Raw genomic sequence first — 72,089 nt, forward strand, 5'->3', positions numbered from 1 at the left:
TATTATTAGCCTGATGTTCTGGTTTTAGGGAGTAAGACTACAGAGCTAAGCTGTGGTTTTTTTTTATTCCATGATATTAAATAACATATTATTAACTTGGTATTAACATATTACTGGTTAGTCACCTAGGTGATCATCTGTTTTTTTTTTTTTTTTTTTTTTTTGCTGTACTGGGGTTGGAATCCAAGGGCATTTTACCTCTAAGCTACACCCCAGTCCTACTTTTTATCCTTTATTTTGAAAAAGGGTCTCACTAAGTTGCAAAGGGCCTCACTAAGTAGAAGTTGAGACTATCTGCAAACCGAGATCCTCTTGTCTCAGCCTCCCAAATGCTGGGATTACAAGCGTGCGCACCAAACCCTGCTCCTAGGTGATCATCTGGGTGAGGCAGAGTTTCCCAAGATTCTTCAGGACAAAGTTACTCTTTTTGTCTACCTTTCCTTACTGTATTCTTCAGTAGAGAAATCATTGTGTAACTGCCACTCACAATTAAGAAGTAGGGAACTGTTATCCAATCCTTGAAGGGTAAAAGATCTATATAAATGATCAGAATTATTTTGCATGGAGATTTATTTATCTAGTCTTATTTTTTAACAGTTTATCCATGCAATTTCTTATTTTTATTATTGTGTGCTCATGGATATTTATTCATTTATTTGTTTATTTATTTAATGGTATTGGGGATTGAACCTAGGGACAGTCTACCTCTGAGGTATACCCCAGTCCTATTGTTTATTTTTTTTTAATTTTGAAAAAGGGGCTCACTAAGTTGAAGAGAGAGAGAGAGAGATTTGTTTTCTAGTTTGGGTGATAGCCCAGTAGTATTTTTCTTTTGTGACTCAAATTGTTCTTCTGTCTTTGGCCATGGGAAGCTTTTTTGTTGTTCTTGTGTTCCTTCAATGTAATCACATATGGTGGGTTGTTCTGTTTGCTCTACAAAGATGCTTAGGCTCATTTTTCAAATCTCCAGAACCAGTCTGGACTGGAAACAACGATATCTTCAAGCATCACTGGCTCTTTTTATTGGAGGAAGGTACTAAAAACCAAAATACGGGTGCAACCAAAGCATATTGCTGTTGGTGAGTCATTGTGTCTAGACCTTATCAATTGATGGACTACTGAAATATGTGTATTCGGTGTGTGTGTCTCCTTTTCGTTTTTTTCTTTGAGCTTTTATCTGTTTTTGCATGTTATCAGTTTTTACCCCCATTAGAGACTTTAACATATTAATCAGAAATATGTCCTTTTGGATAATACACACATCTGGATCACATCTGTCTAATTCTGTTTGCTCTTTCACTATATATATATATATATATATATATATATATATATATATATATATATATATTCTCTTGCCTTCTGGCATGGTTTGCAGCTTTATATTGTAAGCTGGATATGTATTGGGTAATAGTAGCTGAATCAGATTTTCCTTAGGGGACTCATGACCTGTAGCTATGGTCTGGGCTATATCTGCATGAATGCTATAGATAAATGTGCCAGAGGATTCAACTTTCTTCAGTGCTTTTGTTTTTGCCATCTCTTTGACTTTCAGACTGTGTATTTCAGCTCTTTCAGGTATAATCTACTTGTTGTGGTTAATTTTCTGTATCGTAAATGGACCAAGGAATGCCCAGATGACTGTTAAAACATTATTTCAGAGTGTTTCTGGAAGATATTAGCTTTTGAGTCTGTAGATTAGGTGAAGAAGAATGTTTTTGCCAATGTGGGTAGGCATCAGTCCATCCCTCCAGGGGCTGAGTAGAACTAAAAAGCAGAGGAAGGAAAATTTTTCTCTCTGCCTAAGCTGCTGTATCCATCTCCTGCCCCTAGACACTGGTGTTGCCAAATCTTGGAGGTTCGGTCTTGGGCTGGAATTAAAACTCTTCACTTCTGTGGTTCTCAAGCCTTTGGACTTAGATTGCATCAGTTTAGCTTTTCTAGACTTGCACACACATCACTTTAAGGACATCTCAGCCTTCATGTTCTGCACAGTCCCTGGGATTCCCTTGAAGTCTTTCCTATGAGAATCTGCTGAATTACTTTGAGGTTGAGTCCATGAAAACGTAGAACCCTACTCAGCCTCCAGGACTATGACTCTCACGCTAGCCCATGCTCATTGTCTAGAAATTCATCTGAATTATAATTTAAGAGTTTCTTCCACTTTATGACTCCATAAGCTTCTAGTCTGGATAAGATTTCTGCTTTGGATCTCCGGATTCACCATGATTTTGGGGTGATAATTTCCTCTGTCACCTCAGTTCTCTAATGAGTCTAAGAAAAAAACATTTATTTTTATTTTTTTCTAGGTTTGCTTGTTGAAAATATGGGAGCAAAGGCTTCTAAGCTCTTTATATCGTGCAGCTGAAACCCAAAGTCAGGCATTTGTTTTTTTATATGTTTTCCCAAAATACCTCATTAATCTTTAAAGAAATACAATGTTACAAAAGACAATGACCAAATAGAGAATGTGTACAGGAACAAGTTTCAGATAAAGAAATTCTTAATAGAGCTTTATATGATATGAGATGTTGTGATGTTTGTCTAGTTAAAGAAGAAGAACAGGAAGGAAAGTTTAGGATATATAGCTGCGCTAATTATTTGAAGGGCTTCAGTGGAAAATCCCAACTAGGTGGGTTTGCATGATAAATAGTTTAAAATTCTATGTCAATAAATGGCAGAAAAGCTGGCCGTGGTGGTGCACGCTGTAATCCCAGTATTTGGGAGGCTGAGATCAGAGGATCGCGGTTCGAGGACAGCCTCAGCTACTTAGTGAGGCCCTCCGCAACTTAGTGAGACCCTGTTTCAAAAGATAAAGAATTAAAACTGGGCAGGGGGTGAAGCTCGGAGGTCAAATGCCCCTGGGTTCCATCCCCAGACCAGCAAAAAAAAAAAAAAAAAAAAAAAAGGCAGAGAAAGAATGCAGAATGCATGCCTCTACCATCTTGTACTCCATTAAGATGTTTGACTACAATTCATCAATAAAAATATTTAAAAAAGAATCCATTGCTTCCACAAGTGTATCTAGTGTCAGAGGTTAAGCGAATGCATGCATGCGCACATGCGCGCACGCACACACGCACACACACACACACACACACAATTTTCTTGCTTTACCTGATGCACCATGACAGACTGTTTAGTGTCAGGTGTGCAGGTAGACACAGTGGTATTTCAGAGGTTCTGCCAATGCCTGCTGCATCTTTTCTTGTCTACCTCAATGCTCTCTCTGTTTTCTGAAGCCCAGTATTTTACTTCTGGGAGTCACAGGCCTTTCTTAGACTATACATGCAAGTGCTGTGGAGAAGGTGGATTGAGCAGGAGTCACCGTCATGTACCAATGGCTGAGAGCTTGTCTCCCCTTGGCTGGGACAGGATGGAAGAACCTTGAGTGCAGACACAGAAGTAACCATGAAACACCAGGCATCTGGAAATGAGGCTAGATGTTACCTAAGAGGAAATTGTGAGATTAAGGATGTTTTCTCCTGTTCCACAATTTTCCCCCTTGCCGGTCCTGAGATTGTCCAGTGGGATTTCCACCCCACAGCCCTGCAGACGCATGTCCCTAGTGTTAGGGTCATGTAGTTGCCTAGTCTTCCACAGTGTTTCACGAGAAGATGACTGATCAGGAGTGCGTACTGAGCGCAGAGTGAGCCAAGCACCAGAATTCATGGTCACCATCCTCTGTGGAGTCTGGGGCTTCATCATGAGGATTTTCACTTACTGCCTAGAAAAAGGAGCTTATTTGCCAAGAAAAAATACAGTGACTGAATGCCGGGCATGGTGGCACACGCTTGTAATCCCCGCGCTTGGAGGCAGAGACAGGAGGATCGCGCAGGTTCGAAACCAGCTGTGCGCGCTGGCTTAGGAGACCCTGTTTCCAAATAAAAATGTAAAAATAGGTCTGGGAGTGTAGCTCAGAGGTAGAAGGGCTTCCAGGAACCCTAGTACCACCAAAAATAAATAAATAAATAAATAAATAAATAAAGTGACTGACACTAAATTATATATATATATACACAACAAAGAAATAAAGGCCTAAACCCCCATGTTAAAACATGAAATGACTTCAAGACACAACTATATCTTACACCTTCTGGTGTATTTAATACTTAAAAACTATGATTAACTCTAATTGAAGAACTCTTTCCTAAAAATAAATATGTTAATCCCTTAAGATACCCTCAGAAATAATCTTATTTTAAAATTATTGACATTTTTAAACAAGAAAATTAACGTATTTTTGGCCATCTTAAACATAGTCGCTTAGGTTTGATTGATTGGAACCAACAAGTATGATTTTTCTCTCAGTGATTAATTAATCTATGTTAATATTTTTCTGGATATTTTCCCACATTGGATTTCAATTGGTCCATAAAAATTGGAAGTTAACTCTCTATTGACGTTAAGCCTAAAATAGTCCTGGATTAGATTCTTGTACACAGAAATCCTTTGGAGATTATTCTGTGTATTTAGCATTAATGTGGTATTTCCTCAAAACAACATTAGGAAACACACATGGATTTGTTGAGATCTTTGTTTTGAAAAGTTTATATAGTCATCTCTTGTTATCTATAGGGATTAGTTTCAGAACTCCATTAAGATTCTAAAATTTGTAGATGATCAGTTCCCTTGCATAAAATGGTGTAGCATTTGCATATAACCTAAAAATATCCTGCTTTATATTTTAAAACATCTCTAGAATACTTGTAATACATATTGTAATGTAATACTATGCAAAGAGTTATTATGCTATATTGTTAAGGGAATAATGACAAGGAAAAAGTCTGCATGTGTTCAATACAGTTGTAGTTTTTACTTTTTCCTCTGTAGTTTTAATTTTTTCACCCATAAATATAGAGAACATCTGTATTTTGAAATAAAGTGCTTTTTAAATATTTTATTGGTGTATTGTATTTATACATCATAATGGGGTAAAAAAACTTGTATAGACATAAATGCACAGAACACCCAGCCAGCCCCCACCCAGTCCCCACCCCACTCCCTCCCCATCCCTCCCTCCCATGCTTGGCTTAGTGCTTGACTATGATATGAATAAGGACATCGTGTGCTCTAAAGAGTTTCCTTCTTCCCCCTCCCATCCCCACAGTTAGGATGCCATATTTGCTCCTCTATAGGATCTAGGATCTCCTTTTTAACCTGGAGTTCCTCCTATGACCCATTTCACCTTAGCTTTTTAATAATTAATGTTATACTTTACTATGTAGTCTGTGCATTCTGATTTCAAATAGTTAATCCTCATAAAAATAAAACTTATCTTTTTTCAGGTTCTTTTAAAAAATCTATCGAAGAGCCATTTTACCAAATTCTGCTACATCGGTTTCCACTGAGACCCTGATTTCTCCAGGTCAAATATTTCCCAATGTCTGTCATCCAGTGTCACCTCCCCATTCATTCTCTGTAAACATATGTACTTTTTCATATCAATTTTTATAAGGTTTCCAGAACAAGCAGACATAGGTGAATATGCCCCCAAGCTACTATATTTAAGTAGAATTACTACAATTTATTTGCTTGGAGATGTTATATAGCTCATTTCTAAATATATGACATCCATAATGCATTGTTTAATAGAGAAGCTTATATTTTATGAGTTTATCGTTCATGCATAAGTAATAGAAACCTGAAGGAGACTAGATCTTAAAAGGCTTGAGGCTTAAAAAACATCTAATTTATGGAATTTGAGAAGCTTATGTTCTCGAGAGTAGCGATTGGTATTTTTCTTTGTGGTAATCCCCTCCTTGCTCTGGGATAAAGTGATTTGTTGAGTGCAATTTCATACATATAGTACCACTTCAGTATAAACTCATGTAGACTTGAGTTTGGTACCTATCCATCATTCTTGGCACAAAAATATTACCCCAAAGGCAATTCGTTCAATTTTATATGCTTTTTAAAAAAAGCAATGGAAATTGGGCAGCATGTCTGTCTAACTAGAGCATTTTGAACTTAATTTCTGATTTAGATCATTTAATGATGAAAAATTAGATTATGTGTTCTCAGAATCATGGATGTCATACTTTCATTGGAGGGACGTGGAGATTGTCTCTATTCAAACTTTTTGGGAGCAAATTCTATGACAAGAGTTGGGCTTCGCTAATACCAACTGTTAATTCTTTTCTATAGGGTAACCTAATAATCAACAATTATGTCTTTGGGGAAAGTAGAATATTTGATCTGTATTTTCTGATGGACCAGCCATCTTTGAGTGTCCACTTTCTTTTGAAGTAAGTAGATACCTGCGTTAATTAATGTGGAACAGGATAAATGGTGGGACCTGGGTTTCTGCCATTGCTTTGACAAAGGGTATTCGCAGGCCTTCCTGCCAATTTTTCTTGCCTTTCATCTTAGGACCTAGCTTAGCAAGCACTGTTAATAGGCAAATATTCACTGAGGATATGGAGTTTCCTCCAAGAAAAAGATAGAAACTTGTACCCAGAGACAGAATTACCTGAAACTTTAACATTCAGGGATTCTTGTTTGACAAATTCTTGGAACATCTTGAGAAAGGGCTCTGTCAATTGTTCTCCACGGCATATGTTTTATAAAATTTGCAAAAGATATGTTTTATAACTGGCTAGTGTGTGTGTGTGTGTGTGTGTGTGTGTGTGTGTGCGCGCGCGCGCGCGCGCGTGCACGCACATGTGTGTTGCTTGCCTGAGATTGAACCCAGGGCTTTACATATACTAAGCAAATACTCTACCCCTGAGCTACTTTGCCAGCACTTACTTATTTAATTAACTAATTTATTTATTTATGTATTTTTGTACTGCCAATTGAATCCAGTGGTATTATCTCTGATCTACACTCTAAACCATTTTTGTATTTTTTACTCTAAAATAGTTTCTCACTAAGTTGCTGAAGCTGGCCTTGAACCTGCTATCCTCCTGTCTCAGCCTCCCAAGTACTGGCATTATAGGTGTGCACGACCATGCCAGGCCCTTGTTTTGTTTTTTACACAAAGACAATAAAATTGATTCAAAGCCCCAGCAATGGATGAATCGAGAACCTGCCAACTCTATTCCCTTTCTTTTCCCCCCTCTCTGCGCTGAAACTTTCTCAGCCAAAAGCATAATTTGCAAGAAGCAAAAACAATCTTAATGTTTTTAAGATATGTGCAGAAAGAACATGACAAGATAGTTTTCTTATTTCCTGCTTCCTGTAGATGGCGCTAAGTCCTTAGGTATTTACACGTCTTGGCATTCCCGGGACAGGAGGCCTCTGAAAGACAATATTCATGTCTGCCACTAATGGCTTTTAATTCTTTTGACAATCAGCGGTGCTACATGATGTGCAAAATTTGGCGGTAAAAGCCAACCAGGCAACACAAAACAACAACAAAAAAGCTATTTCTGGAGACCGAAGCCCTGTGTTTGCTTCTTAGCCAGGCGGGGAGCTCTCTGTGAATAGAAACTGCCAAAACGTATTGCCGGTTTGTATTGTCTAAGGTCATGTCGCACTTCTTTTGCTTTTGTTGTTTTCCTATACAACCTTAAACTGTTAAACTGCCCGTTACCCATTGTCTTGGCTCGCCATTGTCTCGGTGTTTCCTGGACTTAACGTTACTCTGTGGGACTGAATGGCCATATATGGCCAGTTGTGATGAGCTCAGAGCACTCTCTGAGTCAGGAATGAAAGCTGCCTATCTGTGGGCCAAGAGATACGCCTTGTTGCTTCCCATCGGGGTTCAAAGGGATGTGAAGGCACAATGGGGCAAGCCAACAGGAAACTTAAAAAAAGAAAGGGAAAAAAAAATTAAAAGAAGTTTTGTAAAGAATCTTACTGTATTTCCACCTACAGAGTTGCTTGAACAGTATTTGCCTGTTCATCCCAAAAATCAGGAAGAGTAGTCTCACAACCTCAGAAAGCAAAACACCAATGATATTTAAAGGTTTAAGTAACCATATTACTAAAATATGTTTTTATTAAATTTCCCCAGGTCTTCTTAAGTGTTTTTATTTTACTTCAGCAACAAATATATTTGAATCTCTAAAATATGAAAAAGTAACTTCTCAACATTTTTAAAGATCTTTTTGCTTTAAAAGTCTGAAACGCTTCCCGTTTTATAGGTAATATACTGAGTCATAGGCAAAATAAAAAATGAGCCAGTAATGTGAATTGTAATGTGAAATATTATCTTGTGCTCAAGACATTATAAATATTTTGAAATTCAGGAAGGAAAGACTGCTGGCAGCAAAGTAAACTCCAGGCTCCACATTTTAAATTTGTATGTCAAAGCCTCTGGCACTTTTGTTTGTGGACCTTTTGACATGGCATTTTTGATCATCAAATATACGTTTTATTTGGAACATCAAATATAGCTTTTATTTTATTAATACACGAATTTGCAGATTGGGCTCATTTTATTCATGATGTAAAAGTCTTAATATATTTCAAATAATTCTAAAAACATTGAAACACTCAATATTACAGGCTGGTTAACATTTAGCTATATCATCTACTGTTCATTTTGAGAGTTTAGAAAATTATAGAAAATAAATATTGATACTAAAGAGATAAATTGTGAAATTTTGAGGTTAACAGCCAGTATTATTAACACATTAATAGCTACTATTGCTCTTATTATTAAAAACAGTATTATTCTTAACAGACAGCATTATTCTTTTAAAAATCAGTACATTTTCTGAAAATTGCATTTACTAGTATACAGATAATTTTTTTTGTTTTGATTTATTAGGAAGACATTAACAGCATATTTTTTAATGCGTTTTCCCTAATACCCCATTAAAAAAAATGGCTTTTCTGTCTGTTCTCTCTTCCAGGTCAGTGGACAATTTTCTATTGATTTGTAAAAAGACTCCATTACAAAAACCGTTTGCAATTACCCAAATTTCGTGTGTTTAAACTATACAATAATAAGCCAATTTTCATAATAAGAGAGAGCTCTACTGTGAATGCAATAAGTTTGCCTTTTTTTTACTTAGCCTTGTGCATGAGTCTATGCAATTTTTTATTTTAAAAAGTAAGAATAATAATGTTAATCTTTAGTTGTACTTTCTCAGTTGTAGTTTCTTACACATAAAAGCAAACTACTAGTTACTATAGTTCTATTTCTTGTTGATCACACTGTCAATCAATTATCATGAAGATACAGCTGGAAAATTGGAGTTGATGATGCCAATTGTCAGAATTCTTTAAAGGTCATCAAAGAAGTCCTTATTTTTGCAGTTACCTGGAATATATTTACCTTTCAAAATTTTAATTTGAATATTCTTTCCTATGAGTTAGGTGTTTGCCAGTTGGCAATGCTTTAATCTGTTTAGGGCTCTGTGAAATTAAAAAGGACTTTCTGAATTAGGGCAATACTTTTGCAAAGTCTTCTTGCCTGTTGCCTTATGCCTTTGGCATGGCTTATCAACACCAGTTGGAGTCCATGATGTCTTTACTGACTTTTTCATTCCTTTTATTGTCCAGCCGTAATATGTTAAATGTTATTTTTGGCCAATATGATTTTCTCTTGAAAGCATTCAAGTTTAAATATTTATCCCTCCTTGATATCTAAGTCAAGTTGAGTTTTCCTCATAAAATTTATGAAAGACCAAAAACAAGAAGCCGGGTATGGTGGCGCAAGCTTGTAATCCCAGTATCCCGGAGTCTAAGACTGGAGTATCGCAGTTCGTGGACAGCCTAAGCTACTTAGTGAGGCCCTTTACACTCAGTGACACCTGTTTCAACATAAAAATTTTATCTTTCTTGTTTCTTTACACACACACACACACACACACACACACACATATATGTATGTTTCAACATATATATATATATGTATATATATATATATATACATACATACATACATACATACATACATATATATGTATGTAAAGAAACAAGAAAGATAAAGAAATTGAAGTGTGGATTTCATTTGGTTGTCTAGGCATGGAAGTATCATCTTGAACCTCAAGGGGTCCTTTAGTGGCTCTTCTATTTTTAATCTGTGATTTTTTTTTTAATCTATACTCTTACCATAGATGGCCTACTGACCTTAGATAGAGTAAGGTAAAAGGAATGAGGAAAGAGATAAAGCAAAGGATTGGGTAGGGTATACAGACTGCATAACCTTATTTATGCTAATACTACATTACAGGCTTATGTATTAGTTTGCTTTTCCTGAAGTATATGCCACGTCACCTTTTCTTATAAATGACTCACAAACTATCCTGGGTTTAAAATGCATTTAAATTAACCAAGAAGGAACTTTCTTTTTTTTTTAATTTTTTATTGGTGCATTGTAGTCATACATCTTAATGGGGCACAAGATGGTAGAGGCATACCTACACACATCACTCTTTTAGCCCTTCCCCAATTCCCACCCCATTCTCTCCCCCCAAACCTTCTCCTGTTGAGCTTAGTGATTGGCTTTGGTGTGTTTGTGAATGTACCTCATGTACATTAGGGAAGTTCCCTTTTCCCCCTCCTGTCCCCATTATTTAGGTGGCCTTATTTGCTCATCTATGGCTTCTTTATCCTCTAGAGTTCCTCCTTTGACCTTTTTTCTCCCTAGCTTCCACATATTAGGGAGAGCATCTGATTTTTTTTTTTTTTTTGGTGGTACTGGGGTTCCTGGAAACCCTTCTACCTCTGGACTACACTCCCAGACCCATTTTTTGTTTTATACTTTTGTTTGGAAACAGGGTCTCCTAAGCCAGCACAAGTGGTTGGCTTCGAACCTGCGTGATCCTCCTGTCTCTGCCTCCCAAGCACGGAGATTACAAGCGTGCGCCACCACGCCCTGCAGAGCATCTGATTTTTTATTTTGTGTGACTGACCAATCTCACTTAGCATAATGTTCTCCAGTTCCATCCATTTCCCTGTAAGTGACACAATTTAGTTCTTTTTCATGGCTGAGTAAAAGTCCATTGTGTACAAAGGAGGCACTTTCATGGCTGGTTATACATATGCAAAAACACCAACACCAATGTCAATATCATGTGTGGGGAAGGGAAGTAGTGGGGAGGAAAGCAGGGGACCCTCACCAAATGCTGTGTGCACACATGTTACTGCCACTCTGAACTAAATTATTTTGTGAGAGTACAATGCACCAATAAAAGTAGATATAAATAAATAAAATAAAATAAATAAAGTAAGAAAGTATTTTAAACAACAAGGTTAACATCCCAAAGGAAACCCCTCATGGTTTTGGCAAAAGTCAGCCAAGGACATGTTGCCAGTTCTTCATGCCCTAAACTAAATGTGGATAAAATTGAAACCACTTTTGCTTAGCATATTATATACGTGTGTGGCTATCATATATGGTCGTTTCAGCCTTTAGCTGCCTGCTTATTTTCACATATTACCATAGGATTACATAGTATTTGTAAAATGTGAAATCTACCATGTCCCATATTCAAGGACAAAAATTGGATTTTAGAATTGAAAGATACTTTCCTGGTTCTTCTGTGACCTTGGGGGTGCTCCGTTCACATGGCCTGAAATAGCTCTTACGCCATTTTTATAATCAAGATATTTCCAGAGGACTTGACACAAGCCTGCCTTATGTGGAAGAAGATAGAATAGTTAATTTTTTTATTATTAGAATTCTCCAATGTCACTGGAACTGTGTTGCCTTTTTTTTTTTTTTTGCATTCCACCTTTTGTATGAACTCACTGAAACATCTTCAAGTGCCCATCTAAGGTTGTTAAAGGAGCCATAATTTGGGGAACTTTTAAAGTGCTGAATAATAGAAGATTCCTTTATTTATTTCTTTGATATCCCATTAAAAAGTGCACGCTTTTACACAAGGAGACGTTTTCTTTGTTTGTTGCCCATTAACGTTACTTTTATTCACTATAACTTGGAATCGAATTGTCACTTTCACAAAATGACTCACGTCCTTTCCGGCTCCCTGGAGCAATGAAGTCATGCATATGTATGAAACATCTCGGAGTGTCATTTTAGGTAAGACTGTTAGTACGCCTATGGGGAGAAGTGTAGTTAGATTATCGTAGCCAGAGAAGCTGCTTTTCTTTGCAGCCTTTCGCTTCCTGGAGTGAGTCTGGGGCTGGGGGAGGAATTCCATTTTAAATACTCTGCTGTCAGTGTGCAAAATGCTCCATTTATTTATATTATCAAATCCAACTGGGACATCTTATTTAAGAAACATCCATACCAGTACCTCCTTGACGAAATGTGTGACAAAAACGTACAACTTAAAGCTCACAATTATGCATTATTTTCCAAGCCATTAAAACGATTACAGGGAGGTTGAAAAGACTTTTGAGAGCTTTTAAGGGTGAGTGGGGGAGGGGAGAGGAAGTATGCCCTTAAAAGTCTCTTAACGAGACAACCTCAGAACAACCAACAGATGGCGCAACAACCTATTTTATAGTTAGCACCATCAGAAAATAACCCAAAGTGGCACTTCCTCTCTTTGCTTATTAATTTTTAATGCTCCTAAAGATATAATGGTTTTAGTGATAATAGCACTTAAAACGATACCCACAGAAGATGTAATAATTGTGTTAGACAAATGATGGTACTATTAGGCCTAATATCTGACTTTTTGAACTAAGAGGGACCTTTGACCTGAACTCTGGTCTGAACCCTCTTTTAGTAATGGGGAGAGTGGGGTTCTTACCCTTAAAGTCAGCCCACCATCGGGGTAGGGTCTTGAAGGGATTTCCAGTCATGTGATTGAATCTACCCCTGATTGATTCAGCAGCACTTCCCCTCAGCTAAATGCCATGTTAGCCTAGTAATCAAAGCACTGGGGGTATATGATCATTGGAGTTTCTGATTTTTAGCAGGTGTTTGTCTTTGGAGCCTCTTCATATCTACTGAAAGAAGGTTCATCTCTTTGGAGAAATAACATTTTCAGGGCGAACACCATCTTCTTCTGAACTACAAAAACAGAATGCCATTTTGTCAAATGCTCCCTATACAATCTCTGGCAATTTCTGCAATAAAGGAAAAAGAAAAAACTATATTTTTTCACATATTTGGTTTATACTATGAAGATATTTTCTATAGTGTCAATAAATATCATGCCAACAGGGATGATTAAAGAGACCTAGCTTCTATTCTGTTGCCAGAAGGCTAATGGAAATGTATGCTACTATTAAAAAAAAATAGATGCTGGTATTAAATTGCACTATTAAATTAGAGAAAATTGAACAATAAAAGCTTAAGATCGAAGAGAACACACCATCCCAACCCAAAGGAAACCCCTCATGGTTTTGGCAAAAGTCAGCCAAGGACATGTTGCCAGTTCTTCATGCCCTAAACTAAATGTGGATAAAATTGAAACCACTTTTGCTTAGCATATTATATACGTGTATATAATATTTAAATTTATTTAAATTTGACCATTTAAGATAATAAACTCAGCAGAAATTTATGACAGACCTAGGCTTTAAAATTATTTATTTATTTATTTATTTATTTATTTATTTATTTATGTGGTACTGGGGTTCCTGGAAGCCCTTCTACCTCCGGGCTACACTCCCAGACCTATTTTTTATACTTTTTTATTTGGAAACAGGGTCTCCAAAGCCAGCGCGCATAGCTGGCTTTGAACCTGCGCGATCCTCCTGTCTCCGCCTCCCAAGCGCGGGGATTACAAGCGTGCGCCACCACGCCCGGCGCTAAAATAATTTATTTTTTAATTTACATGATTTCTTCTTGATGATGATGCCAAATGACATAAAAATGTCTGAAGGACAATAAATCATAATCTGTGCTAAAATAATAAATTAGAAGTTTTGGTTGTACAGGCAAAAATACAGAATTTCTAAAAAAATATAAAAAATCCTTAAAGATGTATCATATTTGTGTCATTTTGTCAGTAAGCAATAATTTCTATCAAGTAATAAAAAGGGAGTGTAGTTTAGCAATGAAATGAAATATCTTTCAACATGCAAGAAATAGAAAGCATATAAGATAAATACAGCATTACCACCACCAACAAAAAGCTACAGCGAAATGTTTTGATTGGAAAAATGGGTTTAATTTAAAAATATTTTGGAGTACGGTTTTCTCTCGAGAGTGTCTGGAAATCAAATTCCAAGATCCATGTAGTCCTTTAACTGAATTTCAATTGGGCAACAGGCAATCCATGGAGATATATGATTTAGAAGCAAGATTAAATGAGTGTTTACATCTGCGTTTACTCATTTTGTCCTTTGCTGCCTCAAGTAACTGGTTATCACCATTATTAATGTCTGTCATTGGCACTGGAATGTAGGGACATCCTCTGCAACTTGCAGCCCTTGCTACGTTGGAGTAGAATAACCTTTAACTGAGAACTGAAGGTGTAAGGCTTGGTTTACTCAGCAAAGTAAATGGCCGAATCGAATGTCCTTTTGGAACATACTGGGTTTAACATTTGGTGACTTTGCTATATTATTCCACAATGAAAGCAGCAGCCTGATTTCTCTGATTCTATTTTGAGGGCCTGACATTACTAATCATGTCAAACATATTGAGTAAAATATTTATTTTTTCACAATAACTATCTGAATCGTAAATTCGTTGTTGGGATGCACGATTCCCGTGTTAATTATTTCATTAGGAAATTTCCTGGACAAAATGCTAGGGGACGATCCTCTTGGGAATAATATTTTTTATTATTTATTATTATTATTATTATTATTATTATTATTATTATTATTATTTGGTGGTACTGGGGTTCCTGGAAGCCCTTCTACCTCCGGGCTACACTCCCAGACCTATTTTTTACATTTTCATTTGGAAACAGGGTCTCCTAAATCAGCGCGCGCGGCTGGCTTTGAACCTGCGCGATCCTCCTGTCTCCGCCTCCCAAGCGCGGGGATTATAAGCGTGCGCCACCACCCCTGGCATATTTTATTATTTAAGAGGAAGAATTAATGCCCTGAAAACTTGCCTTCCTATTCACATTCAACACGTTTTGTATATTCTGTTTTCTTTTAGAAAATGTTTACACTTTCCGGGCGTGATGGCGCACGCTTGTAATCCCCATGCTTGGGAGGCGGTGACAGGAGGATCGCGCTGGTTCGGAGCCAGCCTCGCTGGCTTAAGAGACCCTGTTTCCAAATAAAAATATAAAAATATAAGTCTGGGAGTGTAGTCTGGAGGTAGAAGGGCTTCCAGAAATCCCAGTACCACCACCAAAAAAAAAAAAAAAAAAAAAGAAAATGTTTACACTAGTATTTATTTATATATTTATTTACTGTGCTACTGGGGATTGAAACCTGGAGTATTAAACCTTAGAGCTATATCCCTAGTCCTATTTTATTTTAAAAGAGGGTTTCATTGGGTTACAGCACACTGTTGGCCTCAATCCTGCAATTCTCCTTTCTCCTTGGGCTTACAGGCATGTACCACTGCACCTGGCTAGACTAGCCCCTATTTTTACTTTTTTAAACTTTATTTATTTTTTTGTGGTACTAGGGATTGAACTGAGGGGCATTCTACCTCTGAGCTACACCCCCAGCCCTATTTTATTTTTAATTTTCAAACAGGGTCTCACTAAGTTGCAGAAGGCCTCACAATTTGCTGAAGCTGGCTGCAAACCTGCAATCCTCCTGTCTCAGCCTCCCAAATACTAAGATTACAAGCATGTGCCACCACACCTGGCTTAGCCCCTTTAAAAAAAGTAGAAACTGAGCATGGTGGCATATGCCTGCAATTCTAGTATTTGGGAGGCTGAGACAGGGACATCCTCCATAAATATTTACTTCATTGGTTCCAGGGTGAATTTCACTATCTTTACTTTTGTGCTTTATTTTATTTTCTGGCAAGGCAAGCATGCAAACTTGTGGAAAAATACCAATTTCTACTAATTAGCAATAACACACATTTTAAACGATGATGCAGTTATTCAAACCTCAATGTGTGTGTAGGGGCTTTATTATAAAACTCTAGTAACTCATGCATTTTTTCTTCTTCTACATTATGTAGAAATAAATAAAGACTAGCGCAGTAAGAAAAAGCAAAGGCAATTTATTCTGAGCTTGCTGCAACCAAGGAACCAGCCACCACCATCTGTACTTCACAGAGACTCAAAGTCAGAGAGTGGAACGTGAAAACTTGAAATTGTGCAAAGCAAAAGAAACCCTTTGGAAGCTGTTGGTGCAGCGGGTCAACTAGAATTGGACTGTCCTGGTGATTGGTTAGGGGAGCATCTTTGGCTTCCATTGCTTAACGTTAAGTTAAAAACAAGAGCAAAGCCAGGCATGCTAGTACACACTTGTAATATCAGCATTCAGGATGCTGAGACAAGAGGATCGAGGTCCACAGACAGCCTCAGCTAATCTTCGCAACTACTCTTTGCAACTCAGTGAGACCCTGTTTCAAAACAAAAAGACTAAAAAAAAAAAAAAAGGGCTGGGGGTGTATCTCAGAGGTGGAATGTCCCTGGGTTCAATCCCCAATACTGTAAATAAATAAATAAACAAATAAACAAATGAATAAATAAGGACAAAAATTAGAAAAGCTGCCAATTATTAATAAAACCATGTCTATTTGGGGCTGACTGATACAGTTTATGGATCAAAGTTCTACTTTTGTATATAGTCTAGCTGCTGTGATTTTGTGTATTTAGTCTCTCAGTATAAGGCAGCTCTAGTGGTAGTTCCAGAAATTCCCCAAAAGGAGAAACCTAAGAGGGTAATTTTAGGGATACCTAGTCTAGAAAGACTGTTACCGTGCTGGCTTTGTGCGGAAAACTTCCCGGTTTTAAGCAGATTATTCATTTATATAGGATAGCTTTGGAGCAAGATTTGCTAGGCACAGTGATTGCCAAAGATCCCCTTGTTTCTTGCAGCTCTGAGCCTGGGGCATGGCTTCTTGTGTTAAGTTTATTGCATTCTCTCAGGGCACATGCCAGTAATCCCAGTGTTTGGGAGACAGGGACAGGGGGATCACGGATTCGAGGCAATTTAATGAGAACCTCAGAAATTTAATGAGAACCTGTTTCAAAATAAAGAATAAAGAGGGGATGGAAGTGTATATCGGAGGTAGAATACCTCTGGATTCAATCTTCAGTCCTTCTCCCACCAAAAAATCATTGTCATTAAGTAACTGGCATCAACTTTATCAAGCTTCAGAAAGACTCTAAAAGGAATCGCAAATTTTGAATTTTAAATAAGACATGTGTTTTTTGGTTCAAAACTCTGCTCTAATGAAGAACGGTACCAAATAAATCTTTTCGCAGGTCCCACAGTTATTGAGAACAGGAGGAATGGAAAGAATAAAAGAACAGAAAGAAAGAAAAGAGAGAGACAGGCTAGTTGAACTTCAGAGTAACTTGAATAAAATCAAGTACTATGAAAATGAACGATTAGTCAAACTAACTGATTTATAAGATGAATAGTCCGCTCAGAATAAAAATAATTATATTAAGTGGCATAATAACTGCATTTGAGGTTATTGAAAGGAAAGAAAATCTGTGCAGTGACTAAAGTTAATAGCCTGCTCCTGCCCTGCTCTCAATTTTCTTCATTCAGAATATGTATGTATATATTTCCCCTCTCTCCCCTCTATGGAATATTAATATCCGTATGAGTATTAGATTAGTTCACATATCACCATAAAGCAAAATTATGATGTGAATATTGTGCCCATGTTTTGAATACTCCCTGAAGTGCCTTTTGGGTGTTTAGAGTGATTTTTCACTTTGGACATGAAGATACTGGTTTGTAAAATGAAGGATTTTGAATACACATAGTGCCTAAATGCAGAATATCATCTTATATTTTTATAAGGGCATCCATCTGAAGCCTGCAGACCTCATTATGGATTGCAGTGTATTCTCATCCAGCCTTGTCTGCGGTTGTTCTACAGACAGCTTCCTAGTAGGACTGTCCAGAGCCATGAAAGTTCTAAGATTTTACTCTACTTGGAACCAATGTGTTTGGCCAACATAGTTTGGCAGGTGCTGGAGGAAGGCGTGAGGCTCCAGGGTTAGAGACAGGGGGCATTATTGCTCATAGCTTGAGTATCATATTCACTCAGTTAATACCACTCGTCCCAAGGAGGATATGATTAGGGGCCTGGGTAGGCAGGGTATACATACAGTAGTACTGCAGAAAAGAATGCTAGACTTTGACTTAAAGACTTATAGGATCTGCATACACACACACACACACACACACACACACACACACACACACACACAATGGTTAAAGAGTTTATGTCCTATTTGCTTTGGAAGGAGACACCGAAGGAGTCTCCTTTGTAAAAGAGCCCTTCTCTGCTGTTATCTATTTAAATATCTGTGAGTCAAGGCACTGTGACACACATCTATATCCCACTACCTTGGAGGCTGAGACAAACGATTGCAGGTTGGAAGATAGCCTCAGCATCTTAGTGGGATTCTCAGCTACTTATCAAGACCTTATTTCAAGATAAAAAGAGCTGGAGGTATAGCTCGGAGGTAGAATAACTCTGGGTTCAATCCCAAGTACAGTAAATAAATAAAATTTCAAAAAATGTACATATAAGCCAGGTGTGGTAGTGCATGCTTGTAATCCCAGTACTTGGGAGACTGAGACAGGAGGATCTCAGGTCCTTGGCCAGCCTCAGCTACTTTGTGAGGCCCTCTGCAATTTAGTGAGACCTTGTTTCAAAATAAAAAATAAAAAATAGGACTGGGGTTCTAGCTTGGATGTAGAATGCCCCTGAGTTCAATTCTCAGGACCATGAAAAGATAAAGTCACAGGGCAATTAGTGCCTGTGCTCATAAAATGTACCAACATCTGAGAAACATGTGGAGAATTCTTTTCCCCAAAATATGGTAAAAGTTTTCACATGGGCATACCACTCTTCTGGCCACTATAATCATCTGGACAAGAGATGGGCAAATCTGTTTAATTGGCTTCCCCTAACATCTAATTTAGATTGCTAGCAATAGCACTTGGAGGACTGGGATGAATCTTATCTGCAATGAGGACCTACACTGTGCCCCCTGCCCCAGGCCCAATTCTTGGCTTCTCACCAAAGGTGTCCCAAGCAGGCTGGCCTTGTGTGACTGTCAGGGAGAGAATGATACATCACATCAAAAATGAACAGGGTGAAATCCCAGATATTCAAAATGAACTTTTGTAGCCTTTTTCCTCTTTATTGTTATCTAGGAGGTGAACAAGAGCAGATTATACCCTTTAGGGGGTGTTATGTGCATTTTACCACAATCATCCTGAGAAATCAACTACAATCTTGGGCAATCAACTACACTGCATTCAGCGGCTAAACTGTCTTGCTAAGGGCACGAATCAGAGGAAATCAGGAAATAGAGTCAGAAAAATCTTTAGCCATTTTTTCTCGGGAAGTTGTTCCACAATTTGATGATACCAAATGGCTATAAATGATTGGCAGCATGGAAAGGCGATACAATATTTTGACTATCAACTTACTGTTGAGTGGTTATTTCTATAAAAGGTGCATAATTACCAGAAGGCTGAAAGACATGGCCCAAGTTAATTTCAAGGTCAGAGCTGTGTGGTCAGAATCAGCTGATTACACCGGAAGATTGACATTGCCATCAGATAAAATCTTAACAGTGTTTAGGCACAACTCAGCCCAACAGGGGGTCTACCACTTGGTGTAGTTGATTCCCAGAGATTATGATGGCAACTTACACATAACACAAAATTTACCTTTTTAGACACTTTTAAACCTCCAGTCGAGAGGCACTAAGTACTTTTACACTGTGTGCACCATTGGCAGGTACATGTCTAAAATATTTTCATCTTCCCAAATAGCAGTTCTGTACCTTAAACACTAATTCCCCATTCCCTCCTGCCTCAAGGCCCTGCTAACCACAATTTCACTTTCTACCAATCTAACTATTTTAGGGACTTCATGTAGGTGAAATCAAGTATTTGTTCTTCTCTGACAGTCTGGTTTCGCTTAGCATAATGTCTTCAAGTTCCTTCCACAATGTATCATACGTCAGTATTTCAGGCTAATGTTTATGAACTATAGTTTTAAATAAAAAAATTTTGTTGCTATTTTCATGTCATATTGTGTTCATCAGATTCTAGTTGTGTGTGTGTATGTGTGTGTGTGGCATTGGGATTGAACTCAGGGGTATTCTACTTCTGAAATACACTCCCAGCTCTCATTTATTTTTTTGGAAACAGGGTTTCATTAAGTTGCAGAGGACCTCATTAAATTGCTGAGGCTGGCCTTGAACCTGGGATCCTCCTGTCTCAGACTCCCAGGTACTGGGATTGCAGGCATGTACCACTGCACCAGGCCCATCAGCTCTTATTATACAACTTATTCATAGTCATTGAAATGATGTCTTTCTTACATAGTATAGCTACTCTTTTGGGAAAGTCCATAAGAACTGAATAAACTAAATCTTAAATCATTCCAGAGATGAAGTGACTTTAGTGAGAAAAAAATGTGATTCTGCTGATCAGGATACTAAGGTTTGACCTCTGTGAACATCTCTCAATAAAATACAAGTAGAATACCGTGTTACCAAAAAGTTTATTCACGGATCAACAGAGTGAGTAAGAGACCTTGATCCTAGAGGAAACTCTCCCCCGGAGGTGCTCAGACTGTTATCCCTGTCAATGATACTGTGGGTCGTAGACAGCAGTAATGGCGATAAATCCGCAACTCATAGCACTCCAGCTAAACACACCCAGCCTTCATTGCCACTGTTCCTTTGACCTCTTTATCAAAAATGTTTTTCCATCCACTTGCCAATATCACCTTTTTCTTACATAGCTTGGGCTTCAGACAGCTAAAGGCTCCCTATCAAATGAGGTGAGAGCCATATAAGCAGGAATCTGAGTCACGCTGAATTGTAATAACTTGCCTTAGGAGCAGCAAATTAGGTGTGGAACAAGAAATAGAACTCTGGAGTGTACCTTTCCAGTCATTTGTTTCAGCTGGAGCCAGCATCCTTCAATGAATCAATCAACATTTACTTATCCGTCCCCTACAGCAGTTTTTGCAAATCGTTTAAGAAAAAAAATCGTTGAACCACTCGCAGTTTATCCACTCTGCAACATATCCACGGCTTCTTCTCATATTCGCCAGGCATATCCCCCCTTCTCAGTTAACTAAGTTCGACTTTTTTACAGATGTTGATTTCGGTAAGCAGAAAATATATACACCTGCCTAGGGAAATTACTCTCGCCACGTAATTGCCTCTTATGTTTAAACGCATAAGACCTCTCACAAAAGAGAGTGAAGGGATGAAGTGTAGGTTTCCTCCGCCGGAAACCTCTCTGTGTTGTAAATGACGTAATGATGTGACCTTGGAAATGGCCAATGGCGGCATTCTGTTTTCTTCTGAGGTTGGTGCCCCTCATCATGACCAGCCACCTCTGCTGAAATTACTCACAAATATCCTATTCTCACCCTATGACTTCTATTCCAGCACCTCGTGATGCACTGAGGTTTCCAAAAGAAACTTCTGCAGCTCATCTAAGAGACAAGATGAGGGTGTGAGCTCCTCCATGGGGCCCAGGTAATGCCAGGGTTCTGAAGTCTCTGCTCCGCTCCTGGTTCCCTCTGCTCCACGGGCTCCGATTTCATGCATTTGCTAAATGCAACTTCACTTTTCTTCCTGGAGAAATGAAATGAAAGAAGCATTTCTTCCCTCGCAAAATGGTCTCCCTCAGTCTGTATTTATGTCTTTAACTGTATGAAGAACTGTATCATATATTATCTTGTGAATGGAGTCACACAAATTTGAAGTGAGGGCCAGCATTTTATTTATTCTTTTGTACAGGTGATTGTACCTAAGGGTATTCTACCTCCAAGCTACACCCACCAAGCCCTTTTTATTTTATTTTTTTATTTTTTATTTTTTATTTTTTTGGTGGTACTGGGGTTCCTGGAAGCCCTTCTACCTCCAGGCTACACTCCCAGGCCTATTTTTTATACTTTTTTATTTGGAAACAGGGTCTCTTAAGCCAGCGCGGCTGGCTTCGAACCTGCGCGATCCTCCTGTCTCCGCCTCCCAAGTCCGGGGATTACAAGCGTGCGCCACCACGCCCGGCTAAGTCTTTTTTATTTTAAAGCAGGGGCTCACTAAGTTGCTGAGGGGCTTGCTGTGTGCTGAGGCTGGCCTTAAAGCTGAAACCTTCCTGTATCAGCCTTCCAAGTACTGGAATTACAGGTGTGAACCCCCACTCCTGGCTAGCACATGTTTTAAAATAAATGAAGAGAAGGGAAGCCACATTCTCATTTTGCAAACTAATCTGATGAAATTGTCTATGAACAGTAGTTAGACTCTGTTGATTGACTGTAGCATTTAAGGGGGAATGGAAATTACACACACACACACACACACACACACACACACACACACCCAACATATTAGAGTCCATAAATATAAATCCCTTCCCCTTGCTAGTATTTTTGTTATAGTAGAAGTTTATATGACTGTCTCTCTCTCTCTCTCTCTCTCTCTCTCTCTCTCTCTCTCTCTCTCTCTCTCTCTCTGGTACTGGGGTTCCTGGAAGCCCTTCTACCTCCGGGATACACTCCCAGACCTATTTTATATATTTTTTTGAAACAGGGTTTCTTAAGCCAGCCTGGCTGGCTTTGAACCTCTGCGATCATCCTGTCTCTGCCTCCCAAGTGCGGGGATTACAAGCGTGCGCCACCACGCCCGGCTCTCTGTCTCTCTCTCTCTTATACACACACACACACACACACACACACACACACACACACACACTTGCAAGTAGGCACAAAGACAGTCATGCAATCTTCTCATATAGCTCCAGTTTCCTGGCATCGTACTTTGAAACCTTGCATGTGGACAGAAGGACTTTTCCAGCAGGACCAGCCCACTGTAGAAGCTGGGTCAGGTGATGCAGTCTATGGGGAAGGAAAAGCCATAGGACAAGGGAGCTCTGGCTGGCTCTGAGGATCAGGCAGGCCCCTGGGATGTCAGGGGCTTATGAAGTCTTTTATTTACTGAACCCTGTGCTCAACATCATCCATTTCACCAGTGAAGAATCACTTCTGACATCCCTTGTGCTTTTCAGTGTACCCTATGGTATGGATTAGCATGGCATTTGAATTGCTGAGTAACTACTTCTGGAACATCCTTGATTAGGGAACTAAATTGTTAACACAACGCTCTTGGGATGTAGATTAGAGTTAACTGTATTCATGCAGCTAGCCTAGTACTGATGCCAAAATATAATGAGTCTCTCAGCTGACAAAGTCTCTGCCCATGTGCTTTCAAAACTCCTTTGCTAAGAGTCTTCAGGAGGAGCGAGATGAAAGCTTGACACCCCTATGTAAGCTGTTGGGAATTTCCCATTTAAGGAAGAGGATTTAATACATTTAGAGTTTTATAAAAACCTTTGGGTACATCAGTGGTTATAAAATCAGCCTATCCATAATAAGATGTTACAGGTTAATGTTAAAAAAAGAAAAATTAAATTTCAACCAAAGTGATGGATATTTAACATTCTGTTTAGGACACATGTCATGTTGCTTGGCAAACCCAACTAGCTACGTTGAATTCACTTCTGAACTTAAGGGCCCGACATTCCCTCTCCACTGAAAGTCCTGGGGTCTCACCTCCATGTCTTGAGTGTCAGGAGACCCTTTGTCTATTGTGGTCTTTATAAATCTTGAAGTAGATCTTACGATACACCCAAGTAGGAAAGAGAGCCTGTAGTTCTGACATTTTTTTTTTTTTTTTTGGTGGTACTGGGGTTCCTGGAAGCCCTTCTACCTCCGGGCTACACTCCCAGACCTATTTTTACATTTTTTTAAATTTGGAAACAGGGTCTCCTAAGCCAGCATGCGCAGCTGGCTTCGAACCTGCGCCATCCTCCTGTCTCTGCCTCCCAAGTGCGGGGATTACAAGCGTGTGCCACCACGCCCGGCTAGTTCTGACATTTTAAAAAGTTCTTTCAAACTGTCTCCCTTCCCCCGCCAAAAAAAAAAAAAAAAAAAAAAAAAAAAAAAAGGCTGCATGAGAAAGACTTCTCTTTCTCTTGTAGTATTGTTCTTTAAAGATCAGACTTATTATTTTTTTCTTTTTGCAGGTCTGGGGATGGAACCCAGGGGCATTTGACCTCCAAGCTACACCCCCTGCCCTGTTTTTTATTCTTCATTTTTAAACAGGGTCTCACTAAGTTGCAGAGAGCCTCACTAAGGAGCTGAGGCTGTCCGTGAACCGCGATCCTCTTGCCTCAGGCTCCCAAGTACTGGGATTACAAGCGTGTGCCACCATGCCCGGCTCAGACATTTTTTTATGCATTGAAGATTGAACCCAGGGACACTCTAACTCTGAGATACACCTCCATCCCTATCTGTCTGTCTATCTATCTATCTATCTATCTATCTATCTATCTATCTATCTATCTTGCTGAGGCTGGCTTAGAACCTGGGATCCTCCCATTTTAGCTTCCTAAATACTGGGATTATAAACATATGCCACGATACACAGCTAAGACCACACTCTAATTTTTATTGGTATTAGAGATTGAACCTAGAGATTTATGAATCACACCTAAGCCCTTTTTTATTTTATTTTGTTTTTTGAAATAGTGTCTTGCTAGGTTGCTGAGAGTTTTGCTAAGTTTCTGATGCTCTCCTAGAACCTGTGTTCTTCCTGTCTGTCTTCCAAGTACTGAGATTATAGGTATGTGCCACCACACTCAACTAAATCCTAAATCGGTGGTCATGTTTTCCATAAGGACATCAAAAAAAAATATATATATATATATACTGATGTATATATGTATACATACATACATACATACATGCATACATACATATTTTTTTTTCATGGACTGTTTGAAAGGATTTATCTGGGATTCAATTTAGAGATGAGTTCCAAGAATATGTCTAAATGATGAATTTTGAACCTGATTTTTGAGTGTCTGTTCTTAGCATCTTCTTCATGTTCACTGGTTTTCAGCTCCAAGTGGCTATCAAAGGCAGGGTATAAAACCAGCCCAGGACTTCCCAGTTGGAACTCTCTTTGCCTGGTCTTTGAGGGCAAAGTCACAGATGCACCAAAGCCTAGATGGCACAGGAAGGACTACAGGTTGCAAAAGTGAGGAGCACACAGATGTGGGAGAGGAAGATGTGGAAGGAAGATGGTGAGGGGGCCTCGATTTTGGGACTGTGCTACCTCACCTAGTTCCTGGCACAGGTTGGTTATTTCTGATTAACGTAAATGACGATTAGCACCTCTAGGAATCTGGAGGTAAACTTCAACAGCTTGGAAACCGACTCAAAGTTTAAAATGAGATTTTAGAGTTTCAGATGATCTACAAACTATATTTTGGTACTTAGTCTATTAAAAATTACAGACTCTAGAGATCCCCATCTTTGTCCAAACTTGATTTACTTATTTCACTATAAAGTTGCTTCAGATATAATTTGCCATTAATTAAATGAACACATTTTAAGTGTACAGCTTAATGAGTTATGGCAAATGTTATCGCCACCTCAGTCCAGATATGGATCATTTCTTAGCACTTTGGAATGTTTCTACCTGTCCCTTTACTGGTGATCCACTTCCCCACACACCCACAGGCAACCCCATTGATCTAGTTTCTATTGTTATTAGCTTTGCAGGTTCTGGAAACTTCACAAATTGAATAATATAGAATGTACTATTTTTGTGTTTAACTTCTTTCACTTGGCTTCCTGCATTTGAGATTCATCAGTGTAATGGATACCAGAGTGTGTTCTTTTTCATTGCTTAGTACCATGCTATTGTATGAACATTCATCAATCTGCTTATCCATGTACCTGTTGGTAATTGGGGTTGTTTTAAGATTTATTATCATGAATAAAGATGCCATGAACATTGGTGTACAAGGATTTTATTTGTTTTTTTTTTTTAGCTTTTTGTATGGAAACCGGCAGGATGGCACACACCTGCAATCTCAGTACTTGGGAGGCGGAGACAGGAGGATCACAAGTTCATGTCCAGCCTCAGCAACTCAGCGAGGTCCTTTGCAACTCAGTGAAACCCTGTTTCAAAATAAAAAATAAAATAGGGCTGGAGCTGAAGCTCATAGGTAAAATTCTCCTAAGTTCAATCTCTAGTAACACACACACACACAACAACAGCAACAACAACAACAACAAAATAAGAAAAAAACACTTTTCATGGATAACCATTATAAATTGGGATTGCTAGCCCAATGGCTTACCTTTCTAAAAAAAGTATAAAAATATTTTTTAAAGTTGTGGGTCTTATTAGCTCTACATCTTCATTAAAATTTGTTATCCTTTTTCATTTTAGCTATTCAAATGTGTTAAGTGTTATCTTATTTTAATTTTAGTTTGTACTTTTATGATGATTTATGTTGAACATATCTGCTTTCCTTCCTTCTTTTTTCTTTCTTTATTTTCCTTTTTTTCTTCCTCTCTTTTTTTTTTTCTTTTCTGTACTGGGGATTGAACCCAGGGCATTCTATCTCTGAGCTACATCCCTAGTTTCCTATTTTATAATTTATTTTGATAAAGGATCTCACTATGTTGCTCAGGGCCCTGTTAAGTTGTCCAGGCTAGTCTTGACGTTGGGATTCTCCTGTGTCAGCGTTCCAAGTACTAGGATTATAGGCACACATTGCCATGCCTGGCTTTATGTCTTTTTTGACCATTGAACCATATCGTTATTTATGAGCTTCCTGTTGAAATATTTTGCTCGGGCTTCTTATTTACTTGAATTGTCTGTTTTCTTATTATTCAGTTGTGAGATATAGAAAACAATAAGGCTACAATGCACCTATGTGCAGGTGTGTGATCCTCCATATTTTATTCCTTCTATATTCTGTCAGTTTGTCTCATTGTTTATCAATTACTGATTGCAGACTTGTTTTATTTAGTCATGTCTTGATTCATGAAGTTTGAAGCTTTAAACTTTGCCGTTAGATATACATGTATTTAAGATGCCATATATTCCCCATAAGTCTCTTTATATCTTTAGTTTTAACTTTGCTTTTATAATATTGGTATAGCTGTATAATTTCTGTTAGTGTGCTCTTTGGGGGATTGCATGCAATATATCTTTTTCTTTCCTTATTGTTCAACCTATTTGTCTTTATTTCTAAATTGCATCTTTAAAGGAAAGTTGTGTCTTGCTTTTGGTCAAGTCTGAACAGCTCTGCCTTTATGTAGGACATTTTGTCCATTTAAATTTAATGCCATTGGTAACATAGTTGGGTTTATTTGTGCAATTTTGTAATATTTAAATTTGTACTTTCTGGTTATTCTTCAGTGGCACTACTCTTGCTATATTTTGCATTAGAAAATTTTAGCATTCCACTCTCTTTCCTCTGCAGAATTCTTAGCTATACTTCTTTTTAAATTATTTTTAGTGATTGCCCTGGGGCCAAAATATGAATACTTAATTCATCAAAGTTTATATGAAGTTAACATTTTACCATTTTATACTTTGTGCTTTACACCTGACAGTTCACAATTCGCATACCATAATTCACACTTACTACTTCTCGCTCACGGCGAGTACTCCTCATTTTCCAAAAGTAATATTACAAGAACATAGTCCCATTTATATGTTCAACCCATCATTTATGCTATTCTTATCTTACATCTTATCTTTACTATAGCCTATAAAATTCATCTTGTAATGATATTTTTAACAAAAATTAGAGTAAAAGAAAAATCTTCCATTTTCCAATATAAAGCTCTATTCACCAATCATAATTTTGTGCAAATTCAAGCTTCCATTTGTTATTATTTTCTTTCATTTTAAGATTATAATTTGAAATATCTCAGAATACAGCTCTGTGGGTGACTCTTTTCACCTCTTACTTATCTAGGCGTATCAATTTTATCCTTAGTTTTGAAATATATGGTTTCCAAATTCAGAATTCTATTTTATATCTTTTTTTTTTTTGGTGGTACTGGGGTTCCTGGAAGCCCTTCTACCTCTGGGCTACACTCCCAGACCTATTTTTATATTTTTATTTAGAATCAGGTTCTCCTAAACCAGCCCGCGCGGCTGGCTTCGAACCTGCGCGATCCTCCTGTCTCCGCCTCCCAAGCGCGGGGATTACAAGCGTGCGCCACCACGCCCGGTTCTATTTTATATCTTATTAGTACTCTATATTGGAATCTTATTGTCCTCTGGCCTCTTCTATTTCTGAATAAATTTAATAGTATTTGCATACTTCTCACACGTGTGTGTGTGTGTGTGTGTGTGTGTGTGTGTGTGTACCAACAGGCAATGATAAAGATCTAATCCAGGGCTCCCACATGCTAGACAAGTTCTCCACCTCTCAATCTTAGCTCATTTTTACTCCATTTGAAGAATTTATCTTTATTTTGAATAATGATACACTTGAGTTTTTTTTCCCCTTTTTATGTATTCTGTTCCGGTATGTAACTTAATGTTTTATTTAAAAAACTTGGCAAATTTACAAATGTCATTTCTTAAAATAATTTCCTATGTTCAGTTTCTTCTTCTGGAATTCAAGCTGCGTCTATGTTGCCTGTTCAATATTTTCTCAAAGGAGTCACAGGGTCAGTTCATTTGTTAAGATTCCTTTTTCCTCTGTGCTTCAGACAGAATGGTTTTTAATTTTTATTGAGTATACTGTAATATTACATCATACTGAGGTACAAAGTGTTAGAAAATTATGTTCATACAATTCTCATTTCCTTTACCACCAAGACTCCTCACTTCCTTCTACTCACCCTGAAAGTGTTTGAGACTGGAATTGGCAATTTTGAGTAGTATAATAATACTGGCATATCCAAGTTCATCGCAGCACAATTTACAATAGCCAAATGATGGAACCAGTGTAGATGTCCATCGATGGATGAATGGATCACAAAACTTTTGTATATACTCAGCCATTAAGAAGAATAAACTGCACTTGTAGGAAAATGAATGGAACCCAAGACTATTATACTGAGCACACCCAGTCTGAAAGAACAAGTAGATGCATGTTCTGTCTTATATGTGGAAGCTAAAGGGGTATTTAGAAATAAGGACACTAGATAGGTGAGTGGAGATTCCAGGGGAATGACCGAGGGTAACTAGAGAAGGGAGAGGGGGGAATCAAGTCATAGAGAATGCAGTAGTGGATAGTTTCTCTTGCTATTTTTGATTCACTGACTTTTTCTGGAAGCCTGTAGAATACATTTTAAAAATATTAATATAGTACTTTTCCATTCTAGTACTTTCCATCTGGTTCTTTTTATGTTTTTTTTTTAATCTTTGCAGAGACTCCATATCTGTTTATTTTTTATTTTATATTTATGCAGTACTGGGGATTGAACCCAGGTGTACTATAACTGTGAGCTACAACCCTAGTTTTATTTTTTATTTTTGAAACAAGTTCTCATTAAGTCTCTGAGGGCCTCACTAACTAGCTGAGGGTGGCCATGAAGCTGTGATCCTCCTGTTTCAGCCTCCTAATTACTGCATATCTGTTTATTAATTAAGACCATATCTTCCTTTAACTCCTTCAATGTATTTACAGTAGCTTCCTAAATTCAACATCTGGGTTATAAGAAGAATCTCTCTGTAGTAAATTTATTTTGCTTTCATTCACCGTGGGTCATATTTACTTATATCTTTGAATATCTATTTTTTCTTGTTGTATTCTAAAAATCAAGGCAGTCACATCGTACAGTCTCTGAATTACATTTCCATCCAGTTACTGGCTGCTTACCTTAAACTTACAATGGCTGAGTTTTATGCTTTGTCCATGCTCATCTGTTGAAATACCAATGCGTTTACCAGGTCAAAACAGTCACAGTATCCACGTGCTGCTCAGCTCTCAGCCAAGGCCTCAGGATCTGCCAGCAAAGGCACTTTTGGGACCCCCCACGGCTTGACTTTCTTCTGACTTACAGATTCCAGTAATTTCATTTCTCCATGTTCTTATCTCTGAATGAATGAGAACTTTCTGTATGGCTCTTTAAAAACCTGACCTGCACAGAAAGCCAGGATGCTCGTGTTACCTTTCCTCTGTGACCCTGTTCTGTGCATCATATTGTCCAATGCTTGGAGGCTGGTGCTTCATATATATGGTAGAGTTTTATGTTTGCTGGTGATGGTAAACTGGTCGGTAAAAATCACCCCATCATTGTCAGTGGAATATTTAAAATTCTGGTACATTAATAATTTCCTAGAGTAATACCTCTACTAAATAGGCTATTTTATACATAATGAGTGTTTCTTATGAACCAGATGTGCATAAAATGATTTACTATTATTGTCTTATTTAATCCTTCATTAATCATAGGAATTAGGCCAATTATTTAGTAGCTTCAATTTAATGATGTAGAGGCTAAGATTGATGCAGGATAAATAGCATATCCAGTGTTATATTCTTAATAAGGTCAAAGAACAATTAAAAGCCTATATTAAATTACTTCAAATCCCATGCTCTTAAATACATATGCAACTCCCCCAACACATGCAAATATATCCTTTACTAACTAAATATTGTATGAGGAAGGAGAGCATTTGAGCTGATAGAAAGCTCTTATGGTATTGCCCTAGAAAAACTACCTATCTCCAAATATTTGGTGATTTTCTTTCTCAAACTTATGATTGAAAATGTTTGATTTCTTGTAGAAAGCAAACAAGCGATTAAAAATGCACAAAACATACTGAAGAATTTTGTTTGACAACAGACTAATATAGTCAAGAAGAAAGGTGGCAGCTCATGCCGGTAATTCCAGTACTTGGGAGCCTGAGACAGAAAGGTCACAGGTTCAAGACCAGTTTGAGAAATTTAGTGTGGAACTCAGCAACCTAGAAAGATCTTGTTTCAAAACAAACAAAAAAATTAAAAAAGGTCTTGGAGAAGGCCGGGCGTGGTGGCGCACGCTTGTAATTCCCGCGCTTGGGAGGCAGAGACAGGAGGATTGCGCAGGTTCGAAGCCAGCCGCGCGCGCTGGCGTAGGGGACCCTGTTTCCAAATAAAAATGGAAAAATAGGTCTGGGAGTGTAGCCCGGAGGTAGAAGGGCTTCCAGGAACCCCAGTACCATCAAAAAAAAAAAAAAAAAAAGGTCTTGGAGTGTAGCTCAGAGGTAGAATGCTTCTGAGTTCAACCCAATGTACTAAAAATAAATAAAATGAGGGCTCTCTACTACTTTGTGGAAAAAGGGATTATTTTTTTAATTTTTCTAAAACTGAAAATGACATGGCTTGTATGTCCTAACCAGCTCTTGATGAAATATTGCTGTAAAAAATGATACGATGACATAAATCAGAGGCACTGGGTCCCTTTCTGGTGTGATTGCAGATCAGTTGAACTCGGCTGGCTAAACTGACCTCTGGATTTTGGACAGGAGGCGTATGAAGCCAGTTAAGTTCAAGCATGCCCCATACATTTTCTTATCCTCAGAGATCCTTCGACTACTTGAAGCTTCTTCTTTTAGTGGCAGTTCATATGAGAGCAAGATGGCTCAATACATCTGCATGAAAGTTTAAATTTTTTTTGCGTTCCTATTTTTCATTGTATAAAGCAATTTTATAGCCAAATGTAACATCACTGGGGCAGAAACATGCACTCAAATTATTCATCTGCCCTTTCAAATCCCAGAGTACAAGAGGAAGTAAAATATATTGGATTATAATCTCAAGGTCTAATGTACCAAAATGAGAGACTTTTTCAAATGTTGATGGAAGTTGTTTTTCTTATTTTGAAACACGAGCTCACTAAGTTGCTGAGGCTGGCTGCGAACCTGAGGTCGTCTTGTCACAGCCTTTCAAGTAGTAGGATTATAGGCATAAGCCAACATGACCAACGTATAGTCTTCATACTTTTAAATTAGAAATTTCAAGTTTCACTTAGTTTACCAAATTCTCCTAAAAATAAGATTTCTAAACATATCCATAGAATTTAAGAGTAAATTGCTTGATTACTTTATTCATGCTTGGATATTTCTGAATAGTTAACATAGTTGTTTAAATATTTTATTATGCTACGAAATCATTTGTAGGCACCAATTGAAAAATACCTCCGAGTGAAATACTTTATTTGACTTAGTAGCTTCTATAGTATAAGCTATCATTTAAAAAATATGGTTCTGTTTAAAATAAGGGCTGTTATTTATTGAACGTAATTAACAGTTCAATAAGTTAAATTCTATATTTATCTTCCCAGAGTAACTTGCTGTAAGTAAAAGGCAGATTTATGAAAACTCATTTGACAATAGCAAATTTCAACATCTTTAATTCATTCTATAAAGACTATAAAATTCAAAAAAATAATTTAACATGAAACTACCTTTCCTGATCCATACACACTCACTGAAGTATTTGTTGGACATTTTCATGTTTTTAACACAAATATCAGAGATGTTTAGGTAGAGTTTAGAAAGATTTTAATTTTTACCACACACTCATATGCTTTGGCTTAAATCAAATTAAAATTTTTGGGAACATAGGAAAAGCGAGGGAGAAAATAACAGGGAGTAAAGGAGCCATTTAATGGGAGACACGAAGCTTAATTTCTCTAGGTAAGCCAGATGGCCCCAACTTTACCCTCAAATAAAAAAAAATTAAAATTTTCTACAATGAAAAATGTACAGCTTCACAGATATCTTCCAAGTAATAAAATTTTAAACCTCAATTTTCATTTTTTGAGAGCATAAAAATATTACTTGGACTATTCAAATGCATTAGGTAATTATTCAGGTTCTTCTCCCCCCCTCCTTAAGTGCTCAATATTTTAATCTTTAGACTAAGACTCCACTGCTTATTTTGTTTGGTAATTTAACAAAACATTCTATTCCATCTGGAAATATAAACAATCTGTCAATTCGATTAAAACAATATCAAAACACCTCACTTTTTTCCTTGTCATAGTGCCAGAGGTTAAATAATATCTGATAGACAGAGAGAGGTTTTCTGTATTTCAAGACCTGTTTCCTAAAACTATTCTTTTTTTAAGGCAATCTTCAATATGATTCTTCAGCTAAAGTATTTTCCCTGTATCTACAAATCAATGTGGCTTTAGAAGTGATTGTAGGCAGTATTATAGTCTCAAAACACAGTATTTTAATGATGTTAATAATTTCACAATTTATTAAATGTGATATGTTCCAAATGCTTTTATGCATTAATTCATGAGATCGTTGTATGTCAACACGCAGTGTCATGCTGCCAGGATTACCCTTGAAGACTGCCAGGAGTGTGGACGTTGATTCGTCGCAGCTGAGTCTGCCTCCGGAAAGGGCTCATGGCCTGAGCTGCAGACAGCCTCGCTTCCATTGGAGTTATCCCTGAAGGGCCACGGACCAGTTCAGATTCAGGTGTCCTTGTATATTGGTGTTCATGTTTGATTAATTTTGCTGTTTATACTGCATTTATATTTATGGTATTTTGTTATTTCTTTTTAAATTTTTTATTATTTTTTATTTTTGGTGGTACTGAGGGTGGAACCCAGAGACTTTCTACCTCTGAGCTATACTCCCAGACCTATTTTATATTTTATTTGGAAACAGGGTCTCACTAAGTTGCTGAGAGCCTCACTAAGCAGCTGAGGCTGGCTTTGAACCCGTGCGATCTTCCTGTCTCAGCCTCCCAAGCGCGGGGATTACAAGCGTACACCATCACGCACGTATCCATGTGTTTTGATGATAAAATTTATGTAGTTTGACTCTTTGTCAATAAATAATTGCAATGGAAAATCAATCCCAAAGCACATTTTAACCCTTAGGGATTTGTGATCACGATATTTGTGTCCACATTTTGACTGTAGTGAAATTAAATTATTTTCAATGAAGCACTATCAAGTATAATAACATTTACATTGTGGGGCATAGTGGCACACTCCTGTAATCCCAGCATTTGGGAGGCCGAGAGAGGAAGATTGTGGGTTTGTGTTCTCTAAGTGAGACCTTCAGCAGCTTAGTGAGACCCTGTTTCAAAATTTAAAAAAATAGATAGGCTGGACATGGATCTCAGAGGTAGAATGCCTTTGAGTTCAATCCCCAGTATTATCACACACACACACACACACACACACACATATACACACACACACACACATACTGGGGTGTGACTCAGAGGTAGAATGCCTCTCAGTTCAATTTCCAGTAACCCCCAAAATAAGTAAATAAAATAAAAATAAAAATAAAATTTTAGTTTTATAAAATCCTATAAGAGAAATGAAATATAATTTATATTCAAAGAGAAAGAAAGATGTAAAGTAGCCAACTGTTATTTTAGCTCATTCATATATATTTTTCAATGCATGATCCAAGATATAAAATCACTCTGACATTCAGATTTCATGAGATAACTTTAAAAACATGTATCTATTTTTTTAGATACTGCTTTTTCTTTTAAAACTCTAATTTTCCTGCTCTGGAAATTTCACTTTTTATATCTATTTCAATTTATGACAAAACTTCTTTGTTGATACCCCTCTTTGTTGCCGCATTGTGTGAGAAAATCTCTAGGGCTTCAAAATAACCAGGGGGAACAATTCCATCAGACTAGATGACCCCAAATAGTCTGTCATCTCTCCCTTATCTTTTTTTCTTACAGTAGAGTCAGGCACATCTGATGTTTTGTGGAGAGCATCCATCCATGGTGAAGAAAGAGCTAGTTACCATGGAAGACGTGATGTCACTAGGACTGTCAAGGGCAGTCGGAAGTAAAGGAGGTAAAAAGTCTTCTGAGAAAAGTATAGTCAACCCAGACAATAAGTGATTTAGGAATGCTTCTCCTAGTTATGCTCTAAATTTTTTAAGTCCAAGGAAACTATCAGCCTCTGTCTGCTTTTGTCAGTCCTGAGATGACATAATACTAAGGTCTAATAGAATTTTATTAATTAAAGCAAGAATAAAATAACTGCCCTATGTTAAATTAAATGCTTCTATTGTCCTGTTTTCCTGGGGCTTCTGTGATGAATTACCACAAACATGTTGCCTTAAAACCACAGAACTTTATTTTCTCACTGTTCTGCATACTGGAAGTGGGGATCAAGGTGTGGGCAGGGATATACTCACGCCCTCAGGAGTTCCAAGAGAAGGGTCTTCCCTTGCGTCTTACACCTAGTGACTTGGGGTCTCCATGGCTTGTGGCAGCAGATTCCAAACCTTCCCCCATGGCCTTCTTTCTGACTATCTATATTCTTTTTGTCTTACTAGGATACTGTCATTGGATTTAGAGCTCAGCCCAATCCAGTCGGGTGTCATCCTTGGCCCCCCCTGAATTACATCCACAAAGACCTTGTTTTCAAATATGATCATATTCTGAGTGTCTCGAACATGTATCTGGGGTGTATTCTATTCAACCCATGTGGGCTTTGAATATGAGATACGATCAATTTATTCCCATCACTTGAAATAAAAAAAATGATGAAGGAAGAAAATAGCTGATACAGGTGCATTTGCCCTTTGTTACAGATGAGGCAACGTACATAAATGTCATGGCAAATGTCAGAGCCGAGGTCAGATTCCAGTCCAGTGGACTGCAGGTGTCTTCCGGAGCTCACAGGTGCCCCCTTTTGTCTTACTGGGGCCGCATGAGGACTGTCCCTGCCTGCATCTCAAGCCCTAACTCACCTCTCCTCAGCGTTGATCTCACTGGAGGAAAAGGAGACCGGAGGATTTTGTGAGACTTTTCTTCAGAGCCTTCAGATGACTTTGGCGTGAATGACAGAAAAGTTTTCCACAGATGGAAGCTCCCTGTTTAGCCCTGTTCAGTGGATAAACCCATCAGGGCCTGCAAAAGCCAACCCTTCAGGTATGAAAGCCTGCGATGCGCAATTAAGACAGACAATCTGGCTTTCTGTGTCCTCACAACTGACCCTGATCAGAAAAATATGTTGCATGGCTACAGGCAAAATCCTGAAGGCCCCTTTAGGAATCATGCTGATTTCCTAGTATTTGACCTTTTGCGTCCTGTGACTTATGTATCTTCCTTAATTATTGTGTGATTACTATCCAGATAAAACATAACTGTGACATTTTGTGCGATATTATAAAATATCTTAATGTATTTATTTTTAGTGGTCCTGGGGAATGAGCCCAGGGGCATTCTACCTCCAAGCTCCTCCTCCAGCACTGTTTCTAAAAATAAGTGAATTGACATTGAGATATTTATAAAGGGGTGGATGGAAATTACATTGACAAAAATTATCTTCCTTCCTAAATAGGGAGAGTCCCTATAAGCAGGGTCAATGGAATTATAATGAGGAATAAAGGAGGCAGAGAAGAAAGAGAAACAAAACATAATTTTGTTCCTCGGCAAAACAATGGAACTTGAGCTTCAAGTCTTTATCCAATCTTTGTATATTTCCAGTAGACAAAGTGCTTTATTTCTTGGCAAGAGTATCATTGTGGATTGAATGAGAAAGGACTTATTCATGTAGCACATTTTAGAAAGTCGATTCATTGCCAGCAGAGAGGCAGTGACATTATATCGATCAATTGGTCGGATCATAGAATTCTATTGATCAGTTGTTATTTGTGGCACTGAACACCTAACACACGTTCGCAAGATTATTTGCAAACCTTATGGATTTCCTACACTTTCAAACTGTAGTCTTTCTTGTCATTCCAGACTGGCAATTTTTCTCAGACTAAATATTAAATAGACATGGTTCCCTTCCCTCTTCTCTTCCAGCTGGAATCGCTGCATTAATTTGGCCTATCTACCAGAACTTGAATCCACAGCCTCATCTTGTCAATAGAGAAGCAAAGTAAGAATCCCATCTAAAAACAATAGGCAAAGCAAATGCTCTTACTTCATTATGGTAATGGAGTCATTAAGTTAAAAGTTAGACTATATTTGCCAGCATGCAAAGGTTAAAAACCAAGCAGGAGTTGGCACACGTGTAGAATTAGTTCCAAACTCTGAAAGTAAAAAATATCTTCCTTTCTAAAGGGAAAAACACAGAGAGGTCTTCAGCCTACCCAAGTTTATCTTCGGATCAGAGTAGAGGAAAGAATGATATGGGCACATAGAAACCTGTGCGTAGATGCTTTATTATTTCTTTTAACATAAAATCATATTTTAAAAAGTGAGTGTTATTTTACATAATTCTGTAGAAGTTTCTCTCAGTTTACAAGTACCACAAAATAAACCACACATGCAGTTCTTCGTTTTCCAAGAAATTCCTTCATAGGAAAACACAAAGTTTCTATTTGCAGACTGTCCCACATCATTTTGAGAGTATGTTTTGAATTAGAGAGTGAGTGAATTATATTCCATTTGTCATATTTAATCTTTTCTAATTGCACACTGTTTATTAAAATGGAGTCCTAAGACTTTCTTAAACCAAAAAGCCAGAAGAATTTTTTTTATAATGGAGATTGAACCAGTGGCATTTTGCCTCTGAGCTGCAACTCCAGCTCTATTTTGTTTTTAATTTGAACAGGGTCTCACTAAGCAGCTGATGGCCTCACTAAGCTGCTGAGGCTGGCCTTGAACCTGAGATCCTCTGTTCTCCATTTCCCACGTTTGGGGATTACAGACACATGCCACTATGCCAGGCAGAAGAGGAGGTTTTAACGTGACTTGGCTTCATATTCAAGTGGGGGAGCTGTGCTGACTCCCAGTGAGAGGCCATTCAGATCTGGTATCAGTGAGAAGAACAGACTTTCTTGGAATCTCAAACAGGAGACAAAGTAAGCAACAAAATCACATGAGAAGCAGTATGTAATCTGACTCCATTCTGATTAAGTTTCTACTGTATTTTTAATCCATAAAGTAAAATGGCTAACATACTGATAAATCATAATTACATCCTTAAAATCAGGTACTATGCTAATAAGAATATGCATTACATATAATAGGTACTAGCGATATACATATATTTGTCCTAATGCTTAAAAGAACTTTTTTACATATATTTCTGTCTCTAGTTCATATCTGGAGGTTTTATAAAATTCTCTAATGAAATAATTTTTTATTTCTATGTCTCTGTGTCTCTCTGTTTCTGTTTCTCTGTTTCTCTGTCTCTGTTTCTCTGTCTCTGTCTCTGTCTCTGTCTCTGTTTCTGTCTCTCTGTTTCTCTTTCTCTCTCTCTCTCTCTCTCTCTCTCTCTCTCTCGATTCTGGAGACTGAATCCAGAGCATTATGAATTTGAGCTACACCCAGCTTTATTTTATTTTTATTTTGAAACAGGATCTCACTAAGTTGTGGAGGGCCCCGTAAAGTTCTGAGGCTGCTCTTCAACCTGCAATCCCCCTGTCTCAGCCTCCCAAGTACTGGTATTACAGGCGTGAGGCACCACAAAATAAGTGTTTTTGTGAACTAAAGATAAACCTCATGTACTGTTGCTGTTCTCAAGTTTTCAATAAAAAACAAATTTTATGATACAATCCCAAACCTTGATTATATATATATGGCTTGTAGTATCTAGCAATTTTTAGTTACAAGTTAACAGAAGCATAATAAAGATTTTATGCAAAATAATTGGCAAATATGCAAACAGCATGTATAGTTGCTTTTATTATTTTTTGAGATATCTCAATCTCATGTTATTGCTTGGAGTATATGCTGAATGAATTGCAGCCAAATACATGGCTTCCCTGTTTGATTAGCCTGAAAGTACTGCGTGGGTTACACATTTGATTGAAATTCAGAAAGGATGATAATAGGGGTGAATATTTTCCGGACAAAAGAGTCACAGGCAAATCAGAAAAAAAAAGAAGCAGAGAAGAAGGCAAATATGCGGGAACATGATATTTTGGAAATAGATTGGGCAATGTGGCAAACAGAGAAAAAATAAGGCAGTAGTAAAATATTGGGGAAACGAGAAAGAACTCCTCCAACACAACAACTTATTTTCTCACACACACATTTACCAAGTTTAACATCAACCAAATGGAAAAAAAAATGTAGATTCCATTTAGATGTTGTTATAGAAGCAGGATGCAGAGAAATTTTATTCTGGCAAAAACATTTAGCAATAATCAGGTGCCGCGGGATGATGAGTTGGCTAAACATGAGATTAAAATTTGGCACAAACACCTGCGACATACAAGAGCTTTAAAGGAGATGAAGGTTTGTAGCCATCTTAAGTCAGAACTAGAAACTTCTTACAGATAGGTGTTGTGAAGACCACAGGAAATCAGTCCTCATTATAAAAAGCATTTCTACCATTGTTTGATATTAAATAATCCAGTCATAAAATGAAAGGGAAAACTTGAAAAAAATTAAAGACAGCATTGAGAAACTCGATAGTCTATATTGGATTTTTTTAAATATGTAGAGGATTATGTTGTAGAGTGTGTGTGTGTGTGTGTGTGTGTGTGTGTGTGTGTGTGTGGTATTAAAGATGGACTACTAAAGAACTTGGAGACCCACATATTGTATTCCCTGAAAGGCACATTATGTGTTGATATATTATTAATTTTAACATGATTTTTCTTTACTTAATTTTTCCAAATAGCAAAACTCCATTTATATGTAAACTTTTGAAGCTGAAGTAAGATGGCCCGATACTATTGAAGTTTTCCCTGGAGAAATCACTTCTAATTAAGATTTTTAAAAATGTTCACCTTGTAACTTCAATGTTTAAATGATATATCATCATATTGTTAGATACCACCTATACCTCAAATTGGAAATATTTGTCGCTAAAAACAAATGCATCCAGAACAGAATCGGCCTAGTAGTATTATATATTATAAATAGAATTTCTCAACAAAAATGCTTTTATCTATAAACTGTTCACAAAAAATGTTTTTACCTATAAACTGTTACCTCATCAAGTAATTATTTTATTGGTGCAATGTAATCATGCATCACGATGGAGTTCAAGGTGACAGAGGCATACATGCACACAGCACTTGGTGAGCCTGCTCCACTTTTTTTTCTTCCCTCTTCCTTCATGCACTGGACACTGTGATTGACACTGATCAATTTCTGTATGTACATCATGTCCTTTGAAATGTTTTCTTCATCAGTTCTCCCTTTCCCTTTCCACTCCTCTAGAGTTTCTCCTCCTTTCTCTAGAGTCCCTTCTATTTCCCAATTTCCCCCTAGCTCATACATTTTAGGGAAAACATCCACCCTTTTATTTTTTGTGATAGACTAATCTCACTTGGCATAATCTCCAGTTCCATCCATTTCCAAGCAAATGACATAATTTTGTCCTTCTTTATGTTCGAGTAGTATGTTGTGTATACACCACAATTTTGTGATCCATTCTTCTATTGACAGACAACTAGGCTGGTTTTTATAGTTTGGCTATAATGAATTGTGCTACTAAAAAATCATAGATATGCATGCATTACTATAGTGGTCTGGTATTAGTTGCTTTGGGCAGATACCCAGGAGCATTATAGCTGGCTTATACGGTAGGTTTATTCCCAGTTTTCTAAGAATCCTCCACACTTATTTCCAAAGTGGTTGCACCAATTTGCAATCCCATCAACAATGCATCAGAACTCTTCTCCATATTTTCACCAGCGATCTTCTCATCTGGCATAAGAATCAACTCAAGATGGAACAAAGACCTGGAAATTAAACCAGAGACTTTGCAGAGGACATAGCTAACAGACACAATTTACCAGTGCCAATGCTCAAACATATAGGCACTGGTAAAAAATGTCTCAAAGGCACAAGAAATTAAAACGAGGATTAACATGTGGAATTGCATTAAACTGGAGGGCTTCTCTGCAGCAAAGGGAACTATCAAAAAATATAATAGGAAGCCTACTGAATTGGAGAAGATATTTGCCAGCTACTCTTCCAATAGGGGACTAATATCAAGAATATATAAACAGCTCAAGAAACTTACCACCAGAAAACAAATAACACAATAAAAAATGGGCAAATAAACTAAATAGACACTTCATTATGCAATTTTATACATAAGAAATGCAGATTTTCAACAGTGGAGAAAACAATGAACATCTTTAGGTGGTTATTCTTTTAATTTACTTAAGTAAATATTTACTGTTATATAAGTAACATTAACTTTATAAGCCACTAACATACATACATCAGGAACCAAAAATCATGATTAGTAAGTAAGACTTTTTGTTTCTTGATAGTCTAATTTTTTTTTGTTATCTAGTCAATTTCTTGATTTATTAAATATCATCCTTGTTTATACAGAAAGAGATTAACTAATTAATTAATTAATTAATTTTTCGGTCCTGGGGAGGGAACCCAGGAGCATTCTACCTCTGAGCTGCACCCCCAGTCCTATTTTTTTATTCTTTAATTTTTTTTCCTTTGCAGTCCTGCGGTTGGATCCCAGGGGCATTCTACCTTCAAGCTACACCGCCAGCCCTGATTTTTATTCTTTCTTTCTTTCTTTCTTTATTTATTTTAATTTTATTTTATTGGTGCACTGTATTCATACATCATAGTGGGATACAAACTTTTGTAGACATACATGCACACATCGCCCAGTCAGCCCCCACCCGATCCCCACCCCATTCTCTCCCCATCCCTCCCTCCCATGCTTGGCTTAGTGGTTGACATCTAGTATTATAGCAATTTATCCAAAATTAAAAATGATAATCTCACATAACAGTTTCATTTGTCTGATACCAAGCTTTTGATGACTTAAAGATAACATTTCAATATTTCTTTTTGCTTTCTTTCTTACCAGAGGATATTTTTTTCTTTTTTTTAGGTGAAACTATCATATATTTATTTTTCAGAAAAAAATCTATCCTGATATGGAATATGGACTCTAGATACCCAAAACAATCTCGAAGCAAAAACAAAGCTAGAAGATGTATATTTTCTGATTTCAAACCATATAAAGCTACAATAATTGAAACAGTGTAGTACTGTTCTAAAGGCAGATATATAGACCATTGGAGTTAAATACAAGCCTAGAGCTAACTTCTTCCCTATATTGTCAAGTTATTTTTGACAAGGTTTCCACGAAGATTTGGTGGTGGAAATAATAATCTTTTAACTAAATATTGTTGAAAAATAATAATTACATGGAAAAGAATAAAATTGGACCCTTACCTAATCCCACATACAAGTATTAACTCAAACTAGATAAAAGACCTAAATATAAATCTTAAGACTATAAACTTTTAGGAGAAAATCTGGGTCATAAAAGCTCACAACATTGAAATTGGCAGTGATTTCTTGGATATGATTTCAATGGCACAGGCAACAGAAGAATATACAAACTCCCTAAAAAATAAAAGAAAATATTGTATATCCAAAGACAATGTAAACAGAGTTAAAAGTTATTAATAGAATTGGATAAAATATTTCCAAATGCTATATCTGAAGGTATATTAATATTCCAACTAGAAATCCTAAAAATTAACAACAATAAAGGCAAACAATACAATTTAGAGATAGGTAAAAGACTAACATAAATAATGAATCTCCACAGATAACCAATCTTAGTTGTCTGTTGGATGGAAACTCTTGTTTCTCTGGTTCTGGTGAGTGTTACCTATTTCTTCTTTGTAGTTAATCTCTTTGAGTATTTTCTCTAGCGCTGGTTTTGAAGACATAAATTCCTTCAGTTTCTGTTTGTCATGGAAGCTTCTTATTTCTCCATCTAATTTGATAGAAAGTTTTGCTGGGTAGGAAATTTTTGGCTGGAAGTTGTTTTCTTTCAGAGTTTGGAATATGTTACTCCAAGCCCTTCTGGCTCTCATGACTTGGTTTGGGAAGTCTGGAGTGATTCTAATTGGTTTGCCTCTGAATGTCACTTGGCCCTTTGTTTTTGTTGCCTTTAAGATTCTCTGCTTGGCTTCCACATTGGTCATTTTGACAATGATATGGCGTGGGGATCCTCTTCTCGGATCCTGTCTAAAGGGAGTTCTATAAGTTTCCTGGATCTGTGTATCAACCTCTTGCTCTATATTTGGAAAATTTTCTGCTATTACTTCCTTGAAGAGATTGTTGATCCCTTTGGTATCACTTTCTTTTCCCTCCTCTATTCCAATTATTCTTAGGTTAGCTCTCTTAAGATGGGCCCATATTTCTTCAATGTCAGATTCCTGCTGTTGGATATCTTTTTCTAGATTAGAAACTATGCATTCATTTTTGGATTGCTCATCTTCTAAGAGCGAGATTCTGTTCTCCATGTGGTCTAATCGGTTGTTTGTGCTTTGAATTGAGGCCTTTACTTCATTAATTGCATCCTTTATCTCTTTTTGGCTCTCTCTGAGTTCTTTTCGAAGCACCTCTATTATTTCTACAGTTATTTTCCTGATTTGATCTTCTAGAAATCTCTGATTTTCTGTTTTATCAGGTTCTGATGTTGTGGGGTTGTGCACATTCATTACTTCAGTGTTATTCCTCTTTCCCATGATTTTGGAGGTTTGTGCCTTCTCTGGGATCTTCCCTTGGGTCACTATGGCTTCACTTAAGGTGCTCTGGATCTCGAGTCTGTATTATCTCAGACCCTACTACTCCTTTACTGGGTTGTATCACAGAGTCTCCGACCCAGGGAGTCGATAGAGGCTGCTTTAAACTATGGGGGGTGCCAGGTTGCACGCTCTCCTATGGTGTGATATCTCTGCCACCACCACTCCCTCACTGGGTCAAGTCCCAGGAGGCACAATACTGGGATTTCTCCTCTGTGGCCCGCATTTTGACTCACTGTTCTTGAGTACGTAGATGTAGCTGTACTGGACTCGGTGAATCTTGATAGTCTAATTTTGAATGCACCTAACATCTACTATTATATGATCAATCATGACATTTTGTATTGCAAATACAGGGTGGTTCATAGTTGTATCAGAATTTATCATTAATTTTTATTAATGAATACAGGGAAACATCCATTCCAATTTTCATGCCCAATAATAGGATTGCCTTCACAATCTTATTGTAATGTAGATTTTTAAATCACCTTTAGAATAAATATTGATGCATATGGTTGGTTTACAAAATATATCCAAGGTCAACATGTCTATGATGATCTGTACTGTCATCTACCAGCTTGTTAATTCTATGAAGATAGAAGCTATAATGGTGTTTAAAAATTACCTATGCAAAGTCACGCCTCATTTAACAACAGTCTATGTTGTAAGAGATGCATCATTAGGCAATTTTTTTCGCTGTGTGAGTATCACAGAGTGTACTTACACAAACCTAGATGGTGTAGGTCAATTACTCAGCATGGCCTCTGGATGCAATCAGAAAACTCAGTCAACAACACTGCTGCCAGTGTAGCAAGGAATGTTTTGCAGTGAAACTTTTATAAGTACAAGGAATACACTCTAAAATAATGACTAAAAATATATTATGGTAAATACTAAAACCAGTAAAAATTATCATCATTATCAAGTATTAAATGCTGTATATAATTGTATGTGCTACGTTTTTATACAGCTGATAGCATGGTAAGTTTACACCAGCATTGCCATAAAGACATGATTAATGCATTGCATTACCATATTATGATGACTAAGATGTCGCTAGGTGATAGAAAAATTTAAGCTCCATTATAATCATTTTTTGGTGGTCCTGTGGATTGAACTCAGGGCATCTTACCTCTGAGCTATTCTTTCAGGCATTTTTAATTATTTAAAAAATTTGAAACAGAGTCTCTCTAAGACTCTAAGTTTCTGAGGCTGGTATCAAACCCATTATCTTCTTATCTCAGCCTTCCAAAGCACTGTGATTACGGTCATGCATCACCAAGCCTAGCTTAATCTCCATTATAGTCTTATTGAAGAACCTACATATATGGGGTATCTCATTGACCAAAATACTACTATATGACATATAACTGTAGGCAAATAATAAATTGGGTTTCCTCAATTACTCCTGAGGTCTCTATTCTTTCTAACAGCATATAAAATAGAAATATCAAACCAGAAAGAAGGAAAAAAAACACCACGTGTTTTAAAACTAACTACAAGAAGTAAAAAATTGATAAAGTCACAATTTTTTAAGTCATTCTAAGCAATTTTAGCAATCACTATACTTGTAAAAATTTCCTGGCTTAATTGGCTAAATGACTCAGATATTCCTTTTATTCATAGAGAATTATTCCTGGGATCAGCCTTTATAAGCAATAAAGGATGTGAAATGCAGAATATAGAGAAATAAGTCTATAATGCTGTTAGGGAAGATGATGAATCATACTAAACTTGAGATGAATGATGATTATAATTTAGGTCTGAGCTATCCTACACAATAGCCACAGCTTAATGTGACTATGGGCTCTTAAAATGTGGATAATCTGAGATGTAATTTAAGTACAAAATTCACACCAGATTTCAGGGATATAGTTTGAATAAATGATGCAATATCTTTCATTTAAAACTTTATATTGGTTACACATTGAAATAGCAATTTTAAATATATTGGTAAAATATATTACAGTTAATTAGTTTCGTGTGTGTGTGTGTGTGTGTGTGTGTGTGTGTGTGTGTGTTTATATTTTACTAGGGCTTGAACCCACCCAGAGACATTCTACCTCTGAGTTATACTCTTTTTTTTTTTGAAACAGAATCTCTCTAGGTTGCTGAGGATGACTGCAAAACCTGAAATCCTTTTGTCTCAGCCTCTCGAGTATTAGGATTATAGGAATGTACCATCGCCGCTGGCAATTTATTAACTTAAAGTAATTTACATTATTAATGTAGCTAAACAAAACTTGGAGCTTACTGGTGTGTCTCTCCTGTGTTTGTAGTAGCCAGTACTCATGTAGATGGCTGATTAGTGATCAGTGTGGATTCAGTGTGACCTAGCTATCAATATAAAGGACTGTTTATTAAACGCATTAATAATAGGTTTATTTTTATGTGGAACATATTGAAAATGACATACATTCAGACTCTACTTGGTGTCCTCTCCCCCCACTTCTTCTTTCCCCCTCCCAACAATAAGTGTTTAGGTCAACCATGCTACATTTATATTTTCACATAAATTCGATGTAGCTCCTTCATTAATCAACCTCAACCTTCTTCCTTTCCTATCCTTCCTTTCTAGTTTTGGTGAGGCTTCTCCAATTGTCTGGAGTCCCTCTGGTATGCCTAATACTCCCTAGTTTGGGCGTATTAGAGGAAAGATAACTCCATTCTCTTTCTGTACTTGGCTGATCTCACTGAACATAATATTCTCCAAGTCTTTCCATCTTCTTGAGAATGACCTGATTTTGTTTTTTAATTCTGAGTAGAATTCCACTGTGTGTATTTCCCATAAATTTGCAATCCATTCATCTGTTGATGGAGAGCTAGGTTGGTTCCATATTTTGGCTATTATGAATTGTGCTGCAATGAACATGGGTATACGTATGTTACTGTAGTTAAAATTCTTTTAGTGTGCTTTACAACTAAGTTTCTTATTCTATTCAATATGATCAATTTTCAAATTTCTCGAATATAGCATGTCCTAACTACTAACGCACCTTGGAAATCTTCAACACCTGTTTTATTTTGTTTTGCCACCTGGAAGGATTGACAACTAGTACTGACTTTCCCTTTAGAGGAGTTGACTTGACAACATTAAGAAAATTTAAATCATGTGAACAATATATGACCAATGGAAACATATCGACAGATAGGTAAACTGCATATGAAGTCTGTAGAGAAGCTAGGACACCTTTGAAAAATACATCCTTAAAAAATACAATGTCAATTAGGTAAGGCGTTAGCCAGAAGCAGCACTTTTGGTGACTTGAAACATTATTCTGTCTCTGAACTGATAGTGAATTTCAGGCTTGGAACTTGACCATTTCTCTCAAGCACCTGGCCCTGCCTTTGCTGCAGGATCTGCCATTTGGTTGTAGAAATGACTGACTCATTGATACTCTAAACCAACAACAACAACAACAACAACAACAACAACAACAACAACACAGAGAGGCAGATTAAATGGCTGAGTCTAAGTTCCAGCCACGTGTTCGTGACACTGAATGATTGTAAGAGATTTAAATCAATGGTACCAACTGTGCATTTCTCTCTCTTCTATCTTCTTTCCTCTCTCCTCGCCCTCACCCGTGAGACATCATAAGCGCTCAAATTTCCAGCCTAAGTAGACCTGAATTCTATTTAACAATGAAACTAAATATTGATCCAACAATTTCTCCTTAAATAGCTTTTCAAATGAGCAGAATACTTTGCCTTCCAGAAGCTCTATGAAGACTTTTACTCGAGTGCTTTATTCTAAGAGCCTAAGATTTCTGGTTTATACTTCTAGTTTTAATGCTCACACATACTTTAGACCAATATTCCTTACCATCTACTTTTTGTCTCTTTAAACGAATATTTATTTATTTATTATGCTTTTATGGGAGTATTATAGTCCCCCATCATAATGTAGTTCACTGTGATAGTGACATACATTACAAAGCACTTACTGAGCTTCCCCTGGGCCCTTCCCACTCCCCCAGTCCTTCTCCACACAAGATATTGAAATTGGCATTGATATCCTCACAGATGTAAGTAGCATCGGTGGACGTGTCTCCCTCACTAAGGCTCCCTCTCCCCGAGACCACCTCCTCCACTTCACTGCAGTTTCTTCTCCATTATCGGAGGCCCTTCTGGCATCCTAATTACTTCCTAGCTTCTGCATTTGAGAGTAAACACTGGACTCACTTTCTGTGACTGGTCCATCTGACTTGACATAATGTTCTCCAGGTGCATTCATTTTCCTGAAAATGACACAGTTTAGTTCTTTTTATTACTGCGAGTAGAATTCCAGTTGGTATATATCCCATACTCGTTTTTACTCCATTCATCTCTTGATGGGCACCTGGGTTGATTCCATGATTTGGCTATTGTGAATTATGCTGTTACAAACAGGGATATGTATGGGCTACCATGATATTCTGATTTCAGTCCCTTTGGAAAGATACCCAGGAGTGGTATAGCTAGATCATATGGTAGATTCATTCCCAGCTTTTTGAGAAATCTCCACCCTGATCTCTACTGAGGCTGCGCTAATTTGCAATTCCACCAACTTCTCAGGATGGAGACTGATTGGGACATAATAGTGGATTGTGACACGACTATTAAGCAATGGAGAAGTTTTCCTTCTTCTCACTGTAAGTCTGTGTATTCAATGCTGTTATCCAGGCTGTCTGGTCTTTGTTTTCTTTTTTTAGCTGGTGCATTGTAACTGTATATTATAATGATGTTCACAATCATAGAAACACACATGTGCACAGTGCCTGGATATTTCCCTCTGGATCCTGCCTGGCCCCTCTCCCTCCTCATACATAGTACTAAAGTCAGACTTGATAACTTCATGTATGAACATAGCATTACTTGAACTGTTTTCTTTTCATTACATCTTGCTTTTCACTCCTCACATTTCTCCCCAAATCTCCTACTATTTCACTAGAAATTTTTTTCTTTTCTCTATAGGTCTGAGAGTTCACTGATGGTATCCATTTAGTTAAGACATCATTTTGGGGTTTGATCTTTTTTTTTCCAAAAGTATCTAGATAGACTCTTATTATTAATTTCATTGGGGGACTAGAAGACGAATCACATGAACCCCTAAGCCAACCATATTTTTATCGGCTAATTATCTCCTCGTATTTACCTGAACAGAACTTTGTTTTCCAGTTTCTCTCTAGTGCTCACATATGAGTGAAAACAAAGGGCCCTTCATTTCCTGAGACTGGCTCCTCTCTGTCATATTTTCCAGTTCCATATATTCAGAACAAAAATAGACAAACTATATTTGAGTTTACCCCAAATATAAGAGTAAAATATTGAACTGAAATTTCTATTGTTTTAACTACCCACATTACAGTTATTCTGAAGTAAAAGATGAAACAATCAAAATATATTAACTTTTAGCAATTAGAAAACACCAAGAATTTACTAAAATATGATTTTTTATAAATTAACTTATTGTTCATTACCTTTAAAATCTATATCCTATGTGTGAATTCAACAACTTTTAGATTATATTAAAACATATGGTTAAATTCACTGTGAATAAGTTTCCAAATGTTTAGGGTTCATTCAAACTACTACCCTATAGATTATTATCATCAAATCTTTCTCCACTTATTTTTATTTAAACTATACAGAGAAAAAGGTTAAAGTATATATGTTTTATATTATAATAAATATAAATTTAGAATTAAATTATAAGGCCAGGACTATAATCCCTCTACTTGGAAGTCTGAGATAGAGGGATTGCAGTTATGAGGTTAGCCTCAGCAACTCAGTGACCCAGTTTCAAAATAAAAAAATTAAGCACGGCTGGGGGTGTACTGCAGATGTGGAACACCCCTGGGTTCGATCCTCAATAACAAAAAAGTTAAAGAATTAAATTATAAAACTAAATAAAAAATCTGAGTGCTTTATGCATAGAAATGTAAAAATTTAGAAATTTATATTAAACCTATTGCATAATTTACTAAATGTCAAAAACTAATAAAAATGAACATTTATAATTTAATGTCACTTACAAAGCATCAAATACTCCATTTAAGTACCCTCATAATCAAGTAGTCTCAGAAGAACAGCTAAATTTAATGTATCTCAAAATTCAGTTTTGGTTAATATAGCCCTGGAGTTTTGCATTTGGGAGATAAGGTAGTTAAAGAATAAACAATTTAACATCTTACTTTTACTTTATAAATTTCTTCTAGTTCAAAGTAGACATATTTCCATGGCTTTATTAAGATGCTACTATAAAAATGCTAAATTGAAGCAAGATCCTGTGTTAGCCGAGTGTATTCAGGAAATTCTATTAAGTACAGATACGTACATATTTGGAAATGTTGAAACTATACACACCAGGACTTGCTTAAATTTGTGAGTCACCTTTGCAATGAGACAGGTAGAAAGGCCTCCTGTTTGATCTACTGTTAGAATGAGTCACAATGGGAATTATATAGTCAAAGCAAACAGCAAAAAAGCAACACAGCCATGGTGTATGGGGAAATGATGGCATGGGACTGAAAAGTCAGACCTTGAACTTTAAAATAGATAACTGCTAGATATTATTCTAGGGCAAAGGCATCCGTGTAGAGAGTCACCTTTTTGAAAAAAAAAAAAAAGAGCTCTTTGTGGATGCTAAGTATAAAGACAACTGTGATTTATAGGCAGCTCTCAAGCAACCCAGGGATTTCTTTCTTTTCTCTATAGGTCTGACTGTTCACTGATGGTAGTTAAAATATCAATTTGGGGTTTGATCCTTTTTTTCCCCCAAAAGTATCTAGATAGACTCTTATTATTAATTTTATTGGGGGACTAGAAGACCTATCACATAACCCCCTAAGCCAAACATATTTTTATCGGCTAATTATTTCCTATTATTTTATTTTTTATTGTGCATTATAGTCTCACATCACAATGTAGATCATGTTGACAATGGTGTACATTCACACTTGGTACCTGGTGCCTCCTTACACCTCCCCATTTCCTTTTCTCCCAGTGCCGATGCCAAGTGTCCAGGTTAACAATGTTATATTCACATGAATACACATAGTCACAGGCAGCATTTCATTAATGAACCTCAGCCTTCTTCCTCCCCTGCCCTTCCTTCCTGGCTCCATTGAGGTTCTCCTCCATTATCTGGAGTCCCTCTGGTTTCCCGAATACTCCTTAGCTAGAACATATTAGAGAAAACACATGTTGCTTCTTTTTCTGTGCTTGGTTAATCTCACTTAACATAATGTTCTCCAAGTCTTTCCACCTATTATTTTAAATAGAGAGATATTTTTATTGCAATCCTCTATAAACAAAGACAGTCTAAGTCAAAATTGCCTTCTATTTAAAAAGTACATTTTAGTTAAATAGCATTTATGGTATGATCTACCTCGTGAATTTTTTGTCTTCATAAAAATAATTTGAAAGCTCTTTAGTCTCAAATTAATGGAGGTAAGCCTATTTGAAGTCCACTGTCTCAAATTCTGGGTTGTCCTAACACTTATTCTGCTTGGCTAAAGGAAAGTAGCTTGGATTTGCTTAAGATGGACCTCTATTGGCTAAAAATCAAGAACAACAGGTCTGTGGAACATTTTGACAATTTAATTTCTATTCTGCTTTTGTTCCTAGCCAGATACAAGTACACTGTGGACAAAACAATACATCATAGTGGCCAATTATTAAGATCTTTGCCCTACAATGAAAAAAAAAAACCACAAATGATTCAAATCACAAGACTAACCATATCCTCTGGGAGGTGGACTTTTCTCTTGTTCCTCATTCATTCATTCATTCATTCATTCATTCATTCATTCCATTTACATTTCAAAGTACACTGCCAGGAAGACACAAAAGATACATAGCAGTATTTTTTTTAAATACCAACTAATTATTTAAACTTTGTCTTCTACTGGAGCAACACATATTAGTTTCACTAGTTAAGATTAGATTATCTCTCCTGTATTTTTTGCACCATGTTGACACAGTACTTACATGCCTTCTCAGTGTAGATTAACTGTTGATACACACATATATTCTGCTTCTTACAATAAAAGACCACAAGGGTGATTGTCTTTAAAACTCTGTTTCTAGATCACTATCACTATAAACTATATTAAAGTTGACCATGCTACATTGACACTTACATATTCTAATGTAGCGCCTCCATTAATTAACCCCAGCCTTCTTCCTCTCCCGCCCTTCGTTTCTAGCTTTGCTGAGGTTGCCCCTCCATTATCTGGAGTCCCTCTGGTATCCCCAATATTCCCTAGTTTGGACATATTAGAGAAAACATATGTCCCTTCTCTTTCTGTTCTCCAGGTCTTTCCATCTTCTTGCGAATGACATGATTTTGTTCTTTATTGGTGAGTAGAATTCCATTGTGTGCATTTCCCATAATTTTTCAATCCAGTCATCTGCTGATGAACACCTAGGTTGGTTCCATATATTGGCTATTACGAATTGTGCTGCCGTGAACACAGTTATGCATGTGTTACTGTGGTTGTCTAATTTCAACCCCTCTGGAAAGATGCCCAGGAGTGGTATAGCCAGATGATATGGATCATATGGTGGATTTTTAAAATAGGATGTCCCCTAATCTATTTAAAATGTGATTTAAATGATGTAAAGTTGTGTGAATTATGTTGCTTGCTTCTGGGAGACGAGATACAAATATTACTTAAAGTTGCCTTTTGACCTATTTGGTGATTGATTGTGAAATAATGATCTGTCATCCCCTCCCCCTGTTTTTTTTTACAGAGGCAGTTAGCTAGCCACACCTGAAGGAGGCACGCTTGTGACTCAGGGCCCGTGGAGACTGTGGCTGCAGAACAAGTTGTCCAGCCTGACTTGTTTACTGAATACGCTCATATTCTGTTTGCACCATGAACTCACTATCAGCAAAATGTATCCTTGCTGATGGCTGATGACCTGGATTGACAATGTAGAGGAAAGGTTTATTTGTGAGTTTATGTTTGCTTGGTTGATTTTTCTTGGACTGCTTGTACAGCAACTGTATGAACTCTCTCAAGAGATAATTTCTGAGATTTTTTTTCTTACTTTTATTTGTGATATTTATTATTTTTATTTTTTATTTTTTTTTTGTGGGTGTGGGGATGGAACCCAGGGGCATTTGAACTCCGAGCTACACCCCCTGCCCTATATTTTATTGTTTATTTTGAAACCGGGTTTCACTAAGTTGCAGAGGGCCTCACTAAGTAGCTGAGGCTGCCCGTGAACTGAGATCCTCCAGTCTCAGCCTCCCGAATGCTGGGATTACAAGCGTGCGCCACCACGCCCGGCTGTGATATTTAGAATATATTGATTTGGGTCTCTTACCACTTTGCGAAGGTGGCCCTTTCTGCAGATTGTGTTTATTTTATTTTAATATACTTTTATTAGTGATTGTAATTATATAGTATAATGAGATTAAGAGTCTTACATAGTACATGTACAGAGCTGTTGGTGTGATTTTCTCTGGGTCTCACCCAGATCCCTCCTCCTACAAACATATCATTGAGATTGGTTATTAACAACTAATATTAAGCAGATAGAATTACTTGAAGTTTCTTCCATCAAGTTGCTTTTTCCCCTCCGCTCCCCAAATCCCCTTCACTATTTTGGTATCTGTCCTCATTTATCTGAAGTCCCCTTTTCCCTTTAAATTCTCCCTAGATACCATACGTGAAATAAAACATATGACCTTCATTTTCAGAGGCTGCCTAATTTTACTTAGCATAATAATCACTAGTTCCTTTCATTTTCCTGAAAATGATATAATTTTGTCCTTTTAGGGCTGAGTAAAATCCCATTGTATGTATATACCACACTTTCATAATTCATTCATATGCTGATGAACACCTAGGCTCATTCTGTAACATACTTTAAATGGCGCTGTTATAAACATGGATATGCATGTATCACTAAAAGATGTTGGCTTCGGTTCCTTTGGATAGATGCCAAGGAGTGCTATGGCTGGGTCATATAGGGTTTCTCTTCCCAGTCTCCTGAGGATCCGCCATACTGATTTTTATAGGGGCTGTACTAGTTGGTTTATACAATTCACAGTCCTGAAACTAATAACTTTTCCAGATACTTGCAGTTTGGATGAAATGGTTCAAGATGAGAACTTGCAGATCTATGATCTTATGCTTCACACATAGGTTACCTATAATTGTGTTCATTTCCATTTTATTGAAATCTGTATAATGTCCAACTACCATGAAACTGCACATACCTGGACACAATGTAGGACTCGGTAGCCCTCTTTCTTTTCTGAAGTAAGTGCCCTGGCTTTACTGGATCGCCTTCTATGGCCCATGGCACATTGCACAGTGAATATGGTATTCCAACAGGGAGTCCCTGCTCTACATAAATACTCTAAAATATTGATATATGGTTTTGTAAACTGAATAATACAAGTTTAAGAAATTGCAAAATTCTGGTGGTAGATGATTTCAATTATATCTCCTTCAAGAGTCGTAAAAACTCTTAGTTTATCCTCACCAGATGCGCTGCAGAGTGTTTCTTGAAGTACTCATCTCACTATAAAATAATAACGAGGTTTGTGTTGGAATAAGTTGGGACCTACTCCCAATTCTATTCTCCCTGTTGCTTCATAGATTTTCAGACATCAAGGCATGGAGAATACGAATAAGGAAACCTGGACATATTTGCTTATGGTAGAAATGTTCAGCTTACTTATCCAGCTCTTTTGAACTAAAATATCAGAAGGATTATATAAACTTACACTACTAGCCTTGTCAGTTTGGGAAGTGTTTCTGTCTGATTTGATCTGATCTCTTTCCTGTTACCAAACACATTCTGTTTATTTTTTTTTGTGTGTGTGTGTGTGTGTGAACATTATTTACTTTCTGTCTGTTCAATTCTTGTCTTACCTTGGTATCTATTTCTCTGTAAAAGGGACTTCATATGATAACGTGAAAAAATTTAATTCTGTAGTTACATTTGTGAAGTGTGCACAGTCCAGGTTTTATTTACTCTTATATAGACTTTTACTGGTGCACTGTAGTCGCATATCAGTTCAGAGTGATAGGGAGATACATCCACGGGTGCTAGGTGGGCTTCCCTCTGGTGTCCTCCCCACTTACTCCCCTTCCCTATACATGATATTGAGACGGCCATTGATAATCTCACATACAAAGGTGAAGAGAAGCTCTTCCTCCATTAATTCTCCCTCCCCTGGACCCCTTCATGGCCCAACTTGAGTTTCTCCTCTTTATCTAAAGTCTTCACATTTTAAATATAGGTTCTTCACTAGCCATATTTGAAGAATCTTGCTTTTCTCGTACTTTCTATTAAGTAGACAGCTATAGCTATCAATTAGCACCAGCTAATGTGACTCATCTCAATAGTGGCCTGCAGCATTCTGTCTTCTGGAATGTTCTAGATCTGTATCTTTATGGTTTCCTCCACTAAACATCCAAAGTGAAACTAAATCTCCTATTGAACGAATTGTGAGTCACAGCGAAATTCTAGCTTAACAATAGTAAATATCTTCTTTGTTTGAAGTGGTGTCAGATTTGCCGTTTCCATAATTTATCCTCAGTATCCAGTGCATCGAATTTTCTAGAACATTGATGACCATAGTTAAAATACTATACAAAAATGTGTTGATTTAGAACAATAAAATCACTCAAATATAATTAAAGTCTTTTCTCAAAACCTTTTCCTCTCCCTCTTAGAATGAATCCGAAGTCCTTTTAGCATTCCTATGTTGTCTTTGTTTGCCCTGAGAAGGAGAGAGATTCTCCTGTGAAACCACATTCTTTTGAAAGTTATCATCTCTAGTTAGGTCTTGTCACTCACTCATCCCCGCCCGTTAATTCATCTCTTAGTATTCTCTGATATCCCCTTCTTTCCCCACCAACAAAAGACATCTACCGCCGAGTGCTGCACTGCCACCTTTAGTATTTATATTTTTGTATTTTGAAACAGGGTCTTGCTAAGTTGCCGAGAACCCTGCAAAATCGCTGAGGCTGATCCCAAAATTTAGTAATCCTGTAATCCTCCTGTCTTCAGCCTCTCAAGACTGAGGTTACTGGTGTGTGCTGCTACGCCTGGACAAAAGACAACTAGTTTAAACTGCGATGGTACACCATTTTTTGTTAGCCCATTTATCTTATTCTTGCAATCCACAAAACCTCTGAGGCAAAGACCGCTTTTGTACATTTAGAATCTGGCAGGGCATGGACAAGAAAACATTTACTAATTTTTAAACAAATGGCCTATAGTTATCTGTAACATAAATTTCTTTATTGTGCATTTGTTGTAAATATTTAAGAAACTTCTGGAGGTCCTAACTGTAGAAAGATTCAGCCTAGTTAAAGTCAGATCTTATGAATGTACCTACTTTTTACATCGGGCTACTTATTGGGTGGTTACATCTTCTCTGCCACTACTTTCATTTACTATTATACTATTACATTTTTTGATAGTCTCTTTAATGATTATTGTGACCGTATCATGTGCGAGTACCACACCATGTGCTCGTTTATGACATTATTTTATTATTGTTCTGTAGTACTAGTGTATATTATTGTTCAGCAGGTATTTGCTTCTTTATGACTTACAGTTGGTAAATAATAGAAATAAAGTCTGAACCCAGGTTGTCCTGCTTCGGGACTCAGGCTCTTAACCATCACGTGACACTTGATTCTGTAGACCACTTTGCTTGTCATGTCAAAGTTTTCAAGCCAAAGGATAAGACAAATATTTTTGGCAGACCAACAATTTATTATTTTAATAGCAGAAACATATGAATTATAACTGCTAATAATATTTTATTAATGAAAATAATTCCTACTAACTTTTGAGTATGAAATTATACATTAGTCATTTCAGTTTAAAATTTATGTTTCTGCAGCGTTTGGGAGGTTGAGACCAGAGGATCACGGTTCACGGACAGCCTCAGCTACTTAGTGAGACCCTGTTTTAAAGAATAGAGCCAGGCGTGATGGCACACACTTGTAATCCCAGCATTCTGGAGGCTGACACCAGAGGATCGCAATTCGTGGACAGCCTCAGCTACTTAGTGAGGCCCTCTGCAACTTAGTGAGACCTGTTTCAAAATAAATAATAAAAAATAGGGTAGAGGGTGTAGCTTAGAGGTCAAATGCCCCTGGGTTCCATCCCCAGACCCACAAAAAAAGAAATTTATATTTCTAGTAGTTTTTGCAGTCTGATATTTCATACATATGTAATCTGGTAGAACTTCCACATATGAGAATTGCATTTTTATGTTTTTTGAAAATATTTCATTTGGAGCCTTTGTTATTTTGTTTAGAAATGAAAATAAACACTAATGTTTACCTGTGATAATATGTGCAAATACACTTCCTACTTTATCAGTGTGTGTCTCTTGTAATTTTGTCATTTATTTTAGCTTATAAATTTATGGAACACATTTATTAGTGTAGTGTGTGTGTGTGTGTGTGTGTGTGTGTGTGTGTTTCTAGGGATTGACTCTAGGGGCGCTCTACTTTGAAGCTATATTCAAAGCCTTATTTATTTTTTATTTTAAAACAGAATCTTGAGGCCAGGCATGGTGGCGTACGCTTGTCATCCCCACGCTTGGGAGGCAGAGACAGGAGGATTGTGCAGGTTCGAAGCCAGCTGCACATGCTGGCTTAGGAGACCCTGTTTCCAAATAAAAACGTAAATATAGGTCTGGGAGTGTAGCCTGGAGGTAGAAGGGCTTCCAGGAACCCCAGTACCAATAAAAAAAAAAAAAAAAAAAAACAACAACAACAAAAAGAAACAGAATCTTGGAAAGTTGAGGCTGGTCTCAAACCTGCAATCCTCCTATCTAAGCTTCCCAAGCAGTGGGATTACAGATGTGTACGCTACGCCTGGCTTTTGTTAGTGTATTTTCATTTAAACTTTAATGTTTAACTTTTCATTTTATTTTAGTTTTTAAATATTCCAGCCTTTGTTTTATTACACCAAAGATAAAAATATTAGGAGTCCCCCTTAGGTATATTTATATTTAGTTTTTAGATATTTAACTCTTGAATCTACTTAAGTTTCTTTTGATATATAGTATGTTTGTATTTAAGTGTTTTTGTTCCAACAATAGCTAGAAAAGAACTATTTATATTTTCTTCCAAGATGAAACTCTGAAATCTGTTATGTAGAACTGTATATTTTCTTCCAAGATGAAACTCTGAAATCTGTTATATAGAACTGGTGATGGTTCTTTCTACTACTATTCACCTGGAAATATTAAAGTACATTAACCCCGGAACAAAATCTCATCATTCCACATCATATTTTGGGTAATAGATAAGGCTGATATTTGGATAATAGATAAGGCTGATTATATATATATATATATATATATATATATATATATATATATAAATTGTGGGTGCCTTTTTACTGATCAACATTCCATATTCAATACTATATATAATATATACAATGCTATTGGCCTTTTTAGATTGTATATACATGTATCATTCTGAAACAAAAAAAAAAATTGTCCAAAACCCGTTGTTCTCAGGAACATAAAATATTTATTGTCCTCATGTTTTGAGGATTTCAGATTTCAAAGGAAGGAAGAGTACCACATCTGTATGAATTATTACACTTGCATTTTAAGATGAGAAGACTATGGCAGTGTCCACCTGTTGGCTAGAGGGATTACACGCAGGTCTCTCTAGCTCCCCATGGGCCTATGTGCATTCACCTAACACTATCTGATAGCAATATTTCACAGAAATTGCCAAATAGCTCTGGTTTCTTTGAAAGAGTCTTAAAATGATAAATGGCCCGACAATAGATTCTAAAATATAGGTATGTTGTGGCTTCCAACTTCAGATTAGGTATTATCTTTCCCCAGCTCTACTCTGTGGGGCCCTAGAGGGTAAACACTCTTTCTTATTAATAGTTTTGTTATAGTATGTTGCACACAGAACCTGATATACAGTTAGCAATAAATATGGCCTGGAAAAATATGATTAAATAATTTTTTAATGGTAAACATTCTTTCTACTAACAAAGTTTAAAAGTAAAACCAGCAACAGCTCACCTCAGTAGAGATTTATTTTGATCTTATGGTGAGTAAATGTTTTATGCATTTTATTTCAAAGTAAGTGAACACGAGTCAGTTGATTTTTGTTGTTAATGTAGGATTGCGGAGGTCTCACCTCTTCATCATGAAGCACCAGGTGAGCAGGGCATGGTGGTGCAAACAGGTAATCCCAGTAAAACAGGAGGATCGAGGTTCCAGATTAGCTTTAGCAATTTAGTGAGGCCCTATTCAGGAAAACAAAGTATAAAAATGGGTGAGGATATTGTTTGTATATCCTATGGGATAAAATGCACATCAGGGTTAAATTTCCAGTATCAAAAACAAATAAAAAAGCAGCAACAACAACAAAAGAAGGACCAGGCTTCTTCCTAAAATGCCCCATTTCACTTTTAATTTTTATATCTATTGCTATGGATGACTATATGTCATTTTGGAGACAAATAAACAAACAAACAAACAAACAAACAAAGGCAGATTTTCCAAAGTCAGAACATCTCATAAATACTATTTTTTTTTTGTAGAGAAGACCTATTTTATCCCATTTTTATTTCTTCATATAATGTGGAAAGAACAAGACTTCTCCAAGGTCACCCCGCTGATCTGTGGAAGTCAGGAGTAGGAAATCCTATAGAGGAGCAAACAAGACAATCTAAAGGAGGAGAAAGGAGGGGGGAAGAAGGAAAATCTCATTAACACACAATGTACTTAAACATAGAAGTCAACCACTAAGCCAAGCAAGGGAGGGAAGGATGGGGAGGGAATGGGGTAGGAATTGGGTAGGGGTTAAATCAGTGATGTGTACATGTATGTACACATAAGTTTTTTACCCCAATATGATTTATGAATATAATGCACAAATAAAAAATTAAAAAAATAAAATAAAAAATAAAAATAAAAAAAAGAAATTGAATCTCTTCATCCTCATTCTTGAGCTTTTTGTATAGCATTTCTGACCATAAATGCATAATCCTCTGCCAGGAATGAATCCCTTCAACACATCCTCTTTCTAAAAGTCCATCCTCCCTTGTAAATACAGGATCTAGTAAAGGTTATGAAGGTTAGTGCACAAAAGAAGGTCCAATATCCCTGGCATGTCAGAGAGTTCCCTGGAGATAGCTACGTCAGGTTTGTTTTTATGTCAGGTTGCTTGTTCTCTGAAAATGTCTTGCATGTACAATAATTTTATGCTGTACTATGGATGATGAATTCCAGGACAGATATAGGTAGCAAGACATTTTTTCACTCTTCAGTAATATTTTAATTACATAGAGAAATTCTCAGAAAAGTAGAATGGTATACAATCGGGATTTTTTTAAACCTAACAATATCTTATTGAATAATAGATAAATTAAAATTAATTTATTTATGTTTTTCTTTGAATTGATGCAGAATACAATTACTCTAATTACACTGTAACAATTAGTTTAGTAAACACCTTTATGCATCTTTTTTAAAGCTGTGTACTATACAAGATTTGGGAATACAAGGCTTTAAGGAAGGGCACATAATCCAGACTAGGATGTCACTGGGGATCCTGGAAGATATCCTGGAGGTGATGGTCTATGGAGGTTGTTTTGAGCCTGGGAAAGAGGTAGATAGAAACTTCAAGAAGAAACATCAGCAATGCAGATGGAATAGACAGTTCACAGATTTACTTCTATAAGGCAGAATTTCACAGTTTCAGCTGACTTGGGCATAACTTCAAGGTGCTCAGCTGTCAGGGGCCACCCGGGTTTGTAGAGGAGATGTGGGCAATGAACTCTCCAGAGAGAAGAAAGCACATGGATTCACCATTAGGGGGAAAACAACAGCAGCTTTAGTCTATCTGCTCCTTATACAGGGTTTTGGGGAAAACCACCCCATCCACACCAGCATGATGTGTGTATTGCGTTTTGCTTGGTCACACTTAGATAACTATATACACTTCTGCAGCTGCGCAGGATGACCTGCCTAGTCATGCTTATGGAACCAATTACGCCTCTCTGGCTGTGAAAAATGAACAAAATTATGTTCTTATCACCAGCCTGTACCTCCTCTGGGCCCCTCTCAAGTGAAGAGGGAGGGAAGTGGAACCCATGGTTGGATGTCTGCTAGGTGTTTACGGTTTTTATCTTGAAGGCATTTAAGAGTTCTCCAGTGTCATGGTGCTAGTACTCGCTAAAGCTTTGTGACAAGATGTACAATTTGGAAAGACCAGATCCAACAGTGGGATGACTGAATTGGAGCATTGATGTTACACTCAGGGATATCAGTTGGAAGGCTACTGTAGTGGGTGAGGCCAGTAATAGTGGGCACAGCAATGACCAGTTAGAAACAATGATGGTATCTAAAATGGACTGACAGAGGCGGGGCTGGCCACTTCTCAACCTAGATATGGGCTCATTTTATGTATTTTTTCCTCCACGTGATAATATCGTATGATGGTAGTAAATAAGAGTGAGATTTTCCTCATTGGTTTTTTTGGTTCTACTCTGCTCTTGGTAGGTTGCTTTTATTCTTAGTTGACTTGTTTTTGATAAATTCAACCATTCTGTTGGCCCTAGCCAGATACCAGTCTTATTTGGGTCTTTAGCAGACACCCTCCAAATTGCTCCCACCAAAACAGCAGAGATTAGTCCAATACTTACTTTGTTCCCCAATAGTGAGCCCATGAACACCACCAAGTTAAAGATGATCTCAGCTCTTCGTGGTTCTCCATTTGAATTGCGTTGTGAACCTACAGGATAAATCTATCTGTAGTTAAGATGACAGCAACAGCCTATGGATATTTCTCTCCCCCTTGATTTAATATTTCATAGAACAATCTATATCATTTTAAAAATATGAGCATATTTCCAGAGAGGGCAAAATCTTATGCTGAGCTCTGGCTCTACTCTCCTGTTTATTCGGAATTAGTACATTATATAAGCGTTTTGCTTTCCACTGAATTCTGTATGGTAGCAATCATTCAATACTCATTGCTATGGACTGAATGCTTGTGTCCCTCACCAAATCCTTAGGTTGAAACTCAAGTCCCCAATTTGATGGTGCTTGGAAGTGAGGCCTCTGTGAGATGAATCAGAAGGGCAGAGGCCTCATAACTCGGATCCCTTGTCAGAGAATGGAGAGTGAGATTCTGTTTTCGTTGTGTGGGCAGACAGCTGTCTGTAAACCCAGAGGAGAAGTTTTACCAGGGGCCAACCATGAAAATGGAAATGCTCTGCATGAAGCTAAAACAACCAGCTAGAACTTGTGGGGCTGGTGACTGTTTGGGCGACTTAGTAAAGAATCTGTGCTGAAACAACATTTAATTTTTACAAAAGAATTCATTGTATTTTATTCTTTAAAATCCAAATGTATTTGAGATTTTATGTTCAATGAACAAAACTCTGAGATATCTTTATTCAATAGAGGCAAAAAACACTGTTAGCACAGTCTTAGCAAATTAGAAGATAGGAAAAATGCATTTAAAATGTTACTTCTTTGAATTAATGTAAAAGGTAAGAAAAACCAATTTAAGTATTTAATGCCTTTGAATATTTTATCTTTGGATTTAATTTTCTTGCACTTGACCTTACAAGAAAATTTCAACCTTTGAACTTGAACTTCTCCTTGGAGATTTCATAATGAGAGAAGGCTGACTTTCACATTTGGGGTGTCTCAATGTCATCATTTTAATTATTGACCCTTTTAAGGTTATAATTGAATTTCATTGCCAAACTTTTAAGGGCTATATTGACAATTGTGAGGCCAAACATGAGATAGGGGTTAAAATAGGAGGTAAGTTCTCAGTCTTGTTTACGGAAGGCCTCAAATAAAATTTAATTAGTGTATAACTCTGACCTATTTTAGACTCTCTGGATGAAAAATGAACACTTTATCACAGTAGTCTTAGAAGAAATCTGAATGTTCCCTTGGGGAGATGCTCCACTGAAGGAAGTAAAACCATCCTGCTGTGTCATCAATCTCTTTCCCTGAAGAATGTAGCTACATCTTTGGTTGACTGTAGAAACAATGGCTAAATTCACGATCTAAGAGAATAAAGTTATGGAGGGAGTGAGGGACAGGATTTGTTGTTTGCACACTGGTGATTTCTTCTTTTGTATATATATATATATATATATATATATATATATATATATATATATACACACACACACACAAAAAGTTTATATATATATAAACTCAAGTCCCAAATTTGATGGTGCTTGGAAGTGAGGCCTCTGTGAGATGAATCAGAAGGGCAGAAGCCTCATAATTCGGATCCCTTATCAGAGAATGGAGAATGAGATCCTGTTTTCTTGTTTTCTTTATTTTGTGTGGGCAGACAGCTGTCTGTAAACCCAGAGGAGAGGTTTTACCAGGAGCCAACCATGATGATGGAAATGCTACATGAAGTGCCCTCTCTCTCTCTCTCCGCCCCCACCCCCCCATATGTGTGTGTGTGTTGTACTGGTGATTGAGTTGAGTGATGTCCTACTTCTGAACCACACCCCCAGGTCTGGATTTTGTTTTGAAAGAGGTTCTCCCTAGGGCGCTGAGAGTTTCGCTACGTTACTGAGGCTGTCTTTGAATCTTTGATCTTCCTCTCTTGGCCTTTCAAATATTGGGATTATAGGTGTGAGTCACCATACCTGGCTTTTTGTTACTTTTTTGAAATAATCTGCCTGCAGGGAGCAAGTGTTTTTGTAACTGCTCCAAGACAGATGTTTTATAGGAGCATGACCTCCTGTCGAGGCCTTCCTCACATCAGTGTGGCTCTGACTGAGTGTGTGGGCGTCCTCAACTATTCTAGGACTTAATATAAGAAAGCCCTCCCACCCATAATATAAGGCATTACTCTGTCAGCCTTATTAAGAATTATGTTTTAGTCTTTTGTCAAACTTGTATTTCACAAACACATCAAAGAGAATCACTAAGCCAAACCTGAGAAGGGGGAGGGGGAAGGGGAGGGGCGGGCATTGGGTAAGGGCTAATTGGGTGGTGTGTGCGTGTATGCCTCCACCATCTTGTACTCCATTAAGATGCATGGCCACAATGCACCAATAAAAAATAAAAAAAAACCCTCGTGTTTCTTTTTTCTTTTAAGAAGAGCTCAGTGCGATCAGAGGCTGAGCTTGTGTTCTTACTGGGGCCTGAACAATCCCAATAAGTATACACTTGGCTCAAGTAATGATTGCATACATGTTTGTAACACTTTGAATCTCATTATGATGTATAATTACATTGCACTAATACAAGTATAAAAATTAAACAAAAGACCATGCTTGGCTCTTGCTGAGGCTGAGCATGTATTAGAGTTCAGGCTAGTGTAGACGATGGGATCTATGTAATGTTCCTGTTGCTTTCCACATCCTGTTAAGTTTCCCTGGGCCCCTTCTCCGCATGCTGATCTATAGACCTGAACAGCAATAATGTACGCACACTGTTGATCAGTAACCTCTATTTCTTCCCCTGAGACAAAGATGTGCATACTCCCAACTGTAGACTAGAAAGGAAAGGAAATCCTAAATTAATCACCTGTGAAGCATGCTCTTTTACTGTCTCAATAATGAATGAGTTGCAGAGTCAATAAAAGCATAGATATATTCAGAGTGTAATTACAAGCATTCAGCCAGTGGCCCACGCCGAGCTGTGCAGCCTCAGAGTTGACGTTCTAATCATACTGGCTGGGCTACATACTCACCCCCATACCTCTCTGTCTGGCTTCCATGTTTCATTCATAAAATTCTCCATGGCTTCCACATTAGGATAATTTCTATGTTCCAAACAGTGGCTCAGTGATGACGACCTTTAGGAAGCTTCCTTTTGTCCTCAGAGCACCTCTTCAGCTAGTGCTTGGTAGTCTGTATTTAGGGTAGTAGGGCCACAATTTAAGTTACTGTAATGTATTGAAATATTTTATTTATATGTCTACATCTTCCTACTAGACTAAAAGTTATTAAAGGGCAGGAAACATGGTCTTTGAAAACCCAACCTCTAGTACAGAGCTTGGTATAAAATGATATTGAGATAGAAACAAGAGACAAAATTCTATCATTTTATTTTATTTTAGTGCTGGAGATTGAACTCAGGAGGATTTTACTTTCAAGCAACCGCCCCAGTTCCTTTTTTGTTTTTGTTTTATTTTAGTACTGAAGACTGAACCAATCCAGGCACATTTTACCTCTGGGCCATTCCCACAACCACATTTTAGTTTTTGTTTTGTAACAGGTTTTTACTAAGTCACCATGTGCTGCCTTAAACATGAGGCCAGCGCTCCCTCTGTCTCAGTCTCCCAAACACTAGGACTGTAAGCATATGCCATGCTGCTTAATTATATTCAGCAGATCTCTATAGGTCATTTTATGTTTCTTTACGGGGGCTAAGAATAAAAACATAAAATATTTTTAAATGGCTAGTTATTTAGTTTTTATTGAAGATTGATTAGACATTAAAAGAACCCCAATTACTTTTAACCTGTTTATTTTAATGATCTAATGTGCCTCATTGAACTTTCATTTGATCTGGTCAGTTACCCTCAAAAGGTCAGTAATCGCACTAATTTCTCTTACCTTGAAAATTATCTATGCCTCCGTTACTGTGTTTGTGAAACTGGAGTTTATAATGATTAGTGCTAAGGGATCTTGATAAAGATACTTCATTTAAAAGTTTTATATTTGAATGGTAGCAAATGGTTATCTCCAGCACATTTTTCTAAGGTTCAGATGATCCCATTAGTGGTGAAGGGCAGGAAGAATGGGCTTTCGATTTGACAGTGTGATATTTCTAACTTTCAAATCAAGCTACTAGAGTTGAATATTCTGAACACATTTAACTCACACCTCTTGTTTCCAAATCATTCAACAACACCATGGAAAATGATATTTGCTTTTCCTATCATCCTGTAGCATGCTGATAGGCTTATAAGATGATATGATTTCTCATATCAGTAAAATATACTTAAATCATTATTGTATTCCATATCTGTCTTCTAGGTGGTAATTTTGTTCACTGCTATCAATGTGAATTTTATACCTTTTGACTCTACTTAAAATTCTCCTTATTGTTGATTCCCCCCAAAAAAATAGAACACTCAGAGATAATGTAATATTAAAGAGAAATGTCTAAGCAACATAAACAAGCTGGGGAAATAGGTGAAAGTTAGAATATGTTATCAAAATTTGGGGGTCCCCCGCTTTTGAGTATGAAGTTCCACATCTTTTGCTTTTAAGTTTAGTGTGGACCTCTTGGAAACTGCTTTCCCCACTTTTTAGTATTTACGGTTTCAACATTCACATCCAGGTAGATACATCCAGAATCAATAGATCTGTTTTCTCACTCTATTTTTATCATCTATTTTCTGTTTGTGCCTCCATTTAGAGATTTCAACTTTTTAAGTTCCAGGAAACAATACTGGACTAAAAGCCAAACATACATTCAGTTTGGGGACTAGCTGTATTTATTACCAAATCACGTATGCACAGAGCAATTTCTGTGCAAGGTGAGGTACGTTGTGAGAGACTGACTGTGTGTACCTCCTTTTGTTTACTCAGTTTGCCAAGGTGGCGTGAAGGACTTTCATGATTACTGCAGCTGGTGCAGACAGGGAAATACAAGGAGAAGGGTTTCTGAGTTGGGAGCACACCACACGTCTTTTCCTTGATCAGGCAGACAAGGAGAGTTTTTGGAGAATTTAAGGTTTGATTCAGAGCCACACATGTACACTTATACACTGTATGAATGACTGGATCCAAGTCCTACAGAGATTTTGAGTTTGACATGCCATGTCTCGTGGAGAAGCTATATTATACTCAGAGCTAAAGAAGTCTCCATCCCTTTACAACTAAAATATTCCCTTCACTATAATCAGCAGCTTTCTGTAGCTATGGAGACAAAGCCATAGTAACTTGTATACACTGTGGTTAATCTTCTTTACTTCTTCTTCATCAAATCTGACCATTTCATGACAATCTATTCGCAGTGACAGTTTTAGATGCACCCTTCTCTATTTTTATCATTTATCTGCAAAATCAAGAGTAAATAATTTGTACTGACATTCTACGTGCCTGCTTTACATCTCCCATTTTTTTTTAACTCATTCATCCTTCCAATATCACTTTTAGCAAATTTCATCACTTTCTGGTTGGTCATCTGCAGTATCACTGTAGTTGTCTCTATGAGACTCAATTTGCGCCTTTTCCTGGTTGAAGTATCCCTGAGAGTCCCACACTAATGTCAGCATTCGTTGCTTGCCACTGTTTCTATACGAGGATGCTAGCTGCCACATTCCCAGCACCAAACCTTTCACCTGAAGCTCCCTTCCTGTATCTAGCCCAGGTGACTACATCAACGTCATCTCTTTTCTTTGATTAGCCCATCAATCTCTGGCACCCAAAGATCTCGCTTTTGCTTGACTCATCTTGGAAGTTTCAATGCCATACCCATTAAATTACCAAGATCATTCCTTACAGACACAGAAAAATCAGTTTTTAAAAGTTTGTTTGTTTGTTTATTTATTTATTTATTTATTTTGGTGGTACTGGGGTTCCTGGAAACCCTGCTACCTCCAGGCACACTCCCAGACCTATTTTTATATTTTTAATTTGGAAACTGGGTCTCTTAAGACAGTGAGGCTGGCTTCGAACCTGCGCGATTCTCCTGTCTCCGCCTCCCAAGCGTGGGGATTACAAGCGCGTGCCACCACACCCGGCTGAGAAATAGCTTTTAAATTTATTTGGAACAACAAAAATCCCAAAATTGCCAAAGTAGTTCTCACAACAAAAAATATGCAGGAGGAATCACAATATCTGACTTTAAACTATATCACAAAGACATAGTAATAAAAACACCATAGTACTGGCACAAAAACAGATACATAGACCAATGGAGCAGAAAAGAAGTCTCAGAAACAAATCTGCACACTTACAGCCAATTGATTTTTTTTTTTTTACAAAGGGACCAAAAACATACACTACAAAAAAGATAGCCTGTCCAACAAATGGTGTTGACAAAACTGGTTAACCTTATGCAGAAAAATGGAAATGCACCCCACTTTCTCATCCTGTACAAGAGTCAATTCAAGATGGATCAAAGACTTGAAAATTAGATCAGATACCTTGAGGCTCCTTGAAGAGGGCATAGGTCCAACACTGAAACACATAGGCACAGGCAAAAACTTTCTCAACAAGACCTGGAAATACTCTATAATTCCCTAACAGCACCAGGTAGATTTTTACATAGATAAACATAGACAGAATGCCAGAAATATGTCAAAACAGGTCGGCATTCTGGGAGGGATTCTACCTCAGTGTGATGCCAAAGCACCAGAGGGAAACAGGTTAGCCAAAAGACCCATTGCCAGGTTTTATGTCTGCGCAAATGAAACCCATGACTACGTGCACTGGAGGCTGAGACCGTAGTGAGGCAATGACATCCAGTTTACTGACCCACTGGTGAGCTTCTTCCATCCTCCTGGTCCTGCTCAAGCATAAGGAGAAATAAGCAAGCTGCGCTTGCAGGGGCAGGGTGGCTGGGTCTGGTATTCAGCGAGGCTTTTAAAAAGTTGCATTCAATAAATATTGTTAATGCACTTGCTGATTACTGGAAGACAGTAAAACCAATATCATAAAATCAAGGCTATTTAAAATTTTAAAATATGCTAACCACTTTTTTGCCTATGGCTGGTTACATGACTCCCATCTTTCTAAAGGAAAAGCAAGTCCCTGCTCAGTGTATTAATGTCAGTCCATCCACAAGGATAGATGCTTTTCCGAAGCATGATGTTCTACCGAACTGAGGCAGATTACTGACTCTTACTGACTCTTACTATAACACACATCCACTCATTTGATTATTACAAAATGTGTTCTAAATTCTAAGGACATGACCTTTTCAAGTTAAGGATATCACGTCATTATTTAAATTGTAATAACTATCAACTTTGAGCCAGAATATGTATTTTTTCTTATTCATTATCTCACTTGTAGTCCAATCCCTACTTGGGAATTGATTACTGAACTTCTTTTTTCCCCCCGAGTCATTATGACAATGCCTTTTACTCAAGGAAGAAAACAAATATTATCAATACCTGATTGTTCAAAAGACAAGGAATACTGACCTTTCCCAAGGCAATAGAAGAGTCTGATTTCAATCCTAGTAATTTCAGTAGAAGTTTCCTATCTCACTGTAGGGTCAGCTAGGGAAGTGTTTGGATTTGTTTATGTGCATTTGTAGCATTTTCTTAAGAGGGCTAACTGTATCCTAAAGATGTGCTTTATGATGTGTTAAAATTGTAGGCTCCAACCATAGATTCCAAAACTTATTTGTTCCTCACCCCCTGAAAGAAAAAAAGTACTCAGTGTCTTTCTGGGTGCTTCCAGGTTCCCCTTATTTTCATTTGGTTTCCCCCAACTACACCCAAGATTCTACCCCTCCCCTCGTTCTACCTTCCCCTCCAGGGTGGGTTTTATCATGGACCTTGGGAATATATGCATGCCCACATAGTGCTTTATGGTTTTTTCAAACTGAGTTCATTGACTAACTAGGTTGACTGTCACATTAGCACTTCCAAGTACTCAGGAGGGATATAACAGTATCTACTTCGTATATGAGCTAGTGTCAGATTTGCTAAAGAATCGCCAAGTCCATGGGTTATTCTGAGTTGATATTCAATCTCCTCCTCATTCCTACTTTATATTCTCCCAAGGTTGACTATGAAAACTTTTTGGGGTGCTGAACTGTCATTTTATGTTCCTTAGAGGTAGCAACTGAGTTCTTCTAGAGCTGCTGTAGAGAAGAAGGGAGGAAAGGTGGATAAATATTCAGTTTACCTTCCAGAATGCAGAAGACTTTGCGTTTAAAAAAAGATCTAACCTATTCTATGTTGGATATAATTAGAAACAGAATGAAGATGGAGTTAATTAATATTTAATGATATATTAATATTTAATGTGTCAGGCTGAATTAAGACAATATATAGATAATATATCACATTTTCAAATTTTCTTTTGGGGAAACAGTGTTTAGAGATGCTGAACCCTTGAATCCAAGTTTGCCGAATAAATCAAAGTTTATGCATTAAGAAATTGCAGGTGTAGAATCTGAACTTGAGATTTCTATAACCTGACTTCATACTCTTTGGTAGGAGACTACAGATTAGGTCAGCCCTGGACAACACTGAATACTTCCCCTCTCTTATTCCTAATCATCTAGTTTTGTTTCCTCTGGTACAATAAAAAGCAGTGAGAGAACTCTGAATACTTTCCTTAATAGAAGAGATTGAAAAGATAATCATTTTAATGTATTTTAAATGTCTGAGCATTTCGGAAATGAGTTAGCAATCTATTATCTGGATTTTTAAAAATGAGATTCCAAGTAAAGCTAAAAAGAATGTTAATGTTTCTCTTCCTGGAATTTTATACTTTTTTTAAAAACTTTTTATGTCCTTTCTATATAACATCACTAGCACATGTGTCTACTTTGGGAATATTACTGGGTTAAGTGATATTTATTTATTTATTTTTCTTTTTTTTGTGGCACAAGGGATGAAACCCAGGGGCCTTCTACTTTTGGGCTACACCCCCAGCTCTCTTTATTTTTTCTTATTTGGAAACTGGATCTTACTAATTTTCTGAGACTGCCTTTGAACCTGTGATCCTCCTGTCTCAGTATCCCCAAGTGTTGGGATTACAAATGTGTCACCACACTCAGCTATGATATTTAAATATAGTACAGCTCAGGAGACTTGGGTCTCTACAGTGATCCTCGCACTGAAAACACCTAAAAATGTTAGGCCCTGAAACTAGAGGAAAGGGAAAAAAAAGGAGATTGGAAAATAGAAATGTGTGGAAATTAGTAAACAATTTGAGAAAAATAAACTTTACATTTTTTAAATAATAAACTTTTTTAATTTTTGAAGGGGGGTCTTTTGCCAATAAATAATGTGAAATTGGTCAAATACCATGTTGCATCTGTTTCGTTAATCTGTGGATTTTGAGAACCCAAGATTCATTAGGCAAGCACTGAAACTCTTTCCTAGAAACATTTAAGCCCAGCATGATGGCACACACTTGTAATACCAGTTCTTAGAAGGCTGAGACAGAGGATCCCAGGTCTGGGGCCAGTCTCAACAATTTAGCGTTGTCTCAGCAATTTAGGGAAACTCTGTTCAAAACAAAAGATTAAAAGGGATGAGGGTGTAGCTCAGTGTTAGAATGCCTGCCCCAGTTTCAATCCCCAGTATTACAAAAAGTTAACTTACAAAATATTTCCAAGGTATACAGATTAGAATGTCAAGTATCATGAGTTCTCATGGACCTATCATATAATTTCAAAATTATAAATTCAGAAACAACCCTACTTTATATATAGATCTCTACTTTTTTCTTTTTTCTTTCTTTAAATTTTTTTTTTTGGGGGTGCATTGTAGTCATACATCTTAATGGAGTACAAGATGGTGGAGGCATACCTGCACACATCACCCAATTTGTCCTTACCCAGTTCCCGCCCCATTCCCTCTGCTCTTCCTCCTTCTCATGTTTGGTTTAGTGATTGACTTAGATATGGTTGTTAATAAGCATCATAAACATTAGAGAATTTCCCTCTTCCCACCTCCCATCCCCTCAGGTCACCTTATTTGCTCATCTATAGCATCTCCTTAGTGACCCATTTTCTCCCTAGCTTTTGCATACTTTTTCTTTCCCATAGCTTGGATTATTCTGAGACACATTCAGACGTCATAGCAACTATAATTAATACTGATTACAAAAAGAAAATATTTTATCAAATGTAGTCACACCACCATCATCACACCTAAAATTAAGTAATTCCTAATATCATCAAATGTTGAGTCAACGAAAAAATTTTTCTAGTGTTCTCACTCAACAGTTTTTCCACATTTCACTTTTATATCCCGAAGCTGTGCTCAGTTTTATCATTTGTTATGATAAAAACAATATTAATTTTGTCTCTAGAAATATTTCTTTTAGAATATTTCCACAGAAATATCTGAAACATCTTTTCAAGTTTTTTATTGGCTCATCTTCTTCACCCAGAGAGTTATGGCAGGACTTGCAGGAAATAGTTGGGTCACTTTATTCCAGAATTGACCACATCCCTACAGATACGCTTTGGAGGTGATGATTTGTTATTGCCAAAATACCATTCCAAGTTAGCCTCTCATATTGTCTAAGAAACAATATATGCAATTGTGCACAAACCCAGTTTCATCCCAGTCTAGTAATGTATGCTTGCAAATTGTCTTTTGAGGACATTAACTTCTTGAAAATAAATGCCCTTAGTATAGTTTATTGGCTGTTTGGCACCATTCACACGTAGTACTTTGCTTGCTGTGTGGATTCTGAGTACTTACAGCACTTTTGTACCAAAATTATATGGCAGTTCTCAATGGCACAGGAAATGTTGATGGATTAGGGTTTCGGTAGCAGGCAGAGATGCCAGGGCCTCAAGGATATTATTGGTGAGGCTTAAAGGACAGCAAGGAACTTTCTACTAGATTTTGGGAAAAATCCGATTCTTATTTTTTAATAGTGGAAAATTAGTCAGTACTGCCAATATTTAGTAACATGAAATTTAGAAAATCTTCCTAATGCACTGATATATTGGGTTAGAGAGATCCTGGGAAAATATTAAATGTGTCAAATCATTTATCTTAGCTTTATATAGTAAGAAGTAAGTAGAAAGAAAATTGACTAAAAATAATACAGGAGAGAATCAAAACTTATTGAGTACAGATAAAGGAGCCCTGACTTGCTAGGTTTAAAATACAAATCACTCTGTATCTAAAATCTCTCAAAACAGTAAAAGATTATCAGAGTAAAAAATGCCCTTATAGCAAACATCAAGCC

Source organism: Muscardinus avellanarius, assembly GCF_963383645.1.
Source record: "Muscardinus avellanarius genome assembly, chromosome: 20".
In the NCBI taxonomy this organism is placed as follows: domain Eukaryota; kingdom Metazoa; phylum Chordata; class Mammalia; order Rodentia; family Gliridae; genus Muscardinus; species Muscardinus avellanarius.